Raw genomic sequence first — 72,089 nt, forward strand, 5'->3', positions numbered from 1 at the left:
TCCCCCGGAATATTGCTAAAAGCGGAAAAAAACTAAACTCACTCACTCCAACCTGTGCAGGAAATCACAAGTCCTTTTATGGACTATATCCCACGATGAAATCCCTACACCCGTTATGGAAATTCGTATGACATGTCATACCACTCCCATCCTTCCCCCATTAGCCGGATGTGATCGGATTTTTCACCATACGCGATGTATTTGCACATTTTAGCTCATGCTTTGATAAAACTCAGTTCTTATAACTAAATGAGACTATAATCTTTGATGTATATGAGCATGTCAACCCTTGACGTGATGACAAGATATACACCCGGCCATTAATCTGCATTCGTCCCCGTTATAATTGTTGCGTCCGTCAGAAACCACTATGGGACTATGGTACTTGACTGTTATGTTCAGCTTCGAACCATCTTTGTGTCCGAGATCAAACTCAGACCACTATCACAACAAAACTACATCGTTTGATGTATGTTTGACAGTCCCGTATAACACGGAATAACACCTTTGGGGGTTCACCGATGTCTATTTCAAACGTGGCGAGCTTGTTTCGCAATTAACACCAACGCCGCCGATCTACTGTCGTATTTCACAGCGTAATAGCTACGACGGATCAGTGTTAATTTCCTAATGAAGGTGTTAATTGCAATTTTGCCGCTCATTTCTTCTGTTTGCCCTATTAACCGTCCGTGCATTGTGGTCTTTGATCTGTTGTTTGTTGACCAATAATTAGGTGACAAGTTGTTTGTTTCTGCTAAATGTTTTGTCTAGCGTGACCCCGGGGTACAATATTGTATACAGTCCTCTCGGCGAGACTAGGTCACTGTCCCAAACATGAGGTTATTGTCAATGCATCTCATAAATATTTAGTTCATATATTAATAATATCAATATCATTTCGATACATTTCATAACTAGGTCATCGAAATTTTATCATCGTCACAAATCATACATATATCTATAGAATGTGTTACGGTTTGTGGCTATAGTAAACAACAGTTCAGTGTGATCAAACACCGTCAGTGTTATCAGGATGGTGGGTCACATTAAAATTAGTTTGTTTGTTTGTTTGTTTTTGTTTGTTTAACAAAATTGCGTACTTTTTCCCTACTATATTTTGCATTTGTATTGCCACTGACGGCGGCCAAGCCACAAACCTACAAATGGTCGACACAAGATATGCTCCAAACATTTTATATATATTTCTTATAACAACCGCATATTCTTGCTCTATCTATCTAATCAGCATATTCTAAAGAAAACACGCACGGCATAAGCTGTTTACACGTGGCTGTACAAGACATGAATCTGTGACATAATTCATCAAAACTGAAATCCACTCTCTACAAACAACGCAAGGGTTTATCGAAAACATCAAACGCGGTTTCCATGTCATCTCTCATAATGTTTCAATTCCTCAAGACCCTACTACTATCTTTAACACTAATCCCATATCCCGCTAATACGAGGCTTTATTTAATACTGTATGTAAAACAACTGTTTACTACACAGCATTACAGACCTGCGGCGGCTTTTTACAATCATTTATGTTTTCACCTTTAATTAGTTCCAAGGTAACTTGGACATAAGCGTTTCAACGGACAGTGCCCTTATCTCCGGGGGAAACAGTGATCTTGTGCGATATGTTCTTTGATGGGTTGCGCCATTGGTGATTAGCAATTCCCACCGCGGGTACTTATCCGAGTACCGTGGCGTTGCGGAGCGCGGAGGGGGTACGTGGGGAATGTTAATTTAGGGGATAATGCGTCTATTGTGTGTTTAACTACCTATACGCCTCTCCGCGAGGCGTTTGTTTTAGCAACAAAGACTGAGCTCATTCACTGACCAATCAGTATGGGAAAGTGGTTGATTTTTAAATGCTGTTTGGTTAAAAACGCATTTATCAGTAATTTCAAACGCGGTCGTTGTAGCCATGTTCAATATCGTCAGCACATCATGTATTGAGTTTATATATAAGTGAACGTTGATCATTGAATGATCTTGAAATAATAATGCTCTTTTCGTAAACTTTCTTAGTTTTGTACATGAAGGAATCTGTTATTTGGCCGATGTTAGCATTATTCCAGAAATGGTTTATCTGTGAGGGGAATCGAACCCCGGACTTCGTACAAGCGTCGAATTCACGCTCAGCCACTGTGACACCACGATGGCGTGATAAAGAACTATATGTTAAAACTGAGTGCAGTGTGTTAATCAGTTAGAACGGAAGTATAGTTATATCTCGCCGTGCAAGCTTATCGAATGAGGAAAAGTAAACGTGATGCAGGCCAGTTGTTTTGGTTGAGTAAAAGCGACAAGACCCTGTCACTCATGGTAAAAAATGTACAAGCAAAGCAGGGGCCAATATCAACTAATTGTCTATATCACAAACTTGCGTTTACGAATATGTTGAGACAGTGGTTACAACTGAACGTATTCTTTTCAGCAGGCTGCACCAGTCCCAAACACACGCAAAGGCACGTGAATGTACTAGAAAGAAACAAGCACTGACCTAGGCAACACATTTCGCCTCGCGGTGCATTACATGGAGTATCATATCTGATATTTGTCGTGGATAAACATCAGAACAAATATACTTGTGTGTAATTGTCATTAATGTCATGGTAGTATTGTTGCCGTTATTGTATGACACAGACAATAAAAAATTAATTCGAATTAAACTGACTGACTGACTGAGTTTGGTTTTACGCCGCTTTTAGCAATATTCCAGCAACATCACGGCGGGGGACACCAGAAATGGGCTTCACACATTGTACCCATGTGGGGATTCGAACCCGGGTCTTTGGCGTGATGAGCCAACGCTTTAACCATTAGGCTACCCCACCGCCCCTCGAATTAAAGAACTTACATATCCCTACTTTTTATATAAGCAACACAGGTTGCTTCCAGTAACTAGTGGAATGACAGCCTGCAGGTTATGGTAACGTTGTCAACACTTCGCTTGACAGAATACTACATGACCCAACACAGGAGAGTATGTACATATAGTTGACAGTTAGCTTCGACCAAAACATTGCGAGCGTTACTGGGCTCAACAGTCGTCAAAAAGCCCTAACCCTAAAGTCTCAAAAACACCGCCAAAATACCCGTATAATCTGCATCCAAATGGAATAACCGTTGTCTGTTCAATTTTAGCCACCATCAATGATGCGTGGGTGTACAAATAATACGTAGCTCCTTTCGTTTGTCCAGCAGGTCATATGCATGTCCGTTTAAGTGTACAAAACATACAGAACGTTATTCCTGTGTTACATGCTAAGAATACTAGTAATAGTTGAGAAAGATCGGTGGACAACGAACAGACAATAGCTATAGATGTAAAACACAATGTTACATTTTAAGTTTTTTTCGGGGATAGTGTACGACTGACGGACGGGTCATTTAGTTCCTTCTCGTCCTGATTGTCAGTACCAACCACAGCTGTTCACGCAATGTGTTACACGGCTCTAAGTTTCAGCTAAATACATGTTTCCATAACACATCACTCAAGCATCCAGAGCGTTATGCTTCATTCCGTCGAGCGTGCTTAACTATGCTATAGCACGTGTTCTTGAAACGTTGTTTCTTTTATCGTCGGTTTCAGTTGAAATTGACAAGCAAAAGGTAGCAGGACTGTAAGTAGGAGGCCCACGTGGTCCGTGAAATGTGAAAGCTACTTACAACAACACCACTGGATTGTTGTCGATTGCAAAAAGAGGTATGAATCGACACCAATCAAGGTTTTGACAGCTCTATTGTTGGTAGTGTCGCGCTCTTCGACTGACAATCACAACATTGATCTAGCCGGGGGATATGAGCACCCGTGTTCTAGTCTCGACGTTTCCTTACAAGTATTTTCCCGCGTTTTATGAATACAGCCACAAAACTTGGCTCTTGAGGTGTTCATGCCTTGCAACCATAGTTTGACCGATTAGAATGAGTTCAAGCTGGGTCACTATAAGCTTAAATCAAATGTCATTTCGTTACCATAACACCTATTATCATAAATCATTGCACAATAAAACACTTAATATTGACACAATGTTTGCTTTTAGAGATATACTTAGCATGTAGGATATGTTAATTGTAACAGTTTTGTATACATCTAAGAAGAAAGAGTATATCGAATGACGACAAGTCAGAGACAAAATACTATGGATGTCAACTTCTTGTTTATTCTATACACAACGTTTCTGGGCTTCTTCAGAATTGTCGTAAAACACTTTTTGTTACTCTTTGGCATTCTTTCCGTTTCTTATACTTAAACGTATTAACAAATATATTTTTCAAAACCTTAATTGCAATTAACGACATTTAATTTGAATTTTATCAAGTTACATTGACACAATAGAACACTGAAAAAAACAACATATATGTTATTCCATATCAATATTCTTCTTGTCGCGAAGATAACTTTCACTTATGACGGATCACCTGACTTTGACCAATCGATACTGTTTCATCCCAAACCACCCAATAACTTCCCACAAAAACAAATTAAACCTGTGCAGCTTCTGTACGGTAGGTGGTCGTATCACCCCACTTTGTCGCAAGTCTTTGAGTGATGAAAGGTTAAAAGGAATATAACGACATGCCTGATACGGCATATGACGCTCAGACCTGAAATCGACAAGCAGGATGAAATTAATGAATAAACCCGGTTACTTGCTAATTGATTCGTGTGTCGCTCAAATGACGACGATTGAGATAACGTGCCAAGGTTGCCCGCTCCCCACCCTGTCCCAGGATAGGCCCCGCTATGCACCTGTCCTGCTGCCGAGCGCTCTAGGTAACTAACAAATTAAACAGTCGCCCGAAGCAATGGTAAAGTTGCCCGCTATCTGGGTCGACTCTGAGGTTTTAATTTAGCATTGAGAATCAAAGTAGCGTGAACAGTGGAATCATTCTGCTGTTATGCTTGGAGGGCTGGAATTGGAATTTGTTGTTTATGAAAACGGTTAAATTTTTTGTAATTGACTCCTGGGATTTTATGGTTCCGTGAACAGATTTCTGTTAATAACATTTGTAATTGACGTAAATGTGATATGTATATCAATAGTCGGGCATCGTGTCGGTATTATGGTGTACGACTTTCATTTACATGGCTTATCAACTGTGTCTTTGTAGAAAGCAAATAAAACCAACTAAGAGCGCAATTCGATACATAATCGGCGGAGGGAGTTTATTGTTGGGAGTAATAACTTTGATTAAATGCATTTCACATGCAGCTACCAAATCAAATTTAATCGTCAAGTTTTTATTCCAGGTGCGGTTTATTACTGGAGTGAAATGTGTACTTTACGAATGTCACTATAACATGGTAAGACTATTATTATGTTATGCTACATTGTAAACAAATAATTTGGCCATAATGGGTCATTATATTGGTCATCTGCTTATTAATACAGCAAAAATATAAGTACAACTGTTCCAAGACATATGGTAATATTGAGGCCCTTAGCATTACTTCCGGGTAATAATTCTTCAATAATTCGTAATTCAGTTCAGTTTACATATAAGTATATAATACAACAACACACACATGTGATTCACATGGTATGAATCTTGATGGTCACATTGGTCGGTTTTTCGTAATAAGGAGATGGTCGTAATACAGAGGTTTATTTGTATACTCACGTTTCCCAGCGTTAAACTGAGAAATCAACAGCTAATTCGAAATCATGGCCATGCTTGTTATCTAACCTTTGATGATATCGTTGGTGAACAATGTATGATCAATATCGTGCATATCAAACTAACAACAAACTACAAGGAAAGTAACGCCGAGTTCACACAGCTACCCTTGGGGAACCTCGATCGCCAGTACCCTATGTAAATCAGCCGGGTCATCTGACGAGCCTCTGAATGTTATGACACGTTTATAGGGGCAATGTACACAGCGATATTTGTCTTTCATTCATTAGGCCTTGTATGATAAAATGTAGATAAATGCAATATACTGGTAGACTTACGCATTTAGGAGATTCATTGCGACGTGTTTTAGTGTCCCGGAAGATTTATGCCCATTTATATGAGTTTTGTTTAGATTTCTATGATTATTGTTTACCCGTATTTGATTATTACTTACGCAAGTAAGGTAGTGAGTGAATGGGTGGTTTGGCCATTGTCAATACAACATATTGTCCTTGCAGATGATGGCACCAGTTAAATGACACAAAAATATATGCTAACAATATGTATAACACAATTAAGCCATCAAATTACTTCATAAATGAGAGTGGTGTTTGTTTTGTGGTAAATGCACGTCCCTTTTTCACAAGGTGAGTATAACATTGGTCCGATGACAACTTGACATGGATACTACAAGGTGAGTATGACATTGGTCCGATGACAACCTGACATGGATACTTCTATGTCAATTTCACACGATGTCTAGTCAATTTCAAAATCAGCACTGACTTCAACTGTTAATGATGTTTCATATGTCTTAGTATAATAGCATTTTGTAATCAAGTATGTCATATAGACAATTAAGGCGACAAACAATCACAGACAATACTGAGGCACCAATAAAAGTGGCAACATTTACTTTGTGTGAGTGTGGATAATAATATATGGAAGCTTACAGACCTGCGTTCAATGTTTACAAGTCCAACACAGCCATTTGAACCTTAATAGTGAAATTGTTGTTATTTCCTTTGCCTGCTGTTTGTATACATTCTGATTAGAAATATACATATAACAGTTGTCGATAGCACCCAGTACTTAACCCCAATGTCGATTGTATACACAAATAGTATTCCAAAGCAATCAAACAGGAGGCTACCGTTGCATATTTCACGGTTGGTCAAGTGACTCGAAAAGTGCAAAACTATGATTCTAATACATAAACTAGTAGTGTTTAAGAATACAAATTTAAAGGTGTAGGAACCTTTTTTATAACAAATAGCCTCCACATTTTATCACTTTAACCATACGGTGTTGCGAAGTTGACGATAGACGGATGGGTTTTTAATCTTTATTCAATGGCATGATAACTGAACATAGATGATTGGTAAATAATTTCTCGCTTTCACGCGCTCGTCGACTGCAAGAAGCCCTAGGGCATTAGACTGAGTTGCATTGAGACGGTAGGGAGGGGGTGTCGGGGAAGGGGGTATTGGGAGGCGAGGTGATTCAGTAACCAGGTGCGAATCAATGCTATATTTTCACATGTATTGAAGCCGCGTTGATACGATGGCTGTATACAACAGCGCTGACAGCGAATACTTGCGGATAGGAAATACAACGAGTACAACACTCATTCAGAGGAATCCCACAGGGAATAACATCGTACAACACCTAGGTATTCAGGCCAGATTGCGCCGGCTATAGCAGAATAGACACAGAAGAATATAAGGGGAGCGAGCTTAATAATCATTCGGTGAATCCCCTGACTGATATAAAGCTATCTCTGAAGAAACTCGGCAAGAATATTATCACGGTCCGGTTAATCCGTAATCTCTGATTACTTGCACAATGCACAGGCATATTTCCTGGTCATATATACTCAGGTAGTGTCCTGTATCTCTGGCTGCAAGGGTATCGGTTGAACAGACCGTGCACCAAAGTGCAGTTTAACGGAAGAAGATGTGCATCGACCCGAATGGAAACTACACATGTAGGAAAATTTAAAATGATTAGTGTGTATATCAAATTAAGGGAAATATTTCTCACAAGACAGTTGTGATGATCTCTCCGTATTGTACAGAAAGCGGCACCGGAGCTGAGACTGAGGTCAACGTGTTCTCTCCGAAACAGATCATCTTGTACGATGTACAATGTAAATTTCTTGTCATATCTGAGAAAGTTTGTATACTGATATGTGTTAGCAATGGCGTACACAAATCTACTATAGTGTACACACGGTGGTAGACGAGGCGCGCACGCTCGCCCTAAACATGAATGAAAAGATAACCGATGTTTATTCCTCCTGACTAGATGTTTGAAAAAGCAGCTTGATTGACAAGTGTGGGCCTTGATAGGGAGGTAATGACGAGTTTTGACAGCCACCAGCGACTAGTCCTTGAGATTCAGACCTGGTCTGAAGATCCGATGTTTGCTGGTAAAGCCCGCCTCTGAAAACCGAAGGCGGATCACCAAGCGAGGCCAAACCGTTCCTGTCGATGTAGAAATAATGATGTTTTGAAGTCGTTCTCGTTTAAAGTGGCTTGTTTGCCAAATTGCTTGATCGACAGTCGATGGAAGCTCCGATACTTTTTGTTGAAATAGACATGTGACAGGCAGGCGGGGCGGGATGTGATCCCGCGCTCTGATTGGCTAATCGTGTCAGATATAGCTCCGCCCCTCCGGTGAAGGACTCGAGGTATATTTACCCTGGCGCGAGGCTGATTTTCTATATTTTTACGATTGCTTCGCCGTGAAGTGCTTACTATTGTCACTGAACGAATATCAGCGTAGCCTGGTGAATGACTGCTGAAGATAGCGGTCAGTCAGCGAGAACGGAGTGGTTTTTTTCGTGTGGACAGTTAGTTCGGACATACAACACAACATGGACTCGTATTCCCCGGGTATGCTGTCGGCCAAGTCGCCATACGACCCCGCCAGCACCGGCAACTACGCCATGACCACCATGCCGAGCATCAACAGCATGGGGTCCACGATGGGATCCATGGGATCCATGGGGTCCATGTCCAACATGAGTTACGCACCACAAGGGATGACGAGCATGGGCAGTATGGGAGCGATGACACCCTCCATGGGGACAATGGGTATGAATGCTATAGGAATGCACAGTCCCATGAGCGCTATGAACAATATGAACACCATGGGAAGTGTATCCGCCATGAACGGGATGACCATGGGATCTATGACACAGATGAATGGGATGAGTAGGTCCCCCATGGACCCTAATTTGATGCCAATGGACAGAGCTCAAGCCCTAAATAGAGCTCGGGATAAGACCTACCGACGGAGCTATACTCACGCGAAACCTCCATATTCCTACATATCGCTTATCACTATGGCAATCCAGCAGGCTCCCAGCAAAATGTGCACCTTGAGTGAAATCTATCAGTTCATCATGGATTTATTCCCGTTTTACCGTCAGAATCAACAACGGTGGCAGAACTCAATACGGCACAGTCTATCGTTCAATGATTGTTTTGTTAAAGTTCCTCGGACCCCTGACCGACCGGGCAAGGGGAGCTACTGGACGCTACACCCTGACTCAGGTAATATGTTCGAAAACGGTTGCTACCTCAGGCGCCAAAAGCGCTTCAAGTGTCCGAAGAAGGAATCCATGCGGAGCGTGACCCGCTCCCCGGAGCTAAGCGGTACGTCACAGAATGGTCAAAATGCTCAAAACCCGGACTCTACCCCTACGTCAACGGACAACGGGTCAGGAATGTCCGCGCCCAACACCCCACCCCATTCAGTGGAGCCTCTCGTTCAACCCAAGATGGAAACGGGCCACGGTACCCCTCCCGATTTGTCCCATACGCAAATGCACGGGCACAACCCTAGTCAGCAGCAGCAGCAACCACAACAACATCATCAACAGCAGCCACAGCACCAACCACAACATCAACAACATCAGGCGTCACTAACCACGTGTACAACAGAACTATCTAACGTGCAATCGCTTCAACATGACGTTCGGAACCATTCTCAGGGATTATCCTTGGGTCCAGGTCAGTTAAATCCTGCCCACCACCCATCATTTAATCATCCTTTTTCCATCAACAATCTTATGTCCGAGAGTACCATGAGCAAACTGGATCTGAAAATGTATGAGAACATGCAGGGGGGATACGGTGCGTACACCCAAATGTCACCCCTGACAATGCCAAAGGACAGTTCGCCGCCTATGTCAAATCCAGACGGTAGTTACTACAAATACGTACCACACTCCACAGCAAGTTTGTGAAATTCAAATTCAGTTTAAGTTTTGTTCACGAACGTTTTTTACATTTTTATTTGACACACACGTATTGAGTGGAAAAGCTGTTTAACCAAAGAGCGGACAGTCCCTACCTTGCTGAAGGCGATACTGTGCGCCGGTCGGCTTGCAAAAAGAACTCAATTGATAAAAGACGAACAACTTTTCTATTTTAAGAAAAGACGCATTTTTAATTTGCATGCACTGTTTGTGCACTGACATTGTGCCGCATTGACGGCAAGACGGGTTTCGTTTGTATAGGCGATCGGTGTCAGGGTAGCAAAATACCCACAATTCGGCTGCTGCTCGGCGAATTGTGGCTGTCATGGACAATAAGCTGTTATATCGCTGTAGTCACAACCTAGACAAGGTAACTCCCAGTTTTGTTTTTTATATATAAACCACTTGTAAAATAGGTAAATATTTTTGTTTAATTTATTTAAAGCCACTTATCGGTAGAAATGAGTTTGAAAGATATATTATATTTTTCTTTCAAAAATGAGAGGAATGATTTTCTTGTAATTGACAATCAACATTATCAATGTTTTTGTACAAAATGCATTTTTTCTCAGACAGTATGTCGAGAAAATTGAACACCACTAAGGAGATTACGGTCTGAACTATTACAATGTTCTAACTTAAACACTGATGGTATTTTATGTAGCATATTTAAGTCATTCTCATGTCAATGTTGTAATTCGATATTGTTAAACCTTGTACAGTTTTCAGATCTGTATGTCTCAGAGGTTTTCCACAAAATGTTCTGTTTTAGAAAAAATATTAAACTCTATGAAACGTAATTTGGCTTTTCGTTATTTAACCAATATATGGTGGTGGTTGCGGAGTGCTGTTATTGCTTTGAATCTGTGATCTCATACGCACAACTTAGATCCGTGGTCAGGTCTTGTTCTTAGCTTCTGGCGTGCATTCTACGTGTCTGGTTCAGTATCTACCCCGTGATACTCGGTTGCTAAGCAGAGTTGAGTTTTCAGTCTCATATCTAAGATCGTCATGATAGGTTGTGATTAATAATGGCAGACACTGAAGTCGTGGGGCAGTTCGAGCACACCAGATACTTTCCTCACCTCTTTCACCGTTATTCCTACACAATATATATTACACATTTTGTTTTGTGAACGCTGACAATTTAGTTTTGCTGAAGGATAAAAGCGACGGGAGAATCAGGAAGCAATCAACGAAATCCGGACAACGTCGATCTAAAGTTTAAAATTTTAAACCGGCTTTCAAAAATCAACAGCAACCGGACGGAGAAGTCTTGGAAAAAGGATGGTTAAATGAAGGGAAATGTCACTATTTTAGAAAATATTTCATGCGTTTATACTAATTCTGCATCTGGAATGCTGAGTGTATTTGGATTTGAACGCGTTGCTGTCACGGGTGATGCAACAGCAGTTTACATATGAGTGAAATTTACATTGATTTCAGCAGTGATCGGCTCAAAGTCTCCCGGATTTCCCAACCGCTTTTATCCTTTCTAGCAACATATTTGTCACATTGATCAACGTTTGCGGAACAATTGGCACCTCCATTTCACAGGTGTCTCCTCACTGATTACGCCGTTTGTCCATATCAGTATCTTTTGTTATATATCAAAGCGTGCAACTTACGGCTGATTAGCGAAATGAAATGGATTGAGTTGTATTTCAATGTTTAAGTTGAAAACTTACTTGGCTATCACTATACTATTTATTGCAAATGACTAAACATTTGAGTAGTTTCCTTTATGACTTAAGAGTAGATATTTTAAGTCACACATATAAATGTATTCGTTTGTAACATTTACTAATACAGTCCAGAGCAAACCAAGAGCCTGACAGAGATGTTGTAATACGTTGCCCATTAGAAAACTCTTTAAGTAATTCAAATGGTGTTGTAACAATTTTCCGAAGTAAAATATTGTATAAGGTAATTTATTTTGTAAATAGCAAATTTAGCTGCGTGCATCTTGGGAATATTTCGTCATTACCTTTTAGTTATATTTAAAAGCGAAAAAATTCTACAAAATAGACCTACTTCAGTAGAGCCCAATGTTATGTTTCAATAAATCATTGCTTAACCGCTCAGTAAATTAAATTGAAAATTGATACAATGGTTAAAACCTAAAGTACTTAGATATCAGAATGTGCTTCACGTTGGTATTAAGGTTCATTGTTATAATAATAACATTATCTGAAAACAAAATTGGAAAATTGCAATATTCAAATGTGCATTCAATTCGATTCTAAAGTACTGGTTATTTTTTCCACATCAAAATGCAACCTTCATAAATGATGATGTCTCCGACTGTAGTTCAGGCTCAATATTTTTCTGTCACTTAAGAAACGCTTTCTCCTAGACAGGAAACTTAATTTTCACGTTATTAAGAATTAATAATGTTCTCTTAAAACTGATAGCGGGGTAGTTCCAGCGCCTTATAATTGGAGTGATCTCTAGAGTGTATGGAAAACTTTGCTCGTTTCTTCTCAACCCACATAAAATTACCCCCTCTTCAGGGGTGCGATCCCCTAGGGAAGAGGTACTCTTTAGGGCCCGGTCGCCACGCGCGGCCTGTCGACTCCCCCCGCCTTTTCACACCATATCTTGTCGAATTCACCCAGGCGGAAAATAGTTAGCGCTCTGTCATTGTCCCATTGTATGGGTTCGACGATTTCATGTGGTTGCGATTTGGCAAATCACCGAGGCGTAAGAATTATCAGTTTCTCGGTTTTGTCGAAAAACCAACAACTAAAAGGGCTCTCGTTTTCCGTGTTGGGTAACAAAGACGTTCGATGGCAACACAGCTTATCAAAAGCTGACGCCCTTTCCTGCCAATCACTGTAGGAATTATAAGGATAGGCCTCTGTTTTGGGCTATAATTTGTTATATTTCAAACTAATTTATTTCATTTGTTAAATTGAGCGTAATTTATTTAACCTTTTAATCATCCGCATCCTCTTGGCACAGTGTTTATGGGTGAGCAATAACCAACACAGCCATATGTTTTTTCAAAGTTACACTGGAGAAAATTACAGTCTAAAAAATTATAGCAATCTTCACCGGAAAAATACTATTTTTGATTGAAAGATTTGAGTTTTTGTCCGCCCTCCGTTAATCTGAACCGTTTTCTTTTTTCATCAAAAATTGAGATCGCATCTTGTCCGAAATGGGGAAAAAGGGGGTCCCTCATGCCTTTGCTCGTCTGAATCTATTTAATCTTGATAAATAATATGTTTTTGCCTTCGACTCAATTTCCTCTCGGCCGCGGAAATGAGCGCAGCATTGAACCCTTGGTGCCTAGGGGCAGAAGCCCAACTAGGGTCCTTATATCCTTCGAGGGCCGCGAGCACCCTTTTATATTGCTCCGAAAGATTGCGGGACACAGCGCTTAGAGTTTGAAAGCAAGAAAGAATAGAAAAAGGAAACGGACTGCAGTTTTTAATCAATGTTCGAAGATGTGAATCAAATAGGGGATATTTTGGATTCATTCAGCCGCCATTCTTTTACTAGTAATCGACGGCTTGGCATACAGAAAATACTGAGAATCCACTTAAATTTTTTTTCTCTTTTAGCAAGACATTCTACGTGCGTTGGAGTAATTTTCATATCGCGCAATGCCAGGTTTTGGGGTGGGTGGGGGAGCGGTGGTTTTAGGAAATGGAACTCTCTCGTATTTTTTACTTCTGATTGGACAACCAAATGTCTTTTGTATTCCAAACCAATTAAATGTCTTGCAAACTGTGCAGAGTATGAATTATGTTTCAACTGCTTAGTTCCTGTATTTAATTCACAATTGAAGAAATTCGCCATGACGGTATGGCAGCTCTGACCAATGCTGAACATTTTGGGGAAAAAAACATGTTTTCACGCAACCAATTCTGACTCAAACCGATAAACGAGTTGATACAAAAATGAAAGAAAAGTTGCATAATAAGGATTTTATTATTTAAATTATCATGATTAAAAACCAAAACATTGAATTGCAAATATTTTATCAAGAGGACACAAATAATATTAAACGCAAACATACCAGGTTTCTTTCAGTAAACAAAACAGCATCCATCACTGTTTGTGGGGTGCAGTTCTTCAAGGTCATAGAATTGTGGAGCCAAAATTAATTCTGGTGTCCCTGACATCCACAATGGTTTTACCGTATATGGAATTAACAACACCAAATATATTCTTATAAGCGAAAGGAATTTTATCTATAACATACATGTATATATATTTTATAGCATTTCTGTAAACACTATAAGGCAATTGATCGTGTAAATACGGCAGAACAAATCGGAAAGTTTTTACACGAATTTAGTTTTATCGAAATAGGGGATTGAATTTTTTTTCATGGAATTGCCGATCATCAAGGAAAATTTAACTTGAGAAATATGCATGTTCAGGAACTGAGACTATATCAAGGTCCCTTCAAACCACAGGGGGTAGAGCGGTGAGGTCCGAATAACCCATGTATGTTGTGTAGTAATGAAAGGAGTCAAGCATTTTGACCGAAGTCAAATTTAACGGCACCTCCTTCATGGTAGGATGTGGTATAATCGTCAGAGAAGTGAAGGGTACAGGGAATTCTACTTCTGTAACCCCCCACCCCTAGTCCCCACCCTCTCATATACCCCTCGACCTGACGCAGAATTGCCTTTCATCTGCAGAACTGTGGAGGGCCCTCTATACGGAGAAGTCAAATTTGAAATATCCAATCTCGAATATTATAAATCAAATGTTTGGAGCGTGACCCCCCAGCCTTCCTTTCCGACCTACCCCGATAAGACCGGGTGTGGAGGGTACATTATTTCAGGTCAAATTTAAGAGGAACGGATATGACGTTGGTACACACGCATCTCGAGGTTGGGTTTAAAACTGGATTGGTTCGAAAGCCCTACGACGTCACAGCTTGTTATTTGTCTTGAGTTCATGATTAAGTACATGGCTCTTGTAAACCCATGCAATTATACAAAAAGTATAGTTGCTTATTACAAAACTCGCTAAAGTGTTTTATTTAATGGCATTAAAACTACATAAAAAAATTTCATGTTCGATCAATCATAAAGATTTATTATCAACTCTCAAATAAACAAATGTTAATAATACATTGAAATAAATCGCAATAAAAAACATAATAATCCTGTTCATAAGACCAAATATTTACGTCGCAACATTGTACACCCTGTTAGCTTCGTTGCATTAGGAATTAGATCATTCGCGCTGTGGAGGAACGGGTTTTTATTATGATTATTTAGTGATAACTGGGTTGCAATATCACTTGACGATATCAAGGTCGGGTGCCCTAAGGTTAGTACTGACAATATTGATAGTTGAAATCAAATATTTTGATGTGTTAAGTACAGTTTGAAATAGCTACTCTGTCAACCGTTTTGAACGGGGTATTTGTGTACTATGAACAAACAGGTCGGTAACTAAGCGCATAGCCTGTCCCCGAGGTCAAGCTAATATGTTAGTACCATAAAATAGAAATTTACAATTTAACTGCTGCATGGTATAATTTCAAACCAAAAAGTATAGTAATTTATATTTATATTTTTTAATACGTAGAATTGAATAAATTCGTTATTTTTCTTATTTCATTTACATTTCATACATTCAAATAATTTTGAAAACGATTGTTTTTAAATTGTTTTGGAGTTTTATATGTATCGAAATATTTCATTGTACTAGTAATAGATCATACTGATTGACGTCATTGGTAACGTTAAAACAACGCTTCGGATTTCACAGAAACATTAACGGATTTCCACTGTAACCTAATAAATGTCGAGGGATATTATTTATCGGTGTCTCTACGAGCTCGGAGATGGGCGTAAGATTGGGCCTCAGACATTTATTGATAGTTGTAGAGAGTTGGACATCGGTTGAAACCTCCAAGCAATGATTATTCCGACCCCGGATCGCTGTTAATGCTGTAGGACGAAGGCGGGGTTTGGAGGATTCCCGTCCAGGACACGTTGATTGTACAAATTGGAGTCGCTGGAACACGGGCGGTATGCGCGAGGGGAACATGAGGAATGGGCTTGTGAACGTTCGGGGAGATTTGTTATTGCTGGTTTTGCGATTCGTTAAACAGCGCTCGTCTTGTTTTAGTTAATTATGAATTAAATTCGGCTTTTGTGTGGGCCTATCTGGGTTTTAATTAAATCGAAATTAAACTCGTGTATGGTTAAATCAATTTAACGTTAGGATGGGAAGGAAAACGCGTTTTAAAAACAAAATACTGTGCATTTCTCATTTAATTTTCACGATTAAATAACTAAATTGTAAATACTTTTAAAGATGCCAAATAATACTAAAATATAATAATAAATATTTTCAAGCAGCCAAGTTACTTGTTTGATGAAGTAATCGTTTGTATGCGACATCATACGTTTTCTTTCAGTGTTGAAATTTACAAAAAACTGCATAAAATCCTTTAACATAGTGCTGTTTCCAAATGCGTGCAGAATTCGTATACATTTGTGTACATCACAAGAAGGGAATAAGTCACATCTATGGACCATCAGTTCAGGTATTCATAAACACGACAGTTCTCTCCCACATCGTTGTAAGGAAATTATAAAATGCAAATTTTCCTAATTATCACTGTTTACCCAAATGTTCTGTATGCCACACTTCTGAATCTCGAAATGACACAAGCCTGTTTATCAATTCAAATTCCACGCCCTTAGACCTGTAGCTTAGCTACGGATCTAAAACCCTCTCCGACATACAACACCCGCTCTGGTTCTACCCAGTAACCTGATATGAACTTCCTTCATCTTTGCAGCTCGCAGTGCATTCTGGGTAATGTTCTTTTATTTAAACCAATTATAAAACATGTGCTTGTCATTTCGATTCAGATGTGTCATGTATGCTTATCGATTCTAATTCATTGCTAATGGTTAAATTATCACCGTGAAAAAGTCTAATCATGAGTATTACTTAGCTGGATGTTCACAATTGTATACAGGACCCCGTTTACCAGCTGTTCACTGGCAAAGCAAGGAACATGAAGCCATATTCAAAGCAATATATCAAGTTACGTCAGTTCGTTTAAACGCTGGCGTTAGGCCTGGTTGCGTTAGGTTCGGTTAGTGCGACGTATTAATGGCTTAAATACTTTTCATTAGGTTTTCAGTCGTCCTCATTTTAGGTAATTTGTTTAGAGGAAAGCACTATGTTCAGATAATAGTATTTCGCGAGATACGTGACTTGGACTTGGTTTGGGATAAAAATGACAAGGAGAGTTTGTGTACAGTTATTCAGCGTCATAGGGGTTGATTGTACTGTACTTAAATGATAATGAAATAGTTCAGACGGCTTCACAGGTGCAGTCAGTATTGTTCTGTGAAATGTGTAGGTGATATATCCTAATGTATTATTTGTCCAATACTAAATATTTGAAATATTTAGGTCATATATCCTAATGTATATTTGTCTAATACTAAATATTTGTAATGTGTAGGTGATATATCCTAATGTATTATTTGTCTAATACTAAATATTTGAAATGTTTAGGTCATATATCCTAATGTATATTTGTCTAATACTAAATATTTGTAACGCGTAGGTGATATATCCTAATGTATCATCTGTCCATTACTAAATATTTGATATCTGTAGGTGATATATTCTAACGTATTATTTGTCTAATACTAAACATTTGAAATCTGTAGGTCATATATCTTTATGTATCATTTGTCTAATACTAAATATTTGAAATGTGTAGGTCATATATCGTAATGTACATTGATCCAATATTAAATATTAATGATGGTAATTTTCAAACGGAGTCGATTTGATTAAAATAGATGACATAAAGTTTCAAAAGATGAAACATCCAATTATCATACTTTATCAAAAGCATTTTACATAAATACGATTAAATTTGAAAGAACATAAAAAGTCATATGATATGTTAATCGCGTTTGCCCTGTCCTACAAGGTGATATGAACAACATATCATTGTGTAGCACGAATCCACTGATGTCAAACTACAAACAGTGGCCAATTTGCCAGATCTATAAGCCATTCTTACAGAACGCTCAAGCAGAGTCTAGCACCTGAACGCCATTATTGCCTTCTGCTAGTGAGTATTGTAGTTGGCCATTACGACCACCTCTGTTAATTGTGTGTACACAACCTAAACCTCTACCAGAAACCCAAGACAAAGGGCAGGTAACTCGGAGACTGACAGAAAACACAAACACATGTATTATCAATAAGGTAAACAAATGCAGGGCTCCATTCTCGATAACATACGAACTGATTGTCAAAGCTTTAGCCACTTTCAGTGTAACAGCATGCGATAATGTCCAGTGTGGATTGAACTAGCTCACACCTTTCTGTTAGCTTGTCACCGTAAGCGTAAAGGTGCGAGACCTATTATGTCAATACGTGATCTGTTTATGTGAGGATAAAACAGTATGGGTTTTTGTTCGCTGGTTTACCAGTCCAGTAGAACACGCAACTGTCCGCCTGCGTGTAAAAACATTGAGGTATGACGTCAACCACACATTGCCATGAGCGTCGAGAAATACGTCACATGGCGGTAACAGCGGCTGGGGCTTGCTGCACGTGCTGACGTTTACTCGTTGCTAGTTAACTGTCCATTGGTTGGCACTTGAGCGTCATGCTACATGTTTTGCACGTGCATTTGTCGCTACACCAATCTGTCACCCACCGTCGATGTCATTTGCGTTCTGTTGCTAGTCCGTTAACATGGCGCTCACGGTCTCCGTGGATTTGTATCTGGTATACTGCACCAATCTGTCAAATCTATGATAGCCTGCATGATGTCACGTCACGTGCACACGGCGCCGAGCTCATCCTTCAGCACGAAAGCTGAAAATAACACCCACTCGCATAAATCAAGGACACAGTGATTCCTAATGTTACCAGGCCACTGGATGAAGATGATCAGTTTAAATACGACTTATTTAATACCCGAGAATGCCGCTTATATTTTCATGGAACATATTTTCTGTATTTTATAAGTAATTATATACTTGTATTGAACACAATAATGTTTCATTTTTTTTAATTTTCTCAACATCACCAAAAAACATTGGAATTGTGAATTACTATCATTTCTATATATTTTAGTCTCGTTTATACATATATCTTGATCTTTTATCAAGACGTATTAAAACAGATATAAACATTATCCCTTAAATCGCAAGGCACAATTATATTTTTACGCATCGTTTGTTTAACATACGCATAGGGAACAAACACATTCTCCAAATATACACTGTATATATAAGTAATTAAATACCCGTAATTACTTTTCATACATTTCTACCACTACCTATACCCCTTATTCGACACCAACCTCAACGTCTATCACTACTTCTACCACCACTATTATTGTACCCACCCAACCTTAAATCTAACTCCATCACTACCTATACACTTCACACCGACCGTCCTGACTTCCTGTCCTCTTGTCTTAACCCCCCACTCCAGCTATGCCATTAACGTATGAAGTAGAGAACACGATCGGAGGCTTGTGTGGGCGTCCTTCACCTTGGGTCAGATTTAAGATAAAGGCGCCCATTTTGAAGCCAATCTTGCGTTATCCGCTGTATACCACCTACTTATCACCTTAACTCTATACCCGTTATAACGCGGATCAAATGTCTGCTGAATCGTTGTTCATTTTCACCCCCAGTCACTGACCGGACAAGAGTTGATAAGCTGAGGGACAGGTTCTTATTTATGACCCGCACTACCACCATAATGTACAGGGAAGGACTCATGTACCCCAAGACAGAGGACATCGTATTGCAACACTGTATTCATGATCCTAAAAGTAGACAAGGAACATATCACCCGTAACATATTCGTGTACTCTCAAGACACGATGTCAAGTCATTGGTGTCAACACCAGTTTCCGAAGTTAGTGGTCCGGTGTAACGACGACTGAATATTCCAAATGTTTCTTCCAAATAGTCCTTCAACAGTTGACGTTAAGACCGTAAGTTGTCATCACAGCCTACGAATGTCACGCTGGTCCGCCAGACCGAGACTGCTTAATTCTGCTGAGGCCAAGTAAAATTCAGTCATGAAAGTCCTCATGGACTCATAAGATTGACGCTTGACCCCAGGACTAATCAATGTCCAATTTATACGGCTGATCTGAAGCTTCTGATTATTCAGAAGACATTGGTAATATTTTATATGAAAGTAAATATATCATCAATATTATATTGTTTTTACACGGATATAAACGATACAACAACTGTGATTGAATACATCTGTACCCTATCCAGTGATTCTTCACGAGAACCTTTGACATGGGAAAGATATAAAATTAACGTCAAGGTCGTCTGGCAGTCACAAGGAGATATCGGACTCGACAACGCAGATGCTGTTGCTGTAGAAACGCCTTCATCGACGTTGCTGTAATCCCTTATTTTGCTTTAACCACAAACAAATTTTCGAGGACGGCGAATAATCTCTGCCCATCAGTCAAGTTTCCCTTGGAATGCGTTGACCCAAATGTTTGTGACGCATATGAGGGAGGGAAGATCCCTGAGCCACTGGGAAAGGCGTCGCCACCAGTCTACATTTTGATTTAGGGACAATTTTAAATTCAGACTGAGGTATTGTCAAAGATACTTATGAGTAAGCAGTGAGAACAAGGAGAGAGCTAAAAGCCCTTCCCCAATCTAATATTGCAAATCCCAGCCACGTTCGAGATCCTTCAGTCTCAGGAGGAGCCGGCGGGGTGTTTCGATGAAGTGTCGCCTTGCACAATGGCGACCCATAATATCACATCCCCTTCACGTCTTGATTCAGATGAGGTAAAACTTTTGAGTCACAATATCCATGGTGAGGTTCTTTTCTTCCATGCATGCTCGTACCTTGCTTCAAGCGCCATTGCATATCCGCCAGAAGATGCTTAAAACGCGCGGGAAAATGCAGACGATAATTAAGGCGGATCTCGTCTGCTTCTCACGTGATCTACGTGTTGGTGTTAACATGGCGACCAACATTAGGTGAGAGTGCTCCAAAGCTCAGGAGAGTTGTTTCAATAAGGGAAATATTTTTCTTTCAGGGACAAATATTGATTGTAAATGATTTAATGTCCCATGGTCGGACACACAAGTAGATGGTGCCGACACTTACAGTGTTCATTTTAGTCCGATCTCTTCACTTTCTCAGTAACGTTGTTGATTCTTACTGTGGTCCGTGACCTACATTTGAATGATCACGTTATTTAATGGATGAATACTATTTACCCTACCCACGTAAACCATATCATTTGACATTATCGACACAAGGGATTCTGAAGGCCTTTTATAAATATATTGGTTGATATTGGTGAATAGCAAAATAAGATTGTTAATGAGATTACAATCAGATCAGCGAGTCATGATTTTCATGTTATACATATTTCACTCTCAAACAATTATTCACAAAGAGGGTCTTAAGTAATACCGAAATGTTACTGATTAGAACAAGTTCGACATGTGCACTGGACGTTAACAAATACACTTCCTGGCTTGCCCATAGAAGTGGTACACTGGAGTTGTAACAACATCAGCAACAGGCTTGAGACTGGTGGATCTGAGATTGGTGTGAGCTTTGATGTCCTCCATTCTGATGTCACCATTCAGTGAAAGTGCATACCAAGTCTCATCTCTGTTAGTACACTATCGACTCAAAACACAGCAAGGGCCATCTTCAAATGGCTTGTTAGGTTGTGTACTGATGCAGATGTAACCGTTCCGACCGCTTTGTCTTTCAATTCGATTTTCCAGGCAAACCACCATTTGATCCTGCTGTTGCAGCAGTGTTTACTTTACCTCTAGCTCAGGTTGCCGTTCGTTTGGGGAGAAATAAGCATAGGCGTGTGTTTACATTTTAATCTAGACCGGAGGTTATGAAGTAATAAATGGGCATAAGAGAGGTTTACTATCTCTGTGAAACCTCCTTAATCCAGACGGTGCCGTTTTAATTACAACAATGAGCGTATGTGTAGGAAGACATTTCCTGGGATACCTCGTTGATCCAGACGGCACTGTTGTGAAGCAAGACACGAACACAGAGATGAGTTGTAATTGAACTTTAAACTGTTGTTTCAGACCCTTCATTTAACATATTTTCGGAGAGGCGAATTTGGATTGGGGTATTTTCTCCCTCTGTATCTTGATTTTCAAGAACGGCATTTGTTCGAAAATGTAATTACTTGTTATCATTGTACTTATGTGTTCGTGGATGGTGTTAACACATTTCATAATATACTCATCCCCATTATGGTTGTCAACCCCCTCCCCACCCCAACCCCACACACACTTCACACACCCACCCCACACACCCTCTCCAATTAAAAAAATTGAAGGGGATTACAACCATTATTGGCATGGGTATACTATATGCTTATGTATAAGAGAAATTACATGCATATAACGTCAACATCTGAGACAAATCAGACTCGAGTATTATTTGCCGAGTCCAGTGAGGGCAAAGGACAGAATACAGATGCAGTTAAAATATATTGGTTTTTTTACGAACACTATTGATGACACCATGAGTTCCTGCTAGAAGAAGGTGTTGGTTTGCATTTGCAATCATCACTTAAAGTGTCAATGACGGCTTTCCCATAGCTCAGGGTCCCGACCCACAAAGCGTTCGTAGCGCTACGACATTCACAAGCCTATGATAAACATTTGAGTTACGACAGGTCGTAAAGTTACGAACGCTTTGTCGACCAGGGCCTAGATTTTCGAAGCTCTCTTAGAGCTAAGATAGTCGTGCGGTAATGTTAATGTATGGCACTTACGGCTATCGTAGCGCTAAGAGAGCTTCGAAAATCTAGGCTCAGGCTAGCTATTCTCGAAACGTTCGTAGCCCTACCAACTTCTTAAGCCCATTCTTAACACATTGGCTATGATCAAAGTTGACTATGAACGTTTCGCGAATAAGGGCCCAGGACTCAGAGCACTCGCTTATTTGCTATTCTTATTCATAACAGAAATTTAGACTTTCCAAACTTCTATCTTAAAGAGGGATGTGACTTTACGCATTTTACAAACAATCTGTATGAACAACAGATTGTATTCGCTACGATTTTGCAATATATTTGTCTTTTATTATTGTTGAATTGATAGTTTCCCTGAGGGAAATTCCTGAAGCTCAGAGTAGTTAATTGGACAATTGTTATAGTCCATTTACACTATCATGTACGTATCATTATAATTATATGTCAACAAAACCCTCTCCGTCTTTCTAATATTTCCAGTGACATAAATCGTTGGTAGTATTAATCATACCTTCATCACAAACAATACCTGTGTCGTGGTGCCACTGGAACAACCTAACCTGTTCAGAACATCATCTTAAACATCGATATTGTGAACAAACTGCAACAAATTAACGCCGGGTACAAAACAGCTATCGGATCAGACATAAAGGGAAGTCTCGCTACGTGCCAACCCCATAAAGCACACCAAGAATCGATTACCTGGCCGTACAGCCCATGGACGCGATAAGACCCAACACCTGACAACGTCAGGGTGGATCGTGGGTAGGGGAGGTCGGTGTTGTGGGGTGGATGGGCGAAAATTATGAGAGCTGTTATCATGCCACCTGATGTCGACGTTGCTGACGATAGTGGAACTGGGCGACGTTGTGTAGGATCCAAGATGGCTGCGCAGGTCAAGATGGTGAAACCAACCTGTGTGGTATAACTGTCCAAATTGAGGTGGTATTCGCAGTGAACATTTTTATTTGATATAACGAATTTAAAACTCATGTTTATAGAAGTAATGTGTTATTTAGGTCACATGATCTAATTTTGGAATATAGGTAAATGCATGATATTATTGAATTTTTTTAAATAAAAATAGAATACAAACATATTTGAATGATCTAGTGTCAGATATATGTTAGTTTAGCGTTTATTTGCGAACAGTCATGACAGTAAGAACGAACATAGTAACATGATCCTATTGAAAGACAAACAGAACACGATCACACACACATTTGTGGTCTAACATATGAACATATACAATACGAGCATGGTCACGTGTTCTAGTCTACGAATAGACACAACACAAGCACAACCACATTATCTAGTCTTTGATTAGACAGAATTAGACGTATTCACGTTGTTGGATTAAGAATAGACACGCTGTGAGCATGTATTCGCGTTGTCTAATCGATATACAGACACAAGAAAAGAATATTCACGCGTCTAATGTAACACTAGTCTACGAATAGACACAATATGAGAATATGTATATTGTCTAATGTAAGAATAGACATAATATCAGAATGTTCACGAGGTCTAATTCAAGACTAGCCACATTGTGAGAATATTCACGCTTGTCTAATCTAAGAATAGACGCAATATCAGCATATTCTCGTAGTCCAGTTCAAGACCAGACACATATTTACTTTGTCTAATCTCAAAATAGACACACTACGACCATATATACACGTTGCCTTGTCTAAGAATAGACACATTATGAGAATATTCACGTTTGTCTAATCTAAGAATAGACACAAAACGATCCCTTAATACCCCCGAGTTGCAAGTCAATTACACCAGTTGACTTACGTGACGACACACTCCGACCACATCACCTACATGCAAAGCCTAACACTGAAACTACATTTCTACACTCACGACAAAGGATATCTTTCAAAACAAATATATATTTTTTAATTTACGTAATCACGATCTTATGATTAGATATATTTCAACAGGATAATGTTTTAGTGAAACATGAATAAAGGTATACAACGATTTAGACATTAATCCACCTAACACTTAAACACGAGTACACACGGTATTCTAATGTCCAATGTGTACGCAATGACAAGAGGTAGCAGGACAGCTCACCGTCATCCACGATATGTGTTTCGATGTTGCATATCTCTTTCGTCGGCGTATGCGTTCGTCACACAGTTATGTAGTAATCACAAGCTACAGGGTAGCTATAAACCACTCTAAAACTAGGATGACACAGCCAAGTACTTGATGACATTTCACCAACCCCAAGTAGAAGTTTGACGTAGCTAGCCATTGTTTGAATGCTGCGCTGGAATCGTCAAATCTGGAGTGAATACGAATGAATACGAGTTCTTACCGCATTTAACACGTGCTTGGGTTATTTTGCAAACACATGAAATATATATCATATACTTGAAAGTTTTTAATATTGTAATATGCATATTGAAGTGTGGAAAACATGTCACGGAAATGTTTCTCTGGAGTTATAAATTTAGCCCTTCATATGAATAAGCCTTGAGTTGTCTTTCTTAAATTCAGCATTTAACGTATTGGACTCAAAGTGTATATTATGTTTACAATCTGTTACCAACCTGTGTAAGTTATGACTCTCTCTCTCTCTCTCTCTCTCTCTCTCTCTCTCTCTCTCTCTCTCTCTCTCTCTCTCTCTCTCTCTCTCTCTCTCTCTCTCTCTCTCTCTCTCTCTCTCTGTGTCTGTGTGTGTGTGTGTGTGTGTGTGTGTGTGTGTGACTATTTATATATATACGGTTCTGTTTTTTCGCCTTTGATTGACTTAATGCCAGATTCTTTTGCACGATGAGCGTTTCCAATTAATTAATTGCATGGTAATATAGTCACATAAGGATTTGATATATATAACAGAAACAAAACAAATATAAATAACTGAATATTTATCAATTAAACACGTTCAACTGCATTATTTTACGAAAATGGTAGGGATGTCGTTCGATAATTCAAGGTCGACAGAATATTACCCAGCTGATATGTAAACATCAATTTATACAGATGGCTGATATTTTTATTCACAATAGCGAAAACAATATCATTTCAATGTGAAATGAACAAGGGGCTCTTTAGGTAGCTCTTGGATCAAATATAACAGATCAGTATAAAAAAGATACAGTATTAAAACGATTTTTGACATTAGTCGGCATAACATATTTCAAGTACATGTATATTGCATAGTGGTAGAGTCATTATCAGAGAGTGATCCGGGGACTCTGCTATGAATTATGCATGTACATTTCAGCCCGATCACATATGATACATCACTTGATACAGGACATGTCTGTACATACATACATCAACGGTCCGACAAAGATGCTACTTGAATCATCAACATACTAATACCTACATCAAAGCAGTATTATCCTTCGTATAGCCCTACATATCATAAGCTAACGTAACATGTAATTTCATGGTTACTTAATTTCGGACAGATTAGAAGAAAACATACATACGGTTTTCTTTCTAAAGCGATGTGTGAAAGAATTTACAGTTACAGGATGTAAACATATATAGCTTCTACTATTGTTGGGAATTGGTTAAAATGTAACAATTGATGATTGGTTCATTACAACCGATCAATCATCGAAAAAAATTGGAACATAAATTTCCTGGAATCTTTAAGATAATTTCAATCATGACAAGGAACGAGCTTGTAGTACTTATGAAATGTAACAGGCAAAACCAACCTTATGAAAAATGTTGTTAATGCAAACAAGTGTGCCAAAATTGTTTGTGTTCGATTATGATCGATTGCTTGGTCGTTTAGTCATTGCAACCAATCTTCGATTATTTCAATTAATCGGACCACCACTAGCTTCTACCATGTGTTGATTGTCGATTTACACGTTTTATGTACGGTAAACCTGAACTGCTTTGATCGTGCTATACCAACATAACGGACACTGGACAATATGGATGTCTCTATATACCGACCAGTTTGTTTCAGGTCGTTATAATGCTGATAATTCGAACGGATGCAAATGTGTACACCAGATTACTCAACAATCCGAACAAAGCGGTTCGTTTATTAACTAAGGCTAACTTGGTGTTAAATGAAGTCAACTGGAATTACTTTCGATATTCCCATTATCTTAATTATTTGTTGTTTTATTGTATATTTCATTTCTTTGTTCAATTTTACCTCTAATTCACCTTAAACAAGAAGTAAACATTCCTTAACACATGGGCAAAACAATCCCCCGTGGAGAAACTATGATAATACCGAATGTTCATTCTAGGAGACGTCTATACGTGTATCTCGAAAGTAACATTTTGAAACTGCTTAGACTCGTATGACTTCGACACAACCGGGTCAACTTATCTTTTTTAAGACATCATGCATGGTGCAATATAATGTGCACTGCAATATAATGTCAAACACAAGCAAACAGGAAGCCACATGTAGGCTTTACGAAACCGTTAGTTTCAGGGTATTAGGTAGCATATACCACTCTGACAAGTTTCGGTATCGAGAAGAGGTTTACATAGAATTCATTCTTCAATATATGACAACGGTGACACCGATGTTTAATGGTAGATCGTCATCATATTAACATATTGTTGTCCAAATGCACATACCCGTTATCAGACGGCATTTGGAACATGCCATAGAAATGTTTTTTTCTCGTACCATATTAGAACTGTACATTCTGTATTGCACAGAATCCGTCCTTTCTGTGCCAATTCAGTGATTAGCAACAAACCAAATTCATCCTGATCGGTAAATATTAACCAGAATGTTACGAACCATTGAAAGGTGTCATTAATTTCAAAATCTTACTGGGGAATTTCAAAGAAGAGATAATGTATAAGTGTTGTTCGGTAAACAGTATAAAGAAATATGCTGGTTTCCTTAGAACAGATTGAAAGACTTACAATAGTAATATTGCTGTTTAACTAATAATGACCGTCAATATAATTGAGCGAGTTACATAGATAATCAACACATCCGTCAAATAATATATAAAGTATGCATTCATCTGTGGTTATCGTTTTCCTGAAACATACTGTCAACTGAATACAATGATGTTCAACTGTAATCCCGTGTTTATTACGCTAGCCAGGTCGCCATATTGTACCTCCATTACTTCGTTAAGCAAATGCAGATGTGTTTGCAAAATCCATGCGGCATGAGCCAATCGACTCTATTTGCATACAGACATATCCGCCAGAGTGTCAATTCCCTGAAGGATGGCACCAAATCAGGCTCACAATTATGGAACCCTAATGTCGAAATTGTCGTTTTAACTATCCTGGGTCCTAGTCAGTATTTTAGCACGTCCATCGCCCTGACCAGCCGTGGTTGCCTGTGTTTATCACGACCCGAACGCGAACCAACATCGTTGAACTTGTATGTCAAATTGGCTTGTATTAAGGGCTAGTCTCAGCCTTTGCTTCCTCGCTACGTTTATTGTATAATCAATACCCTAAGAGCGAGGGTAAATATACCCGCTTCGCGTTCTTTATTTTCCTAGGGCTTCCTAAGTCAACACTGAGAAATTCAAATAAAAGTCTCATATTTTACTGGCCAGAGCGAGAGCTTCGTTTGTTTTGGGTATCAGCTCTTCCGCCAGCAAGAAAGGGCACACATAACCTTGTCATATTGTACTAGACGCTTTCACACAGGGTTTTCTCGCATTCGAACGGGATGTACGTTTCTAAGTTTTGTTTTGTGGTCCGAGTTTGGTCCGAACATTGACCTGGGAGTCACGATAGACCTTGAAAATGGAGGACCGTCGTCACCTTGGCTTCCGAACACGACTAGAGATATTTGTCAGCGGTATATGATTCAGCAATCCTGGAATCCATGTCGTTCACTGAAAGGTAAAGTTATTTTATATACAGGTTTCATATGTATGTATATTTATCAACATGTATCTATCGATCTCCGTAATTCCCAATCACGGATATTGATATGTTAGGTCTTTGTGATCGCTGAGCTGATGTTTATCGTTTCATTGTTAGATTCTTTTATTTGTTTATTTATAAACGGTGGTGGTGTGTAGGATATGTTGGGGAAGGCTGTGGCATCGATGCTAAACAATGGATGAGACACTTCGTCAGAACTCACAACAATTGATTTGTAAATTTCCCACTTGAGCCGTTTGGGATCACAATTTCCTCTTTAAGTTTGGCCCAGAGCTTAAGACAGTATAGGAGCGAAGTTCATAAGATGAAGGCTCCAGTCTTCGACGAGCGCTCACTTTGTGGCTTGAACGAGCTTTGTTGTGTCTCCGGGAGGGGGGATCGTCCTTCTGCGCCCATGGCCGGCCATCTTGATCGAGTTAAAGGCTCGACGCCTCAAGGAAAGGGAACATCACAGAGAGAAATTAGTTTGTGAAATGACAATAACGTCTTATAGGGCACAGACTTGCGTTGAGGAGCACAGAAATGAGAGAAGGATAATTCAAACTGCTCCCAAGACTTCGGCCGTACACCTTGTAATTGGGTTAAACTTTCACCGGTCAATGGAAGCCAATAGTTCCCGCTAATCGAGCAAACGACTTAATTCTGGTAAAAGGGGGCCGCATTAACGCAGGCGGGGTCTGACTGGACCGACGCTGAATCCCGCGACAAACGCGTGCAATATGTCACCCTAATCTAATAGAGATGCCTCGGAATTATGTAAATTTCTCCACGATTCGTTTCGGACGATCTAGCGACACGGTTCGTGTGTGTTAAGCGATGACCGGACTCTGTTTGCCTTTCTTCCCGTCTGCTTCAACGTCTGGGGACATCGAAAGCAGAAATCCATTACACTAAGTCGTGTCCATCTCCCGATATCACCCCGTATCTCCCACATTTCCATTTCCCACTCCCTGGGAATTTAGAACCCATCCTATTACATGATTCTTAATGTTTGTAATAGCGCTAATCTTTTTACCACATTAGCAGCTCGGAGACTTGTTTCATTGGATTGCAGGGCGATACTTCTGTCAGGGCATGCTGTTTAATTTCGGGAAGAACAGTCACAATGGTTCATTCTTGCTCCTATTACAATCAATGGAGAGATGAAATGGGCTGACAATGTCGCTTTGTCTCACGTGTCTCCACCTCCCGTCCCCAGGCCGACGCTGGAAATATTGGTTGACCATCGTGCAATCTGAGAGAACCGCTTTGGCCAATTGTCCAGTTGGTTATGATAACATCATGGTGTTCTATACAGAAGAAAAGCAATATGGCCGTCGTTTTTCCGGCATTGCTCTCATCTGTTGCTGGACCAAATGTCTTATTGAATATGCCTCAGGGCATCGTGGTCGCTCATTTGGAAGCAGTATCTAGGACCAGACAGCCTTGTTAATCGTTTAGGTGCAAGGAACTTGGTCAGAGACGAAAGGTTAGAATCAATGCCTGAAAAAGGCCCCCGGCTATGTCTCTTAATATCAAACCAAGTTTCACAACAACTAATTGAATCGAGCAATACATAACAATACCAAAGGTTCACTGTTCTATGCGCATCAGCGTCCATGCCCACGGTTGCAATACCCCGGTGAAGATGAGGATATTAAAATGAAATTTTGCTGAAGACGGTTATAAGACCAAAGGGTAATTAATATACATCTAGACCTGAGAGATTTATTGTACAAGCGTTACCATGGAAACGGTTTCACATTCAACACCTGACGCTGATATCGATGTCTGCAGATTTCGAAACTTAGCGTGAGTCATAGTGTTGCCAATAAAAACGTGGGTGTAGAAAAACTAAATACATGTCCGCCTTGACAATTTATGTACTCAAACCTGGTGTACTTGACATCAACCCCAACTAATAACAAAGCCACCCTGCTCGAACTCGACACAGAACGAGTGTGGTTTTACGCCGCATTTAGTTCTAATCCGTCAATATCAAGGTGCTTGGACGGCAGAAACTCGCTTCACAGCTTGTACCCGTGTTGGGACACGAACCCAGGCCTTTGGCGCGACTAGTCAATACCTTTACCTTCTGAACTATCACACATAACGTGTCTTGCTCGTACGCCTCTGACATATTATTACAAGATGTCTGCACTTATACGCATGGGCGTAACTATGTGTAGTTACCATACACCAAAGAATATATAACATAAGTGGTGATACATTTTGTATAAATAACCCTGTCCTACTGACCTACTGGTTACCATTCTGGCTGGAGTCGAAACATCCGATGTGTGAGACTGTTTGGTGTCTTAGCTCCTATCTATACACGTGCTTGCGCGCGAGTGTACGTGTCTGTGTGTGTATGCGTGCCTGCGTGTGCGTCTGTTTGGTTTAGATGGATATTATCACCCCGATATAATGCGCAACGCGTATCCTTCAAATACCAGTCTCACACCACGCCAGTCTCTGTGGGAGCAATCTGTTATCACTCTCACGGCGCCTTGGTAACGCCTGCTATGATATGAGGGAAAGGCTCTTGAAATAACATTAAACCACAGTTGAATTATATTTCCTTCTCACTACCTCGCAAATTCATCACAGGGCTCTTCAAAACACACAAACACATCCAGGTGCTTGTAAGTGGTAGGCTCAAAGGTCATCGCGTCTGCGCAATGGCGGCAAATCAAGATGGCGACCAATTTTGTCATGACGACCCATGAGACTAATGTCATCGCGCATAGAATGATCGGAAATGTATTATCAATCACGATAAGAGGCCGACAAACCTCAAGATAGAACAACTCGGCCTACCTGACAGTTCCCTGAAGTAGTTATACAAAACCGTAGCCAATATATGGCGTTTATGTTTCATTTACAAGGTGATGTACCTACCCCACACACGACCCCAACTTGGTGCAACAACTTTGAACATTTACGAATTCAAGTCATTCAACAGTATTTTGTGACTCTTACCCTTTTAACAACCAGGCATGAGAATTGAGTACCGCATACCACGTACCCAGGTTATAAGGGCTACAGAACTATTTTGTTTTCCGGCAGTGAAGTGGGGTCATATATCACGGTTTCGTTAAGTCAAAACATTTTTAGTAGTGGGAGTCTAAGGAGTGACTACTAGCCATTAAACAGTGTTGTGTATTCCTCTATTGGGGATTTGTCTGTTTACAGTCATTCATCATCGCTGCATACTAAAGTGAATTAGCAACACAATCCAGTTTTACTGTTTATAACGGCTTCTGTATCTCTACACCCGGTAGGTAAAATGTCCCAGAATTCTCTGTCTCGTGTCTGTGTGCGTCAGGGATGATAACATGACACCTTAGGGGGACCTGCTTTACAAGATGCGAGAAGCCCAATGGTATTGTATTCAATAAATTTCACTTATCGAGACCCGTTGTCAGCTTCATAATAAATTATTCCTACATCAAAAACCCCAGAGAGGTTTATCAGTGCCTTTCCCTGACAATGTAAAATATTTCCCTATAAAATTTTATTGGGGATTAAAACTTCCGTACGTATGGCTACTTCTACGAAAGCAGATGGGCTGGATTCCTAAGTTGCGGTGGCAACAATTTCGCCGAGCCAGCCCATGTCGTTTTACCTGGTATGTTGTCGACCTCAGCTGATAAGGCGGGAGAAATGGGTTACCTCGGGCTGAAATTGACAAGTCTGGATGTAATTAACAACGACAAGAAATTTACATCCGTTCGTGAAACAGCGTCTCTCTGAGCAGAATGATGACATCACGCGCGAGGTCCGCGCGCTGTCACGTGATGTTATGGCGACATCTAGTGGGGTTGGGACGTGCATGTCGTCATAACGAAGGGAGTGTGAATGGTTTAATTGGTGACCATCAAAGAAATTGCACGTTATTGACAGGTGATAAGAGGGCATTTGAAATAGATAAGTACTGAATGCGGATGCGTGCCCAACGTAAGAGGAGAGGGTTTGACGCGAGTGGGCGTGGCGGCCCTCTTGTGACAGGCACAAGGGGAATATAAGACTGCTGGATTCTACTAAAGGCACATGTTGGTTCTTTTAGGGTCATTCTGAAAACAACTTATGAAGTTACAAAGTCTCTTCAACAGCCTTTTCAATGGGACCTGGACGGCCGTATCTGATTACGTCCTGGAGCGTTACTGTTACTGCTGTTGCTTCGAATGTGATTAACATCAGGATCGTGTAAAAACTTTTTTTGTCGATAAGAATTTGAAATCCGATTCTTGGCAAAATTTAATCTGTCATCTGGAACTACAAGACGTTTTAATGCCATCACTGAAACCATGTTTATTCGGACTCAAATTTTGAATTTAAACCAACTGTTACAAATATATATAGAAAAACTTACCAACGATAAATAACACAATCGTTTCATGTATTTTGCTTTTAAAGAGATACGGCATCTTAATGGCTCATTAGTTATTATTAGTAATTGTATCATCGCCAAGGTGATGAGATGTTACCAAGGCAACCTCTTACTCACTCTCACTCACTCACTCACTCACTCACTCACTCACCCACGTACCAGGAGAACACTTCATCACCAACACAGCGAAATAACATGTCATTATAGTATTTTACAACAATTTATCATATAGCCGATAGTACTGTCAATACGACAAACTCACGGTCAGCCGATAAAATTGGTATCACGATCCGACAATTATGCAAATGAGGTCATCTACCAGGAACTACTTTAAAGCTGCATGCATCAATGCATTGTTTACTTGATCAATACAATAACAGATAATTCGGCTGATATAATTGTAGCTCTGTTTCTCGACATGTGGGTGTTTCTGTCGACATCTTGACGGCACACTATTACGTACTATATGAAACATGGGACGCTTTGCTCAAACCTATATTCATGCGCAGTCACGTCATTAAACGAAAGAATCGTTTAAACGTCAGAACGTGGCATATATGCTGAAAGTACTCTAGCGAGTGTGTTTCCGTTTGGCATGGTCCGCACACATGCCAGAATTGCTGAGCAAAATATTATCCACCCATGCTGACGAGGAACGCTTTAAAAAAGAAATGGTTATTCTATGGGGATGTATTTGATGCAATTACCACAGTTATGTTTTGGTTTTTAGGTCTGCCGTATTTTGGTGACTGTTTTCAAACTATAACCGTTTGTAATTGTTTTGTTTTGTCAAATCCAACTTTAAAGTATATTTCTAGAATATTACTCAAAGGTTTTTAAACATTACCCGATTCTTTTATATCATTAAAGCATTGAATTAGTCCTTCGGTCGGAGAGGCGGTTGGGTAGCCTAATGGTTAAAGCGTCCGCTCGTCCCGCTTAAGACCCGGGATCGATTCCCCACATGGGTACAGTGTGTGAAGCCCATTTCTGGTGTTCCCCGCCATGATAATTGCTGGAACATTGCTAAAAGCGACGTAAAGCCATACTCACTCACCTTAGGTCGGAAGGTTCTTTTCTTCATTTGGGTTGGATATGTATTTACGGTACAGAAAAAGGCCTTGGACACACATGCAGATAACAATCTTGGTGTATCATGACGATTATCGGAATACTATATTGAAAAATCACTTTTTTGAAAAGTGAGAGATGTGAAATCAAGATTGTTCCTGATCGGATTGGAACGTCGTCTTCACACTAGCACCCTCCGTTCGACCCTAATCAGCAGGAGTATCCTAACTTTCCAGTCATTAGTAACGACTGGGGTCCCTTGTGTAGTTTTTGAGAGCAGACGACAGTTCCTCTCGCGTTAGACCCCTCTTGCCACGACTCTGAGTGACGTCATCAATTACCAAGTGGGCTAACTTGCCTCATATTGTAAAAACTTCCACACTTTATTGCACCTTTTATATCGGCTAAGAACCATTACATGTCGGCCCCAGTGAAATTACGCCTTTAAGTGACGTTCGAGTATGGCAGTCGTGTTATTGTCGAGAGAAAAGTCCGCCATAATTAGCCCGCCATTTCCTCGAGAGGGTGAACTTTGACAGGGTTTCTCCCACCTTGGTTTTAGGTCACGGGTGACACCATATTATGAGCAAAAGTGCCGATATTTCACACTAATCTGTTACAAATAGGCACCCTCCTCTGTTGCTAATGACTATGATGAGGTCGGGCGTAGCCTCGTTATGAGATTTAACTGTCGTCTGCGTTGTCAGTCGTCTGCTTCACATATTCGTAACTGGTATGTAGCTGAAATTACCTTCACTAAACATTTGTCACCTTTTAGCCCCTACACATATTCGATGCACTTCTTATTCGAGAGTTGTGCCAATGTCTTTCTAGATCTGGGCTTGGTCTTGAATTACCTTATCTAATATCTGACATTTTACTTCTCTCTAATCCTCATCAACTGGATGAGTTGAACTGCCATTTGATAGCGGCTACATCTAATCCCAGAGTGACCTCTTGCTTGACCTTGATTGTTTATGACATACGAGTGTTCTGAAGAGCTCATCACAGTGTCGTAACACTGTGACACAACACGGAGTTCACTCTTATCGCGATGGAATGCAGCCATCACTGTACGTACGTCGAGGTCGTGATAACGGTTGAAGAGCATCCGCGTTGTCTTCTGACGTAACGATATCACAACTTTAAAGTCTTCATCAGTAACAAATTGGGTGGTAGGATGGCTCAGTGGTTAAAGCGTTCGATCGTCATGCCGAAGAACTGGTTTCGTTTCCAAAATGGTGACATAGCGTGAAGCTCATTCTAGTGCCCCACGCTATAACATTACATTGCTTATAGTGGCATAAAGGCTGGTCATACTAACTCACTAATTAACAAATGGTAGCTACACCATCCAACTTCGATATTTTGGTGCTCTTGCAACCATCGGACACATGTCGAGAAATCAGTTGTTCGAGACAAAAGGGTGTCGATGTTAAACCAAAGAGTTGATTGTAATTCTGACAGGACGATAGGGCTATCTCTTGTGTCCGACAAAGATCAAGGTGATTAGTGTAAATGGTACGCCCGGAGATAGAGTTTGCCACTATATCTTAAATCCACGAGGAAATGCTCATATTTATGGGGAATCTGAGATTCGAACCCAGGATAATCGGATCCTGAAACATTTAAGGGTCTCAAGTCTGCACGTACAAAGGTGCAGTAGACAACTGGCTACACACAACCCCTCTTCCCTTTAAATTTCCCATGAATCTCAGTATGTACATTTAATCTACCACACCAACAGAAAACATCATGTGACAATATATCCTCACTGAGAAATATTTTCCTTGTTTAACGACATTTCAAATCGGAGATAACAACGAAACCTATCGACGTAAATAAGATGTAGGTTAAGGAAGGTCTATTTATCCTTACACATTCCGAGCGGTATAGCAACACAAACTTGCGGCGGACGGATACACTGTGAGCCTGTGCACGTGGCCGTGACGTTTGTACCACTCCGCAAACAAGTGCCACAATAATGAGAACTCTACCGCAGCCCTGTAGGACGCATTTCTCTGATGTAATCAGATTTCTTGTTGTTTTGGTGGAAGAGGTATGCTAGGGTGTCGCTGCTGATGTTAGTTGTCACAGAATGTGTGTGCTGTATCACCATGATGCAATCTGTAGTGGCCGTATCACACATCACGTGCTCCCTAATGATAAGCATGTGTGAAGGGAGTCGTTGTGACTTTGCGTATTTTGTGTTCCAAACAAACGAGGAGAGATAATATCATAACATACTTATATGCATACTGCATGTACATACATACATACATACATACATACATACATACATACATACACACACACACGTACGTACGTACGTACGTACGTACGTACGTACAGACATTCATTCATACATACATACATACATACATACGTACGTACGTACGTGCGTGCGTACGGATCTGTAGTGGTCGAATCACACATCACGTGCTCCTTAATGATAAGCATGTGTGAAGGCATGTGTGAAGTCGTTGTGACTGCGTATTTTGTGTTCCAAACAAACGAGGACAGATAATATCATAAAATACTTATATGCATACTGCATGTACATACATACATACATACATACATACATACATACGTACATACGTACGTACGTACAGATGTACAGACAGACATTCATACATACATACGTACGTGCGTACGCAAACATGCAGAACATACAGAAATTCATACAGAAATAAATGTACATACGTACACGAAAAAATACATACAGAAAAAGTACATGGATATACAGAAAAAATACATACATACAGAAAATGTACATACAGAAAAGTACATACAGAAAAAATACATTACTTGAAAATGGGGCAAAACGTCAGGTTTACTTCTTAAGGGTTGGATAGTAAGGGGTGTACCACCCCCTAAACACATACACAACGCCACCTACCGCTCACCAGATAAAGGATCGATGACTTAGTAGGGTGCGAGAACAGGGCTCTCTGCTCCTGGATTCTTAATGACAAGGTCTCGTTGTTTGTCCTCGAATGCTTAAGTACTGAAATCGTATCTCAACATGTATGTAAACACTTCGTGTTCATTTTTTCAAGTGTTAAATGTTTATCGAGGATTAACAGACATGTATGGATAGGCACTTTTCTCTTGTCAGTTTTACCGAATGATATCGGTTAAAGCACTCGATGTAGAGGTTAATCACTTCCATTCTACACTGAGTCTGTGGGGGAGTGCACGACGTGACAATATAAGCTAGTTTTACTTGACGCGCCCGTCGTTTGTTTTTGTCACCACAACTAGACTTGAAGTGAAGAGAAAAATCAATCGATGGGTCGAAATTCGGGATATTTTACTGACCTATCTACAGATACGCCTATCTGGAATTGAAAGTGTCAATACTTCTTCATATTTTTGATTAGTGGCTCGTGTGTTTCCTTGAAGTTGGAAGACTTTATTGGGTGAACTTTGATTAAAATATTTGCCTGTGTGACCACATCCTCCCGAAACTAAATGTTACGTCAAGCGCGGATACAGTATTGGGGGGCATTGGCGTGTGGCAAGCATGGAGCATTGGGGAATCACGAGCTGATGGTCACTTTGAAAAAGAAGTTACTCTCAACCCATTAATCCATATTAGTGAAGTTAATATGCCCGCCTGGTATAGTCATGTTTACAGTTGTAATTTGAGTAGTTTAAAATGCTAGATAACAATATAATCCACGGGAAAATGTCCATTTAGTAGTGTTATTGTTTAAACCATTACAGTGAGTGAGTGAGTGAGTATGGCTTTACGTCGCTTTTAGAAATATTCCAGCAATATCACCCCACCGTACAATGTGTGAAGCCCATTTCTGGTGTCCCCCGCCGTGATGTTGCTGGAATATTACTAAAACTGGCGTAATACCAAACTCACTCACTCACTCACTCTTCTTGTCCGCAAATGTGTGTTCTCCAAACACAATTTATATTATGGTGCTCTCAGAAATCAAAAAGAATCTCGGAGAGCAAAACGTTATAGACCAATGACTATGATGGCTTTGACATGCTCGTTCGTCTTGTCCAGCCTGACCATTGGTCAATTGCTTCTAATCTTAGTTTTCTTGCCGAAGTCAATGAAAGTACACAGTGCGCCCGTGCAGCACGTGCAGTTGCTCCAGCCTGTGACGCTGCACGTGCATGTGGTCATAGACAGGTCAGGGGTCGTGCAGCTGCAAGAGCGATTTCTTGTTGCCTCTCAATTGGTCATGTCATGGAGCGTGTGTTTCTTGTTAAAACTGAAGCAGACGACAGGATTGGTGTGTGTTCCGTTAGATGGGAACATTAACGCCCGGATAACGGTGTCACTCTTTACGAGATTCGAGGAATCTGGATGACCAAGGATTTGATGATTTATCAAAACAGTTGCAAGACTGACTGAATTAGGGTTTTGATGTAGTGTCCTGCTTCCAAATGTAGCCGCTGATTTTATCAGTTAAGGGTCTAGTTTTATAGGCCTCGGTAGCGTTAAGAATTTATCTCAATTTTTATCTCATGTGTGCAAATTGTAAATGTGATAATCTGTCTAACCGTTAACCTTTTACCTTCCTTTCATTCTCCTCCCCCTACAACCCCACCCGATCCGAAAAACCCCATCCGATCCAGCCCAGCTAGAAAACCAATCATCGTTCTTATTTCTCATCACTGTTCTATTCCCATCAAGCCATCGTGTCTTCATATTACTATTAAACATCTGCCCGAGTGATACGCCTTGGCTTACGACCAACCACGGCTCTCCCGATTTGCTCCATCGATAAAGATAAATCAAAGAAGTGTAAAGTATAGTGGGTTTATTGGTGTCTAGCCCGATTCAGCGACGCCTGACATCACTAATCTCCCCCTAACATTAGTAAGTAAACCTAGTCCTGTCTGCCGGACTGTCTGCATAACCCTACACCTTTGTGGGGGACCCGAATGGGGTTTACTCCCGTGTTCCTGCCTCTGCTCCCCCGTGCTCAACACTCATTAATGGAGTCCTGTATCGGCAAAGACCCTTCATCTATGCTAAGTCACGTTCTTGGTGTGCCACCTTATTCATCCGTGGTCCTTCCATCTCAGCGACTCAGCCCGGCCGTCCCAGATGCCCGCGCCTAGTCGGGTCTCGCATGAATCCTATAGAACTGGCTTTGTTTCAGGATTGACATTAGAGTAGGCTCAGAGTGACCCAGGGCTAAAAGTTTCTCAAAGAATCCTTTGGATTTTATGCCATCAGTTTTCCACAGGGCAGGTATTGCAGAGGAGGATAATTGACCGACCTAAATGTTCTCTCAGTCTGCCATATTGGACGCCGAGCTGTGCAAACAATCTGCATAGGGATACCAACTTCTCATTGAAAACTCTTTGAGTCATTAAAATTTCGTTAGGAACTTTTTTCTCTCTATGGGAAGCTTTGTATCAACTTGGGCACGCGCCCGTCCATTGAAGCGACCGGCACGCTCCACAGTATTCAAGATTGCAGGACCGAGTTTCAGCCTATACTGAACTTATCGCCTTGATAATATGAAATTTAAATATCATTTAACTCGTCTTCTTGTCCGCCGCGTGCTGTCTTGTTCGTCTGAAGTTTTGTTCTTCTTTTAGATGGAAATTAAGGATTTGCGATCGCGTCTGTCGTGTCGTCTGCTTGCATTGAAAACGCGCGTGTGCGGACTTGGAGCCATGGCGTGTTCGCCATGGCCGATTGTCACTCTATGTTATGCTGCAAGCACCAAATTAAGCAATGATTCCGACCTCATAATTTACGCCTCATTAGGTGAAAGGAAAAGAATTATTACGAAATGCTTTTATTGACACAACTGGGGAACAAAATGTCGCGATACTTGCCAATATAACTGATTATGATTTCCGTGCTTTTGTGGACTTCGCGAGCAACCCAAGGCCAAGGCACAGGGTTTATATTTTAATCTCCTATCGACAAAGGAGATATTTGATGCGAAATTGGGAGTCTGACTTTGTAACGTTAGGGCAACTTGCTTTTTATGGCAACATTTGCAGCTTTTTATGAGCCCTATACCCCAATAAGAGCCGTGCCATACACCTGACAATGAACGTATTATTGAGAACACATGAACGTTTAGTCACTTTCTCGTTAAACGCGCCCGACAAAATAACACAACCACGTTCCTACAAAAAACTGTTTGTTTTATCATTCGGAGAATGATTGACCAATTCAGTGTATTGCATGACAACAAAGAAAATAAACACTCAGTGTCCATAGCCTTTAAACTATTACACCTCTGGCGGAAGAAATATCTTCCCTCTCATTTTTATTGCATCGTCTGGTTTGCAGGAGATCGTTGATGAGACTGCGGCAGTTCTTCATAAAATTGCCCAGTTAATTTGAAGACAATTCCTCAATGAGCCATTGTTTGACAAGACGAAGATATTAGAACATGACAGTAGTACATTTAGGCCATATTTTATTTTCTTATTTTCCCGACGGCGGCGAAAATCACAAAATTTTGAGGGCGCAATTAACTTAAGAGAATCAGACTTCTACTGTTGTAGGCAGCATAGGCTTCTTGCGCGTGTTACCGTGTTAACACGTCTTCATTACACTATCTCGACCGAAACAGGAACAATAAATACTCACTGTTAGCCTGTAATGTGGAATGTTTTGATTTATCATATATTTACCCTGGTAATCTCACGATCTCTTCGACGTAACTTCAAACGGTACCGCATGCCTAACATTCATGTGAAATAAAACATAATGATTTTTGCATTTTCAGTCGTGTACATTTTTTAAGCAAAAGCCGGTTTTATTGCCTTGTCTTATAGCGTAGATAACTAGTTATATCAGCAGACAAGTGATTAAATTTACAATTATCCACACTAAAAATATCTGTATTATATTTTTCACAAACTGCCTACTTTAGTTAAGTGGACTGGGAATAATGCGAAGAACGTCTCCAGAATCTCTATGCCGGCGTACAACTGAAGTTCCAGTTTGGAAATAGCGCTAATCCTTCATCTATGGTGCCATTAGGGAAGAAAGTCTTTGATGTTTCAGAACATTTGGTAACGTTTGCTTAATCCCTGATCCTGTCTGACATGATCCTTTGATCACGTGCAGTGAAACTGTATTCTGTCATAGGGTCAACTAATTCTCAGTACTGGTCAGCGGTGTCTTGACCAGTGGTCAACTGGAGTAACAGATGACCCACTTGTCCAGACACAAACAGAATGCAATCTATTGTCATGTCCTTTCTTGGACAATCTTTCCTAAAGCTCGTCTCTGATTAGATCGTATTTGCTTATTCTCGGTGCCATGATCTTCAGATCGATATTAAAGTGATCCATAGGTCTTTAATATATATCCAAACCTAGACCTTTAAGTTGTGTGAGGCTCTATTTCATCTGGAATCCCCATAATACCAATACCATCGTGTTCCCTGCCTTTCAACGTCGTTCTGTGTCTGTTTGCATAGTCCATCTTAAGTAAACATGCGATAGTTATTAGAAAGACCTTGTCTTTGAATCGACAATGGGTCGGGGACAAACTCGCTGGTGGACGGGCGAGGGGAGGTTTGGGGAGGGGGGTCAGACGGTGAAAACAAAGAATATCTGGAGAGTGGGGTTTGTGGATTTGCACATTTTAATCATTTTCGTGCAACGACACGGTCTGGTGTCAAATTGATAGGATTCGTTGCCGTCTGCTCTAATCCGGAAGTGAGATGATATGCTATTATCCTGTGGAATGTTATAAGCATGTATATGCCCTGACTTCAAACTGTCACAAATCTCCCTTTATCTGCACGTACAGGCTATTAAAATGTCAGTTTCTTTCATTTATCTTCCTAGAATGTTTTACATCGATTTCAGTGTTTTCGTTTGATCTCCTTGTCGTCGAAGTGATTGACACCACTGTCGTTTATGATAAGACTTCAAGAAACATTTCCTAATTTTAAATCCTGTCTGTCAGATTTGAAGGCAAAATATGCTGTATTGAATGACATATGCCTGATTAAGAGCTATCAAACATATCTGTAGATAATGTAAAGGGATGTATAGGCGATTTTCGGGGCAGTTGAATCAAATATTTCGTGGTCAAACATCGATTACTTTTGTGATTTACGAACCTTCTTTGACAACTTTCGCTGTGTGGTGATTGATATTTTATTACAAAATCGGATAATTAAGCAAAGTGTTGTGTTTGTCACGTCTTGCTCATAACCCCTTCTATAATTTCGACCACAAATCATGAAAGGCGGGTTATATGCTAATAGCCAGGATCAAAGCCCTGGTCATTCACAGACGAATTCTATTGGTCGTAATAACAGCTTTCATGAGTGAGTACCACCTGTCCTGTATAACGTGGCCGATCTGTCCCCACTGGCTCCATCTATCACTCCCAATAATAACCTTCATTCATCCTTCTTTCATGCCATGTTCGCTCACTTTGTAACAATCAACTCCACAATCCTCCGTCAGCCAGACCCGCCCGACCTACTCCCAATAACACACTCCCACGAAATAAAAACACAAGACGAAACAGATGTTAATGTTTCTCAAGATGGGTTTCATCAGAATACCCTTTAAAGGTGGTCTTCTCTTGCGCTTCGCATTTCTTCTTCTTTCCTTTTTCATCACTCACCAACCTGATCGTCTTCCTGTTAACATCACTTACCCATCCAATCTTCTTTCACTTCTCATCACTGACACTCCAAACCATCTTCTTTCTGTGGATGGGATGTGTTTACAAACCTGTGTCATCTTATCTCCTGACTCTTTACACCAATGACTCTTTTTGTTTCACCCTTTACATTATAGACTCCTCTCTCACCCTTTACATTATAGACTCCTCTCATCGTCTCACCCTTTACATTATAGACTCCTCTCATCCTCTCACCCTTCACGTTACAGACTCCTCTCGCCCTTCACGTTACAGACTCCTCTCATCTTCTCATCCTTTACATTATAGACTCCTCTCATCCTCTCACCCTTCACGTTACAGATTCCTGTCAGCATCCTACCATTTACTTCACAGACTCCTCTAGCCATTTACATTACAGACTCCTCTCATCTTCTCATCCTTTACTTTACAGACTCTTCTCATCTTCTCCCCCTTTACATCACAGACTCATCTCATTTCACACGTTATCTCTCAGACTCCTCCACTTTTATTTTTCATATCAGAGACCCCTCTCACCTTTTTGCCCATTACGTCATTGACGCCTCTGATTTTGATCCTCTGAAAACCACCTACCTCTTGCATCACAACTCCTCTACCTCCCTAACCTCCTCCTTCTCTCATCAAGTTTTACCCATCTTCTATATCCCCTCAGCCACCTTTTCCCTTTAGACTACGTCCTTCTTTCCATCTTTTGTTCGTCCACATCCTCCCACCCGACCTGAAAATCACCCCATCACATTACTCCCTTTAAATTCTTAATCAATTGTGCTGGTCATGTCTATTCACAACGTTCCAAGTATGAATCCGCTACTTCTGCAACCCAATAAATTCCTCAATGTCTTACCATTGTGTGAAACCCCTAGCTTCTGCTGAGCACGTAGCCCATATTGTTTTGCAAATCAGACTATTTGTCTTGGGGTAACCGGTATTTGGATTCTTGTGTTCTTTTTACACCTTTAGCTTAGGTTGAATTAATCATTCACAGTTCCTCGATTATTCATCAGGACACAGGGAAGGAAATGGTAAAGAGCGTTGCTAACTTCCTCTGCTGTCGATGTTATTATAAATATCAAGATAAAAGCAAGGCGGTGACAGAACAAACAACATTAAGCATAGAGAAACAGTTAACGTTTTGTTTGCTGCCGATCTTTTGTGGTGCATTTTATAAGGGGGGACAATGAAACACGATTCGCTTCGCTCTACACCAGTACTATAAGTATTCTAATTTAAACAAATTATTAAAGAGGTTATTTTCAACGCGTTGCTTATCTGCAGTACAAAAGATCAACAATTTGTCGATAGCGTCTTTTGGGAATCTCAGGAAATTGGGCAACGTATCTTCTATCACAATTGCTTGTATTAGCTGTTGTCATTTCCTACTTGGATTAATCTAATTGATCGATTAAATAGGGGCAATATTAAAGCTGAGGAATACAAATGGATGTAGTAAACACATTTGTGTTTACTTTTGTCATTTGGAGATTTACAACGTGTCATGTCTGACTGAGTCTTTTGTGTTAATGACACAAACGACAAATAACGACGTTCGGAGGTTGTCCTTGGTTGTTTCGCTCTGTATGATAGAGTATTAAATGAATATTAAAACAAATTAGCACTATACCTCGTAATTTATCACTTGTTCTTGTTTAAAATATCAATTTCAAATATAAAGATAAATAAGTAAAAATACATAATAAGAATGAATCTTTGTGAAGGAATTTAGAATTACCTCTGAGAATGATGTACTTTGACTTCGTTAAAATAAAGGATAAAAACTTCATACTTTCCATTCCATACTTATATCATTCCCGATCACTTGGTTTTATATTTAAGGTTGAGTAATTAATTACTTCATGTACTGTCCATTCCATTTCAAATACACGATATTAATATTGGAATCTTTATTCAAAATCGGTAAATACTCTCCTGATATGGGCATGAATCAAACAGAACAAGAACTACCTAGTATTTTAATAGATACGAGCTGGCTTTCAAACCATGGATGTTAGGTGCGCCCTTTCCGTGTAAAACATTGTGCTACACGCGGCATGGCAAGATTTCAATGCAAAATGATTGGGTCTTATGTCAACATTACAAACACAAATACAAACGGCCTTTTCAATGACAAAAATATTTATTTACTTTGGTTATTTCATGACGAGAATTTTGTTTGCAACCTATGCGGGTAGCACACGTGACGAACCTAACAAATGTGTAATTGGCCAATAGGAACACGTGTCACGTGATTAATGGGCACAGATTTCAACCAATGAAATACGGCTAGGTCGACAAATCGCCACACCACCCGGTTATGAAAGATTACGCAAGGAGATTGAACAAAATATGATTGTGTTCGTTCTGTTATCATCACGGAAATTGAAAATGTTTTGTTTACCGAAATCAGGTCTAAGGAGGAAGAAAGAAAATGGAGTCATATAATAACACTGCTTCTATGAAAAGAATTTAAGAATGCTGTCATGATGGGGTCTGTGACTATAATACTAGCATGATGAAGAAAATGGAGACGATGATGATGATGATGATGATGATGATATATAGCACTTTATTGCATCATATTGCGATATTTTTACATTTTGCTAAAATATGAATACTGACACAAAAGGTGATGCCGATGCTGAATGATAAGCGTGTGATGATGATGATGGTGATGATAATGATGATGATGATGATGATGATGGTAATGGTGATGATGATGATGATGATGATGATGATGATGATGGTGATGATGATGATGATGATGGAGGTAGTGATGGGCATTGTTATCGCGGTAGTAATGAGGATGATAATGAATATGACCGCTGACGAAGATGATGGTGGTGGTGGTGATGAATGAACGAAATAATAATGATTATTATTTGATGATGCTATTAGAAGTGATGATAATTATCATTTGGTGAAGATGAAGATGAAGATGAAAATCACGATTGTACATAGTTATCAAGTGAACATAACAACACATTAACTGATAAAAGTTAACGCTCGTTTTCGACTGACGGAATCTCGTTGTTTTGATTTCATTTTACCACGCTTCTTCTCCAGCGGTACTTTATCACGTCTCTAAGAAATGAGAAGTGTGAGTGACATACCCCATCCTTGGTGTCGATTTGTTGAGGATGTAGTATAAGGTATCTGGATGGATGTGTTATTTCGTATATGCCCCCCTATGCAAGGTAAGCAGTTCATCTTCGTGCAAGAATGTTGACAACCGATATTACCCGAGACATCTTTTAGGCCAGACACGAAACCGCTTTATTGTTCTCAAATTTTCATTATCCTCGGAACAGGTTTTTCTACGAGCTCTCGTCTAATTTTACCCAAAGCACGGCTTCTATTGACAATTCGATCAATCGGAGATAGCACATTAAAAACGCTACAGAGATGCGAGGTTGCATCGTATCAGGAGAGGGGTGATGGGGAGGGAGGGGGCTTCTACTTCAAAGAATAGCCGTGTATGTGTGTGCATACGTTTCTCCCTCCCCACATCCCCCACCCCGTCGTGTCCCCTCATCTATTCACGTGACCTTTGAGGTACAAAGTTGGTTTGTTCTGAGTGACGTTTCCATGGTAACGAGGAAGTCTGTAAATAAAGCCCGAGCTCCAATTGAATACGTCAAGCCAATGTTACCATGGCGCTGACGGTCGTCATTGGTCGACGATTCGATTGCTATCTAGTTTTTCTCCACTGAACAGAAGGAAGGAGTGTAGTTGGTAGTTCTACAGATTCGTCTTAATTTTCAAAATACTTCCTCTTAAAAGCATTCCTTTCTGCATTCGGGAAAAACACGAGTCGTTTTCGATTTTATGTTCAAACGCCTCTCGAGAAAAATGAGGCATACCGCATTTTTATTCACGGCTTCATACTTCAAATAACCTTGGACATTTCTAACTGAACTATACATCGATTTGGATATCATAAAGAATTTATTTATTTATTTATTTATTTATTTATTTATTTATTTATTTATTTATTTATTTATTTATTTATTTATTTATTTATTTATTTATTTATTTATTTATTTATTTATTTATTTATTTATTTATTTATTTATTTATTTATTTACATTTACTTTAAAGCACTGTCACAGTGTCTGATAGTTTCACTGTGACAAACTGACAGGTGTAGCTCTGCCATGTCAGCTATAGATTCTCTTTGGCAATACATCCCACACTATAAAGCCGATACTTCTCATCTGAGTGAGCGCCGAGGAAAAAAGCAAACATGTTTACAAACTAAAATCAATAACTACTCATTTGAACGCAACGCGAAAATTGCTCAATAAAATGCATGAAGTACTATACATCACGGAAGCCTTACAATGTCATTTTCAGAACGTATAATCCTTTACACATAATATTCAAACAGTTCAACAAACGCGGCAATAAGATTTCTATGATCGGCGCAATGACACTCAGGATCAAAACTATTGCATTGGAATGGCATGGGATTTACAGGTAGAATGTGCACCATGGTAATAGGATCTGACAATATTATGGGACATATATTCGTTATTGGTAAATTAAGCAGCACTCGGTGTTCCTTTGGTGCCATTACGCTCAGATTGATCGAGATTCACAAAACGTTTCATTTATCAAATTTTCCGCTCAGGAGCTGGTGAAATGTCGATGGGGGTTTTATAGCACGGGAACTTTCTGATAGCGCGCATGAAATTAATTTGTTCTGAAATTGGTAGATTATCTCACCCGAGGCAGGTGAACTTATGATAAATGTCCGAACGCAGCTTGGAACGGGCACAGAGGACAGGACGGGGATGATAGAGTCTCGCATTCACCACCTGTCGTCAAGGTAATCGATAAAACTGACTGATTCGTGAAATTTATTAACTGTTTCTGGGACAGGGGAAAGATGTAGGATAACAAAAAAACGGAAGGATATTGAATGAGGTTAATTGGTGCCCACAGGTGAAAGACACCTTGGTTTGATGTTAGATTAGCATGACTGATGAATTATAAAATAATTGATAATTTACATAGATTAAACAGAAATAAATGAAACTGATGATTATTACATATATTCCCAAAATGTGTAACTGTCGATGATGTCAGTTACATTTAAAATGCCGAATTGAAACTTCTATATATTTCATCGATGTAAACGCAAGGATATCTATATGCTTCAACAAACTTTGAATGTACATTAGCTTTCATGTGTACTATCATAATTGTGTCACAACCGGGTAGTTTCGTTATGGACACAAAATTGAACTTTGGAGTAGATTTCTGCCTGTTGACTTTGAAATGAACACCCATTGATAAACATGTGCATCATCATATTACATTGACAATATTTAGATTGTGCATTTGATACCGCTAAAGCATCAAATATCAGCGAACCAGGTAAATGTCGGTATAGATATGTGTGATATCAGTGATAGAAACCGTTAGGTCAATGTACACTTTCCGACTACGGCAACTCTTAACAAAAGTAATTATTATACACCAAAATTAAACATTCATATTAACGATCATCTCGATTATTGTTCAGTTAACTGTTCCGATTTTTTAAAGCTGAAACTAAGGTATAGTGGTAGTGGTCGGTGTAACCGCCTGTGTAGAGATGTGTCTACGTCAATATGGCGGTTTGCAGGCTCAGGTTGGAGGGGTTGAGTGTCAGATCGCCCACGGTCGGGGATGGCGGTACACTCGAGACTGATTTCGTGCAAAACGTGCTCTGCCTACTTTAGTTAGGAAAAGACGCCACACCTGTGCGTTTCAGCAGCCGGTATAATTTTAAAAATTACCAATATCTTTGATAATATGCAAATTATACGAGCCAGTATTTTACACATAAAACTACAAAACAAACAAACTCTATTAGAATGGCGTGTGTTACCGACTCAGTACGACATATTTACCCTCTTCGCGAACACCCGGTGTCAATACTGATGATCAGTGATCCATTCCAGTGATCCTCTAATGGAACCGAATCTGATAACTCAGACACCGTTTATACGCTGACTTTAACTCATAATAACAACTTTAACTCATAATAACAACTTTAACTCACAATAACAACTTTAACTCATAATTAATGTTGTGTCCAGTGAAAGCTGTTAAGTCGAAATCTTAGGGATTTATACGTCGGTCGCAACTCTTGTTGCAACGTCTTCAAAGATATATCATTCGGTAGTGCGGGTGAAAGGCGCAGGTTTCGACATATTTGGAACCAGTATTACGAATCATAAAAGGAACATGTCAGTTAAATTAACATCGCATTTGGAAACTTCAGAAATTTGAAAAAGGTTATTGCTACACGTGGAAAAACCATGTCCTGTCCTAGGTGAAGTGACTCATGTCGTGAGAAGTATGTCAACGTGTTATTTATCACACTGAGAATATCCGGCATGTTAATTTGAAGTGTATAATTGGTGCCTTATCAGTCATCAGAACAAATTATGAAACAATAAGCATTATAGTCATCTAAAAACAAATGTCAGCTGAAATACCTTGTTCAATAAATCATCCAATGTTATTACTTTGTCAAACTGCCATTTAAAAACACAGCGTTGAAAAACACGTTCTGCATGAACAAGCAAATCTGACTGTTGGTTCTTGTTAAATAGTTCCAGGTTAACATGTTCACCTAACCTCTGGCATTGTAGGACAGATCAAGCTTGATCACATTCGGTAGAATACTCCCAAGGAAGTTGAAAAAGAATGTTGAATTCACATTGGAGGTATATGGGGGTTATTATGTACTGTCGTATCTTTCTGGGTATGAAAGGTTGTTTTAGAAGATATTTATTACTATATTTATTATCATTATGATTTGATAACCGAAAATATTAATATGTTTCTACCCTACAATCAGACCATAAAAACCCAAGAGACGATTATTTAACCAATTGAGACAAACACCATGAACATGCAAAGTATATACGTGGTTAACACCCATCAAGGAATATTGCAGAATTTCTGCAGGACGCATATATAAAAAACGACTTAGACTGATGTGATTAAAAAGTGGAATATACTCATATAAACGGTACTTGAATCCAAACCAGCGATGTTCTCCCATGTTTGTTTCAGAGTAATACTCCAACCAGATAACAGATGAAATCACTGGAATACGTATCCTCTGTACACGGACGGTTATTTCTACAATAAATATTTACACATTAGGAGCCAGCCTAGTCCAAATGGGAGTAATTGAAACCCATTTCAGTGCACCCCCTCCGCTTTTCTTGATATTCTATGTCGGTTCTTTGTTTCCGGGCGTCAGTATCCGCTTGTTAGTAGCGGATAAAAACGGTTTTGTTGTTTTTGCCAATTTAATCTATATCACTGTCACGTCGCATCGATTCATATTTACCGCGAGGGTTGAAAAAACACACGACTAAAATACCACAAGGTAGTCTTAGCCCATGAAGCAGGAAGCCATGGTTAAACCGCGCAGTTTGGGGTCATGAAGGACGAATCAATCGTGGCGTCATGCTTATATTATTAATTTTCTAAATATATCTGTATTTATGTTCTCGGGGGACAATGAATTATCCCCCAACCAGTGTTTGAACCTCGAGCTGCCAATGTACCGTCACGGGAGTTGTCTCCCCCTTGTTCGTTTCCCTCAACGCTGTCCATCTACGCAGTAACACGAACACGGGAATAATGCTTTTGAATAAATTTGATTATGTGGAACTCCAAATGGAATTAGATCTATTTTGGGAAACAGATACCAACAGTGTGGCTTCACCACAGTATTGTGTTTCCCAGTATTGATTTAATCGTTGTCTTACATGTCAATGTTTAATTACTTAAGTCTACAATTTCAAATATGTACATTACTTACTAACTCCAGATAGGTTTCATTTGTAGAAGTCCTATAAGGTGTTAGAAATACCAGACACGGCCATAAGTCTAGCTATGATAATATTCTGTGGATTAAAGTGATCTACCTACCATCATTTCAATCCTTCCATAGAACGGTAACGTATTGCCAGGTTGTGCTGGAAGTAGAGTGCAAAACACCCGTTAAACGTTTTTTGAACGGATGACTAAAACATAGTGATGACACCCGGTGTTTGCTAAAGTTAATTTACACAGCTATGTTAGTTTGAAATTTAGATTTCCATCGAACTCCCGTTATGTTGTTTATCGGCTTCATATAAGCGAAATTGTGTTTACAAATGGATCACAAAACATCATGGATGACGAAAGGTGTTTGTGAATATTATTTTACCCTTTATGAACACTGTTGCATTAACTGTCCAAGGAAGCCCATTGGCTATATATTAGCCACATAGCGATGGAAATTACTGTTTTAAAACTGATCACTAAAATCTGTAATGACATTATCAGGTGTTTGAGAATAATATTTTACACTTTGCCACTGTAAACTCTATTGGCGTTTAATTTTAGACTAATGATAATTAGTGTTACACCGCATCTTTTCGTTCTGGTGTTGTCTTCGGTTAATTTTTCTAGTCATTCAAAACAAATATCAAATAATACAAACAAATAGAATCAGCAACTTTTAGATTTACAAAATGTTTAACTTGCGTGCTCTATCGCTCTGTGGTTATACCAATGCAACTGAACTTTTATGAAATGTAAATATCAATCAAAACAGTATCGATGACAATCAAATCTAGATTCATTTGAAATGGAGCATGTGTTAACGTGTACTCTGAGACTCTCTAGTGGATCTGGTCAGCCACGTGGCTCGCTGATGTAGGTTTCCACGAACACACAGTATATACACCAGGCGAACAAACAATTTGTGTAACATGTAAATATTCGCTCATTTTATGTAAATAATAATCCACGCCAGCCTTGAATAGCAATGTACATTTTCCCATGGGTGAATACACACATTTCGATACTGGTGAAAATTCGCGGTCAGTGTTTGTTCTGATTATCATCGTGAAATACAAGGCGCAATCGGAGGAGTGGGCTTGAGCTGACCTTGATAACCTCTGTATATTTATTATTTGGAAACCTTGACAAGCTTCGTTGACCTAAAACCACACTATCAATATTGATCAAAGATTACTTGCCTGTCTGTACAAAATGCCTATAGCATAAGTGTGGTATTTACTCTCTTGTTTGCATACGTAATACGGCCTACTTGTTCATTTCAGGAAATGCACACGTGTGTATTTCACATGTGTCTGTTAATTTCAAACATTTAATTTCGTTTCTTGGTATAACCTGTTATGATTTTTAATTACCGCTGAAGTGAGTTTAAAATTGAAAATATTTGTTCGTGGTTGTGTTTGAGATTTTGAGAAACTAAATAAATGACTGGTGTCAGATTCAAGTTAAGGCACATGTGGTCAAGTCATAAAGTCCAGTCATAAAGTCCATGTATACAGAACACAGGGGCTGTATAGTACTACTGCATGTATTTATGTCAACGCTCGGGGTAGCCGAGTACAAATTCCACATTCATTGTAAATACTCGATCCAAGGATTGGAAAATCAGTACACGTGAACATTGATGTTTACACAAATTTAGGTATGCTACAATCAACAAACTCATGAGTCAATTATAACTTTCTTTGATTTACAGACTTCTTTGATTTTATTACACTATAAAGATAGCGGTTACATATTGCAAGTCCTCTTTGGAATATTAATAATTTCATGTCACCGGGTACACAATAAACCCCGATTTATTTCCAAACGTATTTGGCCAGTTTCATTACGCTGAACCTTTAATGGCTTGAGTGATTTTAATCTTTGGGTATGGTTCACGTTAAAGCATTATAATCGGAATTACTGAGCCGGGTATCTTGGCGATAGTCGCAAAACAATGTAATCACAGTTTGCCAGCGTACCCGTCCGATAACCCACGTCGTAATACGGAGTTCGTAACAGTGAGTTGCATAATGGTTATCTATGTTGCGACTGAAACTGAGGACCGTATTATCCTTACAATCGAGAGATATAGCTTTGCCCCAAAGTCCAAAGATCCCCCTCCAGTACAGCAAGTGCACATGACATTTAGTTCAGGGTGCAAACGGGTTATTTAGAGATTTTCTTCCGATCAAGCAGAGTGTGTGACTTTCGGTGCGGGGTTTGAGAGCGCTGCTGAGAGTTCTCGCGGGAAGTTCTAAAGCTCGCATCGTCACGTTTGTTCGTTGCTTCGAGAGTCGCACTCGGTTTTGACCGTAGAGGAGGCGCTATCTTGGCCGAATAAGTGTTGAAGGCACATTTCACACCGCTTTTCAAACGTGTTGCTAGTGTACATATGTTTATTTTCTTGTTTTGGTTGTTTACACTCGCAAGACAATAGCCCGGGTGAGGCAAGAGATCCTCCCCTACGTTCCCCGCTCTCCTTTGTAGGAGATTAATTTGACATGTTCGCCTTCCTGTGTCGCTCTCCTGTGTTTGGAGGTAGGATAGCGTAGGAGGACGCTTCGTGTACTCGGAGACCTTAACGTCATGGGAAATATGTCGAATATGATAAATTATTTATGTACCTTGCTAAGGTGAGGTATTGCATGATGTGGTCAATTTGTATCAACCGGCATGCGCCAAAGTCATTGCGAAACAAGGCAAATGCTATATATTGAAAACGGATTATCTTTTGTAACTGACCCAACAATATAAATGCAAGCTAATTTACAATAAAACGTTAGTGTACGTCACACAGTGTCATTGTTAAAAGCGTGTAAATATTGCAAGAACCCTTTTGAGCTGTCATATATCATCGGGTTCGAATAATGTTTTAAAAAATCCTTTAAGTTCACACAAGATTACAAGACATGGTTGTATGCTTCTATCTGGAAGCTGTATCTAGACCCGTCTTCTAGAATTCGTATAGTCTTAAGCTTGTTTTCCAGACAATACTACTGATTTTGAGACCAAGCATTTACACATGGCACTTAAAACTAGGCTCATATCTACCTATTTGACGAAACGATTTACAAGCGCGTCTTTCAGCCTCAAATATGGACGGCTTTCAGACCTATATTTCTATTTGTATGGTGAAGAATATGACGCATATCTTTCAATCTTTGATTTGGAAAATATATAACGCACATAAGTCAATTCATTACGTGTATACAATAGATACGCCTGCATCTTTTAATCCATGTGAAATATGTATGCATTGTTTCAGCTCTTAATATTAATAATATAAACATGCATATATAAGTCCTTACTATGGACAATATTCACATCTATATAGCCGCTTAACATTAACACGTGCATGCATCAGCTCTTGCACACATGCATCTTTCAAACCCCATGCGCGGACAATATACATGCGCATCTTTCACTTTTTCATGTCCAGTTGCAGAACTGTGATATTTTTAGTACGTGATAACTTTCAGTGTTTATGGGGTCTGATAAAACATGGAACACATATTACTGGAAAAAAATATCAAAATGTTTATAGAAGAAAGCTTATCTCACAGAATGTCCTTAAATGAATTTCCTCAACGGAACTTGACAGTTCAGAAAATATTGAGATGTATGTATATGTCAATATGTGCACGATATCATTACCCTGTAATGTTTTGATATGTTCAGAACTTAATTTTGGCTTTCTTGGAATTGCCATTTTTTGTATCGACAAACTAACAATCTACCTGAGTTACACTAAACACAGATGAAGACCAAAATGTCGGGGTTTTCTTCGTGTTTCAATACATTTCAAAATAATTCCAATGACAAGATGTATGAATATTTAATGCCATGCAATTGCAATACCGAATAATTTAACATAAATTAATTAGTCTCCTCGACACTGGTATTGCGAATAACATAAATTTATAACATTACAAAGAATATAGAATTTAACATTGTCACTGATTTATAATTCATTACACTATGAAATATTATAAATAGTTGATATAAATAAAGGATTGATAATGTGTCACTGTACGGAGCTTCCTATATCAGTAACAATAAGGAGACAACAGCCCTGTAGCTGTCTAGCGCTGTTGTGAGTACACACGCAGTGTTCAAATATTTTGAGGGCGATTTGTTTTCTAAGCATATATATCTCCCGATAACCTTTCCCCGTCAAGATAACCACGTTTACAGCAACTGCATGCGCCGGGCTGCCTTTGTTTTACACTATGACCTAGTCAAACAATATCAAGCCCATTTGATAGCATTTACAAAGGTTATCTAGTAATTCTAACGAAAAATCGGCGATTTGACACATATACTTGTATGTGTACGCGGAGCCCTGTCAACACAGTGAGGACTCAAACAACATCTTCTCAGTGAGTGCTTGAACATTGCTTAGTAAATATTTTCTTTTGATAATTCTGTTTAATCAAATCACTAATATTATCTCTTTATTTACAGATTTCCGACACGCCCACTACTGGCACAACCCGGAAAGTCATTGGTTGTACTCGGCCTGAATTAGGAACGAACGGACGGGCGGACTCGACTGGCTCAAATTCTTCTCATCTAAGCGGTAAACATCATGGAGATAGTCTTTTCCACCTGCAATTTACCTGCAGATCGGTGAATGGTCATGAATCTCCCAGGTAACATATTCCGCTCCCAAAGGCAGCGTACTGATATCAAAGTGGACCGAATAGGAGGAAAACTTATCCCATTTTTTTTCTTTCAATATATACGTGTTGTAATATTTCCACACTATTAAATTGATTATCCATAAACCGTTCTTTTCTAGTCTGTTTCGTGTTTGAGAGTAAATGTTCCGCAGAGTCTTCGATTATTTACACTGGTGTAGAATCGATGAACTTGTTTGCGTCGACAATTGCGGATAGAAACCAATATTCAACCGTAAAATATTTTACACTGCGCAACGAATTATGGAACTTACTAAATAATGCATTAAACTGAAACCTGGTTTTTTATTTCATTTCGACAATTATTATCATTATTTGAATTGTTTACTATTATTGTGATATTGCTAATGAAAGATAATTTTTTTTGTTTTTTAATAATTTCAAAGATGCGTATTATGTCTACCCCTAGTTGTCGCAGATAAAATATTTTAAGGATGAATTTAAGCAGATATTGGATAATAGCCTTGCTTAAGAAATGGATTTCGTTCCAGGAAAATGAGTCCCGCAAAAGATAAATTGAAAATATGCACATTGCGCTGTTTATCCATCATCATGGACCGATTTCGAGATAATTGTTTGATTATTCAGCACAATATATATTTTCCATCCAAAATTGTAGAAAACCCCAGTAATCATTTCTCATCATATGTACTGCAAACATAATTATGTTATACATGAAAAATATATTACATGATTGACACATGACAAAAAGCTTTATCAACAAATATGCGATTATTTCTTATGAAGTGAATGGGATCTAATACAGCCTTTTCAACATACACCCAATAATTACGTTTATAACATCAAATAAATCACATGGTGAATCTTTATAAGGCAATTGTCGCTTTACACAATTGATGCTATTAGAATACTTTGATGTTAATATCACAATGAATATGGAACAACATTCATCTAATTTTGAGTTAACATTATAAATTTTCCACTCTATTTCTTTCCTTGTGTACACTTGAACGTTTTTGTTGGCTTAAGTTAGCCTTCAATGGGTCATTTTAAGTCAATTCCTTTCATGAAAGCGCTTTTCCTTGAAGAAATTAAGCTGTCGATAATTGATGTAAAATAATGAATGTTTACCCAAAATTAAAAAACAAAATGTCTACGGTTCCCTTCGTGAAGTTTATTAATTTTTATTCAACGAAGACTCTGAGGCTTTGTAATAGTATTCGGTACTGAACCGTCTCTATGTTTTCGGTTTTAAAATCTCGTCATGAATATGTTATAGTTTTAAGCCATAACAAACAAGTTTGGGATTAGTGCGAAACACGATCTTTAATCCGTGGAATATGAAGAAGAAAAAGCGGAATAATCTAAATTTAATATTCCTATCCACGAGTGGGCGTGGCCTTTACCCAGCAGCTGTGAGTTGGTATATGACGCAGACAGATTTTATTTTTTAACGTTTTATGTCATTATCTTTTTTAAGTTCGAAGCTTAAATAAAACAGCAATGACATAGTCAAATAGTCACCACTGTGACTTTCGTTAAGATATTTATTTGAAGTACAAGTTGACCATATTTCAACGTTATTATCATGTGTGTATATTAAAAAATCTTGAAAGGTATCACCAAGGTTATTCATTTTTAAATGCGTACAATGAAATATTCATACATCATTAGATAAGGAAAATTAAGCATCCTGAACATCAACAAAATTAAATTTGAGTTAAATACATTTACAAAATTACGTTATGTACTGAACATTCATTCTTTAAAAACATGTCAAACGACATTGAAACACTTACATTATTTTTTTCAAAGTTTTGTTTAAAATCGAAAAGACCGATTTATAATCAGCATGTCCATTCATTCCTGTACGGGTTTAAACACGATTCTACTTGTAAGTGAAGATTTTACAAACCTATATTTGCCCTCCTTCCTCTGGTTTTCAACGAAGCAGGTGATGGCTCTAAAGCCGTACGATGGGTGTAAGTAAATACACAAGACCATCTCTATTCCAAACATCGGCGTGGCCCTATTCAGTAACAACTATGTCTAATTTCTTCTTTTCAATGGCCATATCAATGGATTTACGTATAATTTTGTCGGGTAGAACTGATCAAGAAGCACTTTAGAAAGGCAAATAAGGACAGTATAGTTAACGGTGACATGCTATATTAGAAGGGACATTTAACACAATGACGTGGGTAAATTGGATGGATTTTTTTTACCAGTGGTGAAGTGTCACCGTATAATGAGTTTTACTGTCATTGAATATGATGATAATTATAGAAGTGTTTATTGTGTTATGGCGAGTAAAGGTTAGAGTACGGACGTGTATAAATTATGTTTACTGAAATAAAATCATCACTTTTTAAATTCATTTTAATATCTGGTCGGGTTTACTTGCATGACAAAATCGTGGAACATATAATTAAACATCTGTAAACACTTCCAGTATAATAAACATGTAGTGGTGATTAGGGTGTCCCATTCAAAACACTTTTGGATCTTTTTTCAAACAGGCAGTATTACCGACAAATATTAAACAGTTTCGTACGAATATAATAATTCTATATAACGTGATGTTCGCCTTTTCGATGTTAAATAAGTGTTATGTTTATATTTTCGGTTTAAAATCCAAATAACAATATATATGTATATATAATCATTCATCCTGTAAAGTCAACTGACATGTACACAAACTCGTGGATACATACATACTTATTCAAAATAAAGTTACTTTACTTGAAACATAAACTGCCGGGGTCACATCGCCTTATCTATAGGTCAAACTTTATTACTCAATTCACTTACAAAAAACGACATATTTGTATTGATATGTTTTTGGATTCATAATATTATATTTGTTCAACTTTCGTTATTACTCAACATAACTAAAAACTGTAGGGTACACGTCCTTCTTAACCTGACCCGATTTCGATCGCATTTTTTAAAGCAACACAAGCGATCCTGTACAGTTATCAAATATAAATACTTACAATATTGAGATATGATCCGGAGGATTATAATCCCAATACCTGATGCAAGACGATCTGTATGTAATCCATCTTAATCCGCTGGGGTCGGGTACATTGTTTACACAAAGGATAAGATGTATATCCAGCTTATGAATTTTTATGAAGTAAGATCAAGTTGTATACTCCAAGACAGTTTCGCCAAACCAACAAACGTTGAACCGTCAAGGCTAAAAGAAAAACATTTAGCTGAACCCAATATTTGATAAATATTTCTGAATATCTTAGCTTATATACTATAGTGATAATTGAAAAATTCAGTTATGTTTATTGTCATTTAACTAGTTATTGAGCATATGTCGTTGTTAGCATCATGACAATTACTTGGAAGGAAGGGACAGTTCATAACAGTTTGTCTATGAAATTGACACCATTCTTTGCGAGTACACAGCAGAGGAAATATCGATTCATGGGTAAAATTGACAACATCCTAATGAGTGAAATCCATACTTGTATATACCATTTCAAGCTAATTACACTCCGGTCAATAGCATCAGCTGTTTACACAGCTGAGATTCTCTAGAACTTGTATATTTCAGGAAACACATGGCATTGAACGATATGGGATGGGCGATATAAACACGATAACCGACCATAGTAAATATCTCCTGTAAGACCTTGAACAATTAAATTAAAATTCATTTAAATTAACATGAAGAATATACGTGAAGGCTTTACGATTGACGTTTTTCATGTTTCGATTGCATAGAAATATTGAGTTATTCTCAAAGTAACTCTTGATAACAGTTTAGGTTGTGCTCCCGTCACTGACTAACGTCACCAGAAAACTGCAATATAACAACTGTGCTGTGGAAAATACAAATGGGCAGCACACTGGATTACTTTTTGTTAAAAACCTGAAATATTCACCCAATTCAAATACAAGACTATTAGTGTGAGGACCTTTTCGATCATTACCAAAATAGTTCCATTGATGAACTCAATACCTTTAGTCCATATAAACCTTGAAACGAAAACATGTGATATTGATAACAATTACCTTCGCATAAGCAGTTTAAACAAACAAGGTCGCCACTATCAATGCGATCGTTACAGGAGTCCTATATTCTGCACATGATATGGTCAAACATATATGTCATTGATGACACAGAACAAACATCCAGTCAAACAATCGAAACAAGACAGCCACGGCATTGTTTTTTAATTGTTCTCTCATCTAAGAAACGTACATCACTAATCTTGCGTATAAGTTTTAATTTGGATTGAAACGGAAAAGTTCTGATAATTTGTTCAGTCCTACTGAAATGTTTTCATCTTTAGGCGTTTTCGTATATTTGCGTTAATATCTTAAAGTTGGCGTGTTCAAACTGAAAATGCTACTGTGGGTTTTTTGTTTGGTTGGTTTTGGGGGTTCTTTTTCTTTGTTTTTTGTTGGGTGTTTTGGGGTGCTTTTTTTTTGTTTTCATATTGATTACGTCAGTGAAGTTGACGCAAGCGAAGGAAATGAATCTGGGGATTTTATGTGCGCATTGCACTGTGATTCAGATTTTAAATGTGAAAAGAGCACAACGAGAAAAACACCATTACCAGACAACAGCGCATGTCACAGATAATGTATGCCATCCCTGAATACGTGTCAGAATTCGATATGCGTCAGAAGTTGTATATTTGAAACCAAATATGCAGTCGATTGTGTACGTAATGAGCTTATCTAGTAAAACGGTCAGTTATATGGAAGTGCGGCTATATTACTTCCCCCCTATGCAGGGTAGGCAGGTAGTCGGGTAGGTATAGTGCTTAAACATACACGTAGAACCGGTTCCTACATCTTCAGTACGTCTGTCGGACCCACGTGCCGAAACATCTCCATCCCCTCAAACATCATCCTCACCCCAACTACATTCTATCAACCAATCTGTCTCAGACTCAACAATCTGCTGATGGGTCTCGACACATTACCATTTAAATTCAAAAGCCTGTCTACCAAATATGTAATATAATTGTCTGGGATCGGCAATATCTATTAAAGTATCAATGTCAAAGACTGACCAAGGGTTTAATAAAGCTTTCATTAAACGTCACTATAAACGGCCATGTAGCGTGGAAAGTCGAATTTCATTAACTCTTCCTAACCCTTATAATCATTGGGAAAGTCTGCCTCACGATTAACAGCGAAATTGGAGTAATTCTTTCGTAAACACTTGTAAATCTATGGCAGCCGGTTTCTACAAAATCTTATCCCAAAACCTTTAAAACGGACTCGGCTGATACGATTGAGAGAAGCTATCGTGTTATAATTTCGATATTCGGGGATTAACAGAGACTATGGAAATATCTCCAACCCCTAAATCCTGTCAGCCTAATTGAGTTTGATTTTGGCTCAATGCTGGACATCCACGTTCAATACAGGACGTCGCGGCAGCCATCTTGCGAGCGGACGCCCAGCTTTCGAGACTCACGTCGATTTCATGCTCAATTACGCTGATCGGTTATTCCCGGAGCTGCAAATGATTTTCGATGCAAAGCTTTTCTCTTCTACGCCTAATATGAATATTGCTTCTATTGTCCTTGCAATATGGTCGCTGTTAGACGAACAATATCTCAGGCTACCGCTTGCCATGTGTCGGACTGGGCGTGATTGACGCGTAGTAAATCCGTCCGCACGTGCCCGCATTCGGATCGGAAGCACCGGACAATCTCTCCAGCGTGTCCCCTTCATTTCAGACTCGGGCAATTTCCAGGGTAGTCCTTACAGCAAGTTTATTATCCTCTAAATGTTGCTCCTTAGAAAGACTTGGACAACCATGAATGTCATTTGTAGCCCATGTCTTTGAAGGGGGATGCCTCATTATTTTAACCTAAACGGTTTCAGGGTAATTTGGGGCCCTGTAATTAACAAAGCATCAAAAGATCGCGCCTCTGGGAGGAGAGTTTATAAACTAGGGTTATTAAACCGAAACCAATACTATTTCCAAAGTTTCATAAACATTTTGAACCGTTGTCCTTAATCGAAAATTGGTTAAATGTACTGACACATCGAAACCCAATTATTTCGTATGTCCATTGCTGACCCTAATTTGAATGTCCATTGATGATTCTTGGAGCATAAGTGAAAGTATTTTGGAAATAGAAAATATATCGGGGTTTTATTAATGTTTAATGATAAATTATGAACATTTCATTTATCAACACAGAAGTGTATATAAACTGATAGGGAAAAGAAATTATTCAGCTGAAATGTGGATTTGACCACTATTGCAAACTTCATCAAACTGGTACTGGACTTTTAAAGACAGTCGACGAAAAACTGCACATATTAGGATCAAAAACATAACTTTGCTACCCCTATCAAAAACATCACAACCGAATAACCACTTCTTGTTTGTGTTGTTTCTAGCCAACATCAACAATTGTTCATATTTTCCGCTGACTGTAATTTAGGTTTACGACGTTTAATACGTGGTTAAATTTCAATTTGAAACTATCTACCGAAAAACCTCAAATAGAAAGTGATTTTAGTATGTATATGAAAACATTTAGAAGTTAGGTTAGAAGCAGCTTGTGGTTTTACTGGTGAACTTTATTAACCAGAATAGTCGGGAATATTTACTGAACACTGTCAGGATACCAAAACCATGACACTTCCAGTTGACCTTGTCCCATCTATGTCCAGAGGTCGCCCGGAGGACGGCCACTCGTCCCCCCTTGTGAGGATCAGCGCTAGAATTTGAATCTCGTACTATTGACGACGGCTCGGGGGGAAACATTTCGCCAACTTGGACCAGTGGAGAAATTTTGTCAAAGGGGATAAACAAGAAAAAACGTTTGGGTATCAACATCCTTTCGGATCTTGGAAATAGTTCATGGTGGCCTTTGTATTTTAAAAAAGATGAAGCCCGAAAGTCGGGCGTATGGGATACACTTACAGGTTATGCATTGTATTTGCGCTTCGCTTTGTCGTGAATAATGTAGATTGTGCCTGGATATGTGTTTAAGTGTGGAACGAGAGCCAGCAACAAAATTTGTAAAAAGTAATACCCAGAGAAGAGAATCAGTTTTATATGTTCTAATTCATGGTAAAACAATACATTTTAATATAAACAGTTACTGATATTCAATTGCGTCGATTGCCCTATAGTAAATAGGTTTCAAAACAATCAAATAACTAGGGGGAAATACAATAATAATTTGGTATTTAATTTGCAAATTTATCAACAAAGTGTAAAATTATTTGCGATTTGGTACACTATTATTTGCGATTTGTTGCACTGTTATTCATATTCATAAACAAGTTTCTATTTCTACCATTTTCACTAACTATAGCACCAATATCCCACCTTGCCTATAGCAAACACACCACAACTTCACTTACACGTTCTTATCTATCGATATGAGTCTGTCTCCGTGTGGCCACCGCCTATCATTAATGCCTTGTTTTCAATTTTGTCACGCAATTTAAGATTAAGGACAACACACAATTTGACGAAAAAATGAGGCAGGGTCATTTAATACTTTCCTCAGCCATCAACAAACTTCACTGTGAAATATATTTGCATAGCGAAGGGTCTGATCTTAAATTACTGCTAATACTGTTAGTAATCCCCTTCTCAAACGAAAAATATTGTGTCTCTGACTCTTCAAATATTTATATTTTTTACACTGAAATAAGTTAAGCATATTTATTCAGAAATGTATACTGCCGCCGTAAAGTGTTGGCGCAAAATATTGAAATAGACAACTTCGCGTGTCTTTAAGTGCAAAAAGGCTGCCACAATGTATGGCTTTATCAGTTACGAAAAAATCGAATTTTGAAAGAATTTAGGTATATGCGTTATCGACAAGCCTTCATATCCCTCTGCGAAGTAACATAACGATAAATGGCTATCGAATACCTTCTTCAATGGGGGTTGAACGCTGTACAGCCTGAGGGGAGAGAAAAAATCGACTTCTAGTTCACAGAGTGCAAGGTATCACCGTAAGAGAAAACAAAACACGTCATCAACGATATTGACATATTTCACATTTCATTGAAATATACATGCGTTCATTTCACTAACTGACACTAATGCTAATACCCAAGGTATCCATTCTGTATGTATACAGTCAACGTTCGGGTGAACATCAGTATAGTTCTATGTTTGACGAGGGCTAAATGTTCAGTGAAAAAAGAACTGGTTTTTCGATTGTTTTCATTCAAAAATCTTTTGATGTCATGCGCCATATTTTGGTCATTTCAATTATTAAGTTACATTTCATTCGCCCGGCAATTTATAATGAGGGATCACATTACAGCATAGCAAGATTGTCGAATTCGTTTTATATCTTGGAACATTTGCACATGATTTGGATTTACAGGAATACAGGTGACACCTTTTCATAATCATAGTATGATCTTAATTCGAAGTAATAGCGTATATCTAAAAAGTACTTTTGAATTATATCTTGAGGCAAATCCCAATACTTTAGCAGCTGATTAATTATTCGTATTGTTGATTGTTGCAGGATTTTATCAAATCTAATGAAATCTCATTTCATCTCATCGGCTGGTTTTTAGAACATACAGAGTAGCATGACCACCCCACCCCTCCCCCAGCATTCAAATACTGTTTGAAGATCCAACGTATCAATATGCAGAGAATCAATACCATTTCAGATGAAACTGGGAGTGGATTAACGACAGTATACAACTCTGCAAGACCTTGAGTTACAGTCTCAGAAGCAGCATATTCAGTTTTTTCTTGACCATAATATCATATCAAAGAATATGTCGATTTGTGATAGTGATTTATGCCTAATGGGGAGCTTAAGTAATGCAGATAGATACATGCTTTATATGCTTTCTCGGATTTGTACCTTATTAAAATGGAAAAAAATGCTTTATTGAACATTACCAATTATTCGTATTTAAGTATGTAAACATATGGTCATTTATGTACGGGGAAGACGGGGACGGACGGAAGGTGTGTGTGTGTGTGTGTGTGTGTGTGTGTGTGTGTAATAGTATGTAGAGCTTCACCGCTATGCGCTGGTTTTTTTTCGACGAGATGGAGACGTGGAGGTGGGAAAGCGAGAGGGGTGCATGCACAACACATAATGCAGGAACGTAACGATGTTTGGTGAATATACACAACTTTTAATATCGGGACAATTTATACAACTTATATATTATATTGGGTTTGGGGAAAATACACGTGTCGCCATAGAGGTATATGACATTGGGATGTTATTTGGAATTTTTTGTTTGTTTTTTTTCGTTTGGTTTGGGTTTCTGTTGTTGTTTTTTGTACACATACACAATGCATAATACAGGATTGATAAATTTGTTTGGGACAATAAATAACTCACCAATAAAGAGACTATAACATTTATTGCGCGAAATGCACAACTCATAATACAGGAATACTACATTTGGCTAGGGAAACTACACAGCTCGTAATATTTGGGGGAAATGCAAAAGTTGAGAATCTGCTGGAGAATCAAAAAGCCCGTGGACAAATGAAACATGCAAACATGACGTCATATCTTTAAGTTTTCATTTAAATAACAAACCGCCTTGACACTATACAAAGTGTACATTTCATATTTATCTAACATCAGTTTACAATATCGTACTTATAATATTCATAAATAGTATAAAGGAAAGTCTTCATCTGTGTCGTGTCTTCCACTGGTGACGAGATACGCCCTCTATACGCTGCCGCAGTTGTCTTAGTAGAAGGTTAATCCCGAAGGATGACAGATTGCCGGGGTTGATAGTCACAACCCTTGTCGATGTATCTCCACGTACAGGCACTGGGTTGACGTTTCTGGCTGTACTAGATGGGCAGGGGAGATTGGAATTGTGTACAAATGATATTTCCAGCTTAGAGAACATGTAGTATGTTCATCCCCAACGGAATGTATCCCATACTTATATTACACTGGCGACACCTGCGTGAAATCTCTGGTAGTGTCAATATCATGGCTGAAATATTCATAGCAATAGATGCCAAAAGAACATTTGACCTGTCAGATACCCATTGCATGTATTTACGTCAATCCGGGCACCAGTCTGGTATATAGACCAGTGACATAGATACTGATGCCTCCATACCCGGATTAAGATCTTATCGGTTTTGTTCCAAGACGTGATAGACTTTGACAAGTGTCAAACTCGGCTCTCGAAATAATGCAAATCTTATGTTGAGTGCCTCATGAAAAATGTATACGGGGGAAAGCCTGATCAAATTCAGAACTTTTTGACATCAGTAATGCATTTTACTTGTACAGTGATTTGTCAATTTCACCCAGGTTTGAAATTTACATGTCATCAAATCCAAGATGGCGTGTTGTGTGCTTCGCTTATTGCGCCACTGCGACAAATCTATGCTTGAATGAAACGTACTTTCTGAGCTACTGAGCGCAAGTTTCGTGGCTTGTCCTAAATACAACTGAGGGTATGGGGTATGAATATGGACGCTGTCGTTGGGTCGAGTTTCAATCGGACATGACTTTGAATGCATAGTTTTGGACAGGAAGTTGGAAGCCGTGCGAGGCTTTGACGAGACTCGTCATCGGAAGTCAAGGGCATGATGGGATTGACCTTACGGCGACTCCTCCAACTCTCGGGGATTAACGGAGCTGGGTCACCATGTACGAGGTTTTAAGAGATTTGTTGCATGGCCTCCAGGCCGTTACCTAAATGCCTATGAATGACTGTTGGACTTAAAGTGCATATCCTCCAAATATGCTCCTTCATTAAACTATAAAGTAAACGCATTTGTCTATCATTTAATTGAATGTAGTATGACGTTTTCTTGAAAAACACTACGCTAGAATCAAGCATCAGTTACTTCATGAAATAAGAAATCTTTATGATAAATTTTGTAAAAAATGATTATTCATGAAACGAGGTATTCACTAATCACATTTTCCATGTATCCTAGAAAAAAAAATTCTAATAGTATCGTTCTTTCAAATTCTTCAATCTTATAATCTATCCCATAATCCTTGACGAGTTAATATATACATAGATAAAGATGGGAAATAACAGTGTAAACACTCAATCTAGCCCATTGCTCCGTCGTGTAACCTTCAACACCGATTTAAATCGTTGGCAAACGGCACAACGAACTTATTGACAAACGTAAAAGACGAGTCCCTAGTTCAGACAAAGACATCAGTTTGCAGTTTGTTGTTATTTTTCTACCAATCAAAATACTTGAGATTATTTACTCCGTAGCTGCAAGCATTTTATTTGTTTCCGCTTCCATCGCATTTCGTCTTTTCAAACTTTCTGACAGGACTTGGAATTCTGTTGTGACACCCAACAGTATCGGATCTTTGTTTTAAAAGTGTGTTTATGTTGAACTGTAAGTAGATTGTGTGTTGGGTAAACAGAGAAGGTGCGAGAAGACATGTTGGGTATCTTGAATATTTGGAATCACACCAGAATCGGGAACTTCTAAAACGAAATCGGACGTGTTAGGAGAAAGAGATCAATTCCCGAAAAAAGAACATCCGCTTGGAGACACTTATTCACAACAATGTGTTTATACAAAATTCCCACGCGTTGGTAGTGTCCACATGCGAAATTACTATGTGATTCTTTGCTGACCCGAAACCTTGACAAATTTGTTAATGCGTTAGAAGTATGTGTTTAATGCACTGCCCATTTGAAATCTTCTCTGTTCTAAGAAATGTGATAGTTTCGGAATTCAATGAATAACATTTGGAAAATGACCAAATTTCCAAATGTTGCTAGTGTGAATTTGAACTGAAGGGTACTTCGGGACAAGGTAAATCATCGATTAGTTATTTTGTTTACTTGGGTTTCACACGTTTTCCGACGGATAGTTTTCTTTATTTTTATTGTAATCCGTTTTCGACCTATCATCGTTTAAATTTGTGAAAAATATTTACGAGAAACGTCTTCACTGTCACATGTAGGCATCCTAGCTCCACTATTTTGAAAGATTACAGAGAAAATATATAACAATTATTGAATTATACTCTCAACGTGATTCTGTTGTGATTAAAACGGTATTGCAAAGTGAAGTATTGAAAATTTAAATATACAATTCAATCATATAAATGGGTAATAAATCATTAGTCTTGAGTACAATCGTAAACATGCGAATTTAAGATCAAAGCGAGTAGTTCGATATATGACGGGGCCGTCAATCAATGGACAAGTTTATTGCAGCCGTCTGAAGATCTTTTCTTGTTCAAGTAACTCCAAACCACGCAACTGGTGATTGACGAAAAATTTACAACTCAGAGTGTTTTCCACTGCACCCGTCTGAAGATACGATCAGCTGCTAGAGAGTGGGCCATGGGTATATACGGGCACAATTGCCCTGGACCTTCACCCAACAAGAAATAATACAAAACATATTTCACAGACACATATAAAAAAACATTATTGCTACAAGCTTCAAGAAATCTCAGTTAAAACAGAGTCCATTGAAGGACGCTCTTTCTTATTCAAAGCAATCTCAGTATTATTGAGAACCGCCTCCGTGGTGTAGTGGTTAGAGCGTCCGCCCGGAGAGCGGAAGTTCGATCCCCGACCGCGTCATACCAAAAGACGTTAAAATATGGTACTTGTTGGTCCCTGTCTGGCGCTCGGCATTAATGGGTACAACAAGGACTGGTCGGCTCGGAGTCAGTATAATGTGTCTGAGTGGGGCATTCATGCTTCACTGCGGCATGGTATCTCAGTGGGCTAGCACTATAAAACCAGCTTAAGTCTGGGCTAGTACAAGCAGCCGCACATACACATACACACGCATGCACGTCGTCATATGAGCGAAATATTCTCAAGCACGACGTTAAACCCAATTTCACCTCACCTCACCTCACCTCACCTCAGTATTATTGAATTGGGTACAGTGACTCTTTGATAATACGGACCCCGATAGTGAGTGAGTGAGTTTAGTTTTACGCCGCTTTTAGCTTTATTCAAACAATATAACGGCGGGGGACACCAGAAATGGGCTTCACACATTGCAACCATGTGGCCCCGATTGTACGGATACCCTGTTTAAAACTCCTATATTGAACACAGGAATCACAACTTACATATCATTCCTCCAGATATGTGTAAATCCGAAGATTTGACACAATACAAACTGCAATGTCTGGATAAACGGAGGTTTCGTTGTATGAGAGGTTCAGACGGAGAAGAATATGGTGGGTTGTACATGAGTAAAAAGAAATTATTTAAAATTTGAAAAAACTTCATGTATGGAAATATCTGGCTGGGTTTATGCATTGTGCATGCTGTCATGTTAAACTGAAAACAACAGACTTACAGCGCGTCTGTTTGAAGACATCGATCATGTACATATATAAACACGGAGAACCCTATTCAGCTTTGATTACTTAACTGATGCTCGATATAATTTTATAGAGCGCGGAACATCGTCCCTTTAACATTGAATGCCAGTATGCCAGGGAAACCTGGCGGATTCAAGGGTACAGGCAGATACACATCTTTGTGCAGGTAGTCTTCTTCCAATGCATTGTCTGTGGTCTGAGTTCACGTGCATTACGTTTTAATTTTTTAATGCTTCAACCAACGAACTGTCATTGCCATATTGATTTGTTTCCTTGGGGCCATTTTCATAATTTTGATCTGTCAAAGCGTATTTAGAAAGAGAAAAACAATATAAGACAACAATAGCCCTATAAACCGGGCGGTTATGCAACATTTGGAAGGTGACCCATTTTAAGAGATGTCTTGTTAAGAGTGAAATGCACCATTAAAAAAAATATATATATTTCAATCGCTATAATTTTAATATGTCGCAGATATAATTTAATCACAAAATTCAATGATAATTCTTTGCAAGTATATAAGGGGATTGCTATTACTACCAACAGATCGGACCCTATAATTTGCAACCTATATAAGTCGGCGAAACGGACTTGAAAATATATACAGTGTCATTTCAAAACATATCTGTCAACAATCAATCAAATAAAGACGGTATTCGGTTTAAGTCTATTCCACGTGACAATCGGATTTTCTTTTTATTGACGTTTTTGTGTGATTCTTTTACAATCTTTAAATTTCCTTGATTGATATGAAGTTGATCGAGTTACCGAACATTTGTTTGCATCGACATCCCACGACTCATAAACGTATTAAAAACCCGTTATTAAACTATGACTTCACGCACACAATTTCAGATGACTTAGTGGATCACATGCAATACACATAAACAAACTAGCATTCTGGATAATCGAGGGTTACTTTCAAAGGGACTCATTACAGTCGTTCTCACAGTCCTTAAAACTTATTATTTATCCAGCCAGCCAGCCCTTTCTGTATTGCTATGGCACTATATGAAGCAAGTCTGCATTCGCCAAGCTCCTTTGTAATATGCGGCTGCTTGTTTCTTGAAGAATAATCTATATTCTAGTGAGCGCTGGCATGGGGTGACCACTGAACAGGTATAAGAAGGACCAAAGTTCGGACGAATAAGACACATTGTTGCTTAGAGATGGAACTTGGTGTCTTATTACGTTTGCAATAGCTATACGGTCAAATCTCTGCTAGAAACCCCAAAGTTAATTCACGGTCCTAAATGTGAAATGTTCACTTGTTCATGTTCAGAGTGTCAGTGTGTGTGGAAATAAGTCTCATCTATCCTTAGCTCCTGTTGAGAAAAATACTGAAGAGATATCGTTTATGCAAGATTGGTTTTTTTTAAAAAACAAGTTAAACTAACGATAAATAACATACGTCAGGAGGGTTGAGAAAACAAGAGGCGATATGAAATTGTACATTTTATTAGGGTTTGGTATGTATCCGGCCTCCGTTGTACAAAACAACCTTAGCGCTACAATTATCGTAAGTCCATGTTAAAGGATAGGAGTTACGATCACCTTTGTTACTAAGGTCGCTTTATAGAAGGTTCAACATCGGTGTTAACGCTAAGGCAGTCGTAACGCATCTAACGTAGTAGAAAACATTCACATGAAAATTGCATTGGACCAAACAAAAAGATTTTTTTAATAAAAACTCAAACGTTACCAACAAAAATAAACTTTGGTAAAAACCTTCGCCAACAACTTTAGATCCAGAATATAACTATCATAGTCGCTATCGAATACCCATGTCATATTTACTCCGTTTTTAGCCCCGCATACATTTTGCCGGGGGGATAACGATTTTTCAAAGATGTAGACTAAAGGATAAATGAGTTAGACTGTTTCTGAAATGAGCCATTAAATAAGACAAAGTATTGTGACAATTGATTATTAAATAGTGAGTGAGTGAGTTCAGTTTTACGCCGCACTCAGTATTATCCCAGCTATATAGCGGCGGTCTGTAAATAATCGAGCCTGGACCAGACAATCCAGTGATCAACAGCATGAGCGTCGGTCTACGCAATTTGGACCGATGACATGTGTCAACCAAGTCAGCGAGCCTGACCACCCGATCCCGTTAGTCGCCTCTTACGACAAGCATGGGTTAATGAAGATCAATATTCTACGGGTGGATTATTAAATAATACTACATACATTTCCGTGTAGCTATGGTCACTGACGGAGTTTATACCGCTGTGTTTTGGTGTAGATGCAGACCATTCAACATAGCTGAAGCTCACTGACAAGAGGAGGTCTGTGGGCTGCAATACCTACTAGTCGTAAACAATTAACAATAGCCATATGAAAACATCTTTTGAGTAGAATTTGTACTATTAATCTTAACGACACATTTAACCTCCAAAAGAATTATGAATCCAGACCTCGGTCACGTCTTAAATTGAGAGCATGGACACACCCTGCTGGTCAAGCTCGGCAGACACTTTGTGGCAGGTTTCAGCGAGCCTTCGATACAGAAACTTTGAGTGAATACATTTGGTGCCGTAGTTACCATTGTTTCAGCTACTTTACGGCCACCTGTAAACAACCGCGACTGATCATGGAAACATGTGGTCGACCGAGTGACCATCCAATCCTCAGTCAGTGGACGTAAAGACGAGCATCCTCGTGTGCAGAGTAGTCGCAGTTTTGTTAACGAGGTTTACATTCAAGATGGCGCACAGAACGTCATCGGCGCATCATACATTAGTGAAGACACGGGAAATAGTATGGAGATAGTGAGTTGGGTTTAACGCGCTTTAAACAGTATTTCAGTTATGTCACATCGTGTCAACTTCATCAGGAGGAAAACAATTCAGGTCTTTCTCGTTTACCATTTTGTTGGCACCAACGGGCACGACTTCAAACAAACCCCGAACTTTCATCAACATCTCCAGACAAAACCATAACGATGACAGTGTCTAGACATACCTAGCAACATAGCTAGCAACCGAGATTCGAACCAATGATGGAAGCAATATGTTACATAAGGGGAAGAGAATATTCGACTGTGTCAGCCTGATAGTTCTTCCTTTTCACATTCATGTGAATAAAGGTATTGCGTCGGTTGATGGATTGACAAAGTTACATTGGGGTAGCACAATGTTGCAATACTAGAGATGGAGGACAACAGAAACAGTGAGTTTGTATCGAATCGAACCCGGCGAGCGCATGAACCAATTGGCTAACCTACTGCCCATTTATATTATACAATGCATCTTCAAATACACACTCATTTGGTTAAGATGGTGAATAGTAAGGTGGAATGGGGTTTCACGTCACGTTGAAAACTATTGCGCTTACAAAGCGACGTGTGTATGTGTGCGTGCGTTTGTATGGCTCTGTGATTCTCTCTCTCTCTCTCTCTCTCTCTCTCTCTCTCTCTCTCTCATTTCAATTCCTGTTTCATCTAACTGTCATGCGCCAGGGAAACAACAAGTACCATCTTTGGGTATGATTCGAGCGGCGATTGACGTCACTTCCGCTGTCCGGGAAGACGCTACAACCACTAAACCAGGGAGGAGGTAGATAGAAAATATAACAGCACCACTCATCGACATATCACTCTGGATCATACAGACATATACACAAGAGGCAAGGAAGAAAGCAAGGATACAAATT

General features: G+C 39.0%; 1 protein-coding gene across 3 annotated transcripts; it reads left to right on the forward strand.

Moving 5' to 3' along the window:
* Window positions 1-8,346: 8,346 nt before the first annotated feature.
* LOC124275610 (forkhead box protein A2-like) lies at window positions 8,347-55,245 on the forward strand. Of its 3 annotated transcripts, none has more exons than XM_046711210.1 (2): window positions 8,347-10,271; window positions 54,923-55,245. In XM_046711210.1, exon 1 carries the CDS (start codon window positions 8,513-8,515, stop codon window positions 9,887-9,889), a length of 1,377 nt encoding a protein of 458 aa, XP_046567166.1. In that variant the 5' UTR covers window positions 8,347-8,512; the 3' UTR covers window positions 9,890-10,271; window positions 54,923-55,245. The 3 variants fall into 3 exon arrangements, 2 of the variants coding, with proteins under 2 accessions (XP_046567166.1, XP_046567167.1); XM_046711211.1 differs by having other exon boundaries at window positions 8,347-9,653; XR_006898320.1 differs by lacking the exon at window positions 8,347-10,271 and adding an exon at window positions 28,209-28,493.
* Window positions 55,246-72,089: the final 16,844 nt, after the last annotated feature.

The sequence above is a fragment of the Haliotis rubra genome, unplaced genomic scaffold (assembly GCF_003918875.1).
Source record: "Haliotis rubra isolate DU_JTF1 unplaced genomic scaffold, ASM391887v1 Scf20, whole genome shotgun sequence".
NCBI classification, from domain to species: domain Eukaryota; kingdom Metazoa; phylum Mollusca; class Gastropoda; order Lepetellida; family Haliotidae; genus Haliotis; species Haliotis rubra.

Excerpts from the sequence above, each read along its gene's own strand:
- LOC124275610 (XM_046711210.1), top strand. The coding sequence starts at position 8,513 with ATGGACTCGTATTCCCCGGGTATGCTGTCGGCCAAGTCGCCATACGAC.